General features: G+C 31.4%; 5 protein-coding genes across 6 annotated transcripts; 3 read left to right on the forward strand and 2 right to left on the reverse strand.

Annotated features, from left to right (window-relative positions):
- Positions 1-583: 583 nt before the first annotated feature.
- Positions 584-7,894, forward strand: LOC130826574 (uncharacterized). Its single transcript, XM_057692155.1, has 6 exons — positions 584-961; positions 1,064-1,592; positions 1,707-3,284; positions 6,646-6,745; positions 7,184-7,729; positions 7,813-7,894. Exons 1-6 carry the CDS (start codon positions 584-586, stop codon positions 7,892-7,894), a joined length of 3,213 nt encoding a protein of 1,070 aa, XP_057548138.1.
- A 474-nt stretch (positions 7,895-8,368) lies between these two features.
- Positions 8,369-15,090, forward strand: LOC130826774 (ubiquitin-activating enzyme E1 1-like). Its single transcript, XM_057692352.1, has 8 exons — positions 8,369-8,734; positions 8,818-8,866; positions 9,224-9,561; positions 10,906-11,123; positions 11,456-12,250; positions 12,355-13,223; positions 13,301-13,733; positions 14,245-15,090. Exons 3-8 carry the CDS (start codon positions 9,237-9,239, stop codon positions 14,839-14,841), a joined length of 3,237 nt encoding a protein of 1,078 aa, XP_057548335.1. The 5' UTR covers positions 8,369-8,734; positions 8,818-8,866; positions 9,224-9,236; the 3' UTR covers positions 14,842-15,090.
- A 5,063-nt stretch (positions 15,091-20,153) lies between these two features.
- On the reverse strand, positions 20,154-29,570 carry LOC130827241 (plant intracellular Ras-group-related LRR protein 8). 2 transcript variants are annotated; one of them, XM_057692906.1, is made up of 10 exons: positions 29,299-29,570; positions 29,129-29,211; positions 28,833-29,000; positions 27,868-27,978; positions 27,664-27,764; positions 22,566-22,703; positions 21,779-21,827; positions 21,366-21,431; positions 21,031-21,150; positions 20,154-20,941 (listed from the first exon to the last, which is right to left on the reverse strand). In XM_057692906.1, the coding sequence occupies exons 1-10, from the start codon at positions 29,462-29,464 to the stop codon at positions 20,831-20,833; spliced, it is 1,113 nt and encodes a 370-aa protein (XP_057548889.1). In that variant the 5' UTR covers positions 29,465-29,570; the 3' UTR covers positions 20,154-20,830. The 2 variants fall into 2 exon arrangements, with proteins under 2 accessions (XP_057548889.1, XP_057548888.1); XM_057692905.1 differs by having other exon boundaries at positions 20,179-20,941; positions 29,129-29,223; positions 29,299-29,569.
- A 15,825-nt stretch (positions 29,571-45,395) lies between these two features.
- Positions 45,396-46,729, forward strand: LOC130827552 (uncharacterized protein At5g39865). Its single transcript, XM_057693295.1, has one exon. The coding sequence runs from the start codon at positions 45,676-45,678 to the stop codon at positions 46,522-46,524; it is 849 nt and encodes a 282-aa protein (XP_057549278.1). The 5' UTR covers positions 45,396-45,675; the 3' UTR covers positions 46,525-46,729.
- Positions 46,730-60,200: 13,471 nt separating this feature from the next.
- Positions 60,201-60,797, reverse strand: LOC130826575 (uncharacterized). Its single transcript, XM_057692156.1, has one exon. It carries the CDS (start codon positions 60,795-60,797, stop codon positions 60,201-60,203), a length of 597 nt encoding a protein of 198 aa, XP_057548139.1.
- Positions 60,798-72,089: the final 11,292 nt, after the last annotated feature.

Raw genomic sequence — 72,089 nt, forward strand, 5'->3', positions numbered from 1 at the left:
TTTATTAATTAAGTAATTAGTTAATTAATATTAATAATAATAATAATAATAATAATAATAATTATTATTATTATTATTATTATTATTATTATTATTATTATTATTATTTTTATTATTATTATTATTATTATTATTATTATTAATTGGAAATAATAATTAATAACACCTAATATCATAACAATAACAATAACAATAATAATAATAATAATAATAATAATAATAATAATAATAATAATAATAATAATAATTATAATAATAATAATAATAATAATGATAATAATAATAATAGTAATATAATAATAATAATAATAATAATAATAATAATAATAATAATAATAATAATAATAATAATAATAATAATAATAATAATAATAATAATGATAATAATCATAACAATAATAATAATAATAATAATAATATAATTATAACATTAATAATAATAATAATAATAATAATAATAATAATAATAATAATAATAATAATGATTATAATAATAATAACAATATAATAATAATAATAATAATAATAATAATAATAATAATAATAATAATAATAATATGATGATGATGAACTGGATCGACTAATGTATGCTAGAGTCCTCGTGGAATTGGACATAAGAAAAGGCCTATTAGATGAGGTGTTCTTCACAAATGAATATGATGAACTGGTTAAACAAGCTGTACAATATGACTGGAAACCCCTGTGGTGCCACCAATGTCAACAACTTGGCCATCAATCTGGTGCTTACAAGCAAAAGAAAACCTTGAACCCAATTCATAAGAAACCACCAAGAAGAGATTGGGTAAAGAAAGGAAGTCAAAAAGATCACTCCAAAGCACAAAACAGTCACCATGACACTAGTGAAACCCATGAAACCATGGCAATACAACCTCTAGAAGGAAATATCCAAGCGGAGAATCTAGGCACCATGATCACTATAACCAAGGGTGAACCACATGAGGTTTCCAGCAGGGAAAGGTGGGTTTGAACGGCTAACAAATTGAATAGAGTGGTCAACTTTCACTGTCTAATCCTTACACAATGCTCGATGATGATGCTATAGGAAACGAATCCAATAGTAGAATTCATGACAAGATCCTTCCTATCAAAGCGCTGGGGGCTTACCCCATCCCGGATCATGAATAACATCCTCACTTGGAACGTTAGGGGGTTAAATAAAGCCAATAAGCAAGCTGAAGTGGCCCGTTTTATCGCTAACCACAACATAAGCCTATTTAGCCTCCTGGAGACGAAAGTAAAGCGGCAAGGAATCGGTGCCCTTTACCAAAGAATCTGTCCATCTTGGTGTATCACGCACAACCTAGCTCTTCACAAGGGAGGTAGGATTTCAGTAGCTTGGAGAGCCGAGGAAATGAATGTAGACATACGGTTTGTTAGCAGCCAAATCATCCACTTGAGTGTCAACCCTAATGGGGGTGATAGCTTTGATTGCTCCTTTGTTTATGGTGCAACTGACAAGAACGAGAAGGGTATCATGCTTACTGAGCTTGCGAACATAGGCACAACAGTGACAGGGCCTTGGTTAGTCATGGGAGATTTCAGCTGCATAGTCAATCTTAATGAGAGGACAGGTCAAAAACCACGTCTTCATGAAATAGAACCTCTTCAAAGATGCATGGCGAGTTGCGATATTCACGACATGAAAAGTACAGGGCGTTTTTTCACGTGGTCAAACAAGTAAAAAGGAGATGCCAGAGTTCTAAGAAAGATTGATGGAGTGTTGGGAAACCCAGCTTGGGAGTGCTCATTCCCCACAACAGAGGTATGCTTCCTTTCAGAGGGAGACTTCGACCACACACCAATACTAGTTCAATTCCTAGAACCCGCTAAACGTGCAAAACCTTTTAAATTCCTCAACCACTGGGGAAAACACAGTGAGTTCATGGAAGCCATCCGAGCAGCATGGCACACTAACTTGCTAGGGAGCTCAACCCAATTTGATCAAAAACTCAGATTGATTAAAGAGGCATGTAAAGCAACCTTTAAAAACACAGAAGTAAGGGACTTGGCCAAAGCTGAAGCTGATATGCAAAAAGTCCAAGAGGACCTCCACCTACACCCTGGGGGCAAACACCTCGCCGATGTCGAATGCTCGAAAATAGAGGCTTATAGGAGATTAAAGCGAGAATGGGAAGCAGGCCTCAGACAGAAAGCTAAATTGAAGTGGCTCACTTTGGGTGATGACAACACCAGATACTTCCACCATTCTCTTCAGCATCGCAGGAAGTGCAGTATAATAAATGTTCTTCACTTTCAAGATCGTACCACTAGCGATCCAAGGGAAATTCAGGCGGCCTTTCAGAAGTACTACCTAGATCTCCTTGGAGGTAAAATGGAGAGAGCGAAAATTAACATGAATGTGATACATAGTGGCCCTGTTCTTAACCAAGACCAACGGAATCTGCTCGATTTGAACTTTACCCCAAAAGAGATTAAAGATGCCATGTGGAGCATTCCTGAAGACAAAGCACCAAGTTTGGACGGTTTCAACAGTGGTTTTTACAAGGTTGCATGGGATATTGTTGGTACAGAATTTTTTTCCAATGGTACTCTCCTGAAATCATGGAATATAACAGCTATAACCCTCATTCCAAAGGTTTCCACCCCAAACACCCCAGGTGACTATCGTTCAATCTCTTATTGCAACGTTATCTATAAGTGTATCTCTAAGCTCATCTGCAGGAAACTCCGACATGTACTGGCCTCCATTGTAAGCCCCAAGCAAGGAGTATTTATTGAAGGGAAAAGCACTCTCCACAACATCCTCCTTTGTCAGGATATAGTCAAGCATTATGGTTGGAAGAACTGCTCCCCAAGCTGCCTCTTAAAGATCGACCTCAGGAAAGCCTACAATACACTAGATTGGGACTTTCTTCATGAAATGTTGACTGCACTCAATTTCCCGAGGAAGTTCACAGAGAGAGTCATGGCGTGTGTAACGTCTACTCAGTATTCCTTGGTTATCAATGGCAGCCCCCAACCTACATTCCAAGCAAAAAGAGGAGTTAGACAAGGAGACCCAGTATCCCCCTTACTTTTTGTAATTGGCATGGAATACCTATCGAGAACCCTCACTTTGGCCCGCAAAGAACCAGAGTTTAAATTTCACCCTAGATGCAGCAAAATCAAACTCAATCACTTAGCTTTTGCAGATGACCTTATGTTGTTCTGTAAGGGTGACCTCCAATCCATCAGCATCCTGATCAAGACAGTTGATTACTTCTCCTCTTGCTCCGGCCTCAAAGCAAACAACTCCAAATCAGGTATTTACCTTGCAGGTGTAACAGACTCAAAATTCTTAATTTTAATCTTCCGATTAATTATTCTGAATTTTCAAATCAAATCTCTAATCCTTTGATTATTCATTTCAAACTATCTTTAATTCCTAAATCTTTTCCGATTTTGTAATTTCTTTCAAATATTAAACTTTAAAATAGTATTTTGTTTAAAATCTTTTTATAAGCACTAAAATATTATTTTATTATTTTATAGTACGAAAAGTAAGTTTTTATTATTATATTCACGATTTTGTAAAACGTTACTTTTTAACTTTCTTCCTTAAATTAACATTACTACTTATTATTTAACCTTATAATTTTGATATAATTATTTTATACATAAAAATGAGTCGTATTTTTATTAATAACATTAAGTATAGTTTAAGCAAAATTTTAAATAAACTACATATTTTCATGATCAAATTTACCCATTATTTTAAAGTATATTCACTTGTACATATTAGAACAAAATTTTGATGAACCAAAATCCTTTCTATGGTAACCCATGATGTTCATCACTTAGACAAGCTCACCATTTCCTTACACAAGCTAACCTTCTTCTACACTCCAAACTCTTACACATTCACTTACACACTCCAACTCTTACACATTCACTTACATACTCTAAATCACTTACACAAGTTAACCTTCTTCTATACTCCTAACACTCTTTTTCATACAATCTAATGAACTACAAAGTTGCCCAAACCCATTATAAATACCCCTCCCCCCCTTAGCCATGAGATCACTTACACCACCATCATCAAATCTTTCTAACATTCTTTTTTATATTTTCACTTCATTAAAATCTTACTACATTAATACCTTTATTAATTGAAGAAATTAAAGAACATGGAGCTTAGAACACTCTTTACTTAGCTTAAATCATCATCATTATTTTGGGAGTTGGGATTAATTATCTTTGGAGTAATATTATCTATCTTGGAGGATCTTATTTCTTATTATTTTTCTAATTAGTACTTAGTACTAATCCTTGGTGTTAGTATGGTATAACTTCTTACCCTACTCTTTTTGTGGAATTTTACATTATATTTACTTTATAATATGCAAAGTATGAAATATGTTGATATATTTTAGTGGAGGTTAGTTTAATGAAATTATGATCAAGATTATATTAAGTATGTGTATGCTAAAAGTATATTTAGTATGTTAATCAAATAGTCTTTGAACAAGTTTAGGAAGTTGAGTGCAAAATTATATTCTAGTGATATTAAGCATGATTCATGTTATAAACTAGTGCTAGTATATTTATGAGTTATATGTTACATTAGAAATGTTATTATATTTAAGAATTTATTTTATGTTAAAATTTTGTATTAATATGTTTATGTTAGCCTTCAAACTAGTTTATAAGGTAGTAAGTTATTTTATGAACGTATTTTGCTAAGTATGATTATATTAAGAATATTGTTATTATACTTTATTATGAGATTTAAGTTTATCCTTAAAGTTATAGTAAATTTCTAAGTTATTGTGTAAAGTTTTTATTTTCTTATTTGTTTTTTTGTGGTTATGTTAATTATTTAAATCTTGAATTTACTATAATAAATTAAATGAAGTTGTTTTATTAGTGAAAAAAAGGCCCCGAAATACTCATAGGCCATTCGACCATTATCATATTAAAAAGAAAAAGAGTTTGATTTATTTTTTTATATTATTATAAGCTATTTTGTGATAATATTAAAATAAAATCTTAAAAGTTATTTTTGAGAAAGCTTTATAAGTTATTAAATATTGAAGTGATTTTCTTGAATATATGAGATTTCATAATTAAAAAAAATAATAATAACTTTTGTGACATTTAATTATTTAGTACAAAATAATATTTTATCTGCTAACTATTTGACCAAAATTTATATACAAAGATGTAAAAGTATTCTTAGTAAACTTGTTCTTAAACTATGTGTGAAATATTGATTTTTTTGTGAAATTATAAGTTTTATTTGTTTTATAACTAGAATGCTGATTTTCGCGAATCTAATAAGTTTACTTGTTTTTCCAAACTTGAAATAATTATTTTTTGATAAACTTGTTGAATTTTGAAAACTTATCCGAAGGTTGCAGTTTAACTTGAATTTTAATTAGAATGTTTGATTTTCTGAGGAGAATAAAGTTTTATTTATTTTAAAGTTGGAAATTTTGATTTTGGGAACTTATTTCAAGAGAAATAGATTTTAGTAGCTACTTGTAGAAAATACCAATTTGGAGACTATTAATAAAATATTAAGTTATTAGTGTGAATTTAGTGAACTATTAAAATAAAGTTATAAATAAAATTTAATGTGTAAATATTAAGTAATGAACATATAAAGACGTAAAGGTAAATTAAACGTTATGATTGAGAATTATATTAAATAAATGAAGTTACCACTTAGGTTGGTCAAATTCAAATTCAAAGTCAACTTGGAGTAATAAAAATGTGATATACTTGTGTGAAATGTATTGATTGAATGACCCTGATAGTAAGGTAATGTCGAACCATGGACCGGCATGTAAAATTCCTGCGTCCGTGTTGGCCGGCACGTAAAATGCGGTGTAAGACAGGGGGTTCGCTACCTATCCTGTAGAGCTCGAGCATAAATATTGTATTGGAGGGGTGACGACTCCCACCACAGTTAGGGTTTAGGACTACGGTTCTCACCTAACCAGACCCTTACATATATCAGGTGTCATATTGATGTGCTTGTTGATCACTGATAAACTTGATTAGTGTTGATGCTATGATGCATGGTACAATTATGAGTATTAACCAAATGAACTTACTCAAGTGTTAAGATTACCGAATTGTATAAGTGGCAGTAACGTACTTCTGTCAAGATCGAGAATGGTATCTTAATGACTTAAAAGTATGTAACAGAAAAAGAACATGGTAAAAATATACGGTGGTGTCAATTAAGTATAAGTTCGTACTTAAATTATTATTTTGTAAATGTAGCGTATAATTTCCGTATTTTGAGCTGGATAGGAAGTTATGCTCGGCGTTAAGCGCTGACCGATTCAATCGGCTGTCATCCGTATCATGGATGGCAGCATTTTGCAGGATTTAGTTCAGGTTCCGATCCAGGCCGCAGCAATTACTATTTATCGAGAACTTAGCTGCTTTTTGTATCTTTATTGATCACTTGATGATGATGTATTTTTTTTTCTTTTTGAGCAAACAATATTTCTTATCAGAGGTAATATTTTACTTTTGTTTTAAACAGTTTTAGTTTATGATTTAAAGTTTTTAACAATTCGGCATTTTGAGACTTCCGCAATATTTTTTTTGTATTAAACATTATTAAATGTTAATTATGTATCGAGATTGCCTCTCTTGTTACAGCAGGAGTCAACAACGAGTTCAGAGCTCAGGTTGAGCAAACCATAGACTACAATTTTGAGAGCCTTCCAGTTAAGTATCTTGGGATGCCTCTCACCTCAAAAAGGTACTCAGACATAGACTGTGAGTATTTGGTAGATAAGATGACAGCTCGGATTAGGGTCTGATATGCAAAAAAATTTTCCTACGCTGTTCACCTCCAGCTAGTGAACTCCGTCCTGATGAGTATACTTAATTACTGGTGTCAAGCTGTCATCCTTCCCAAAAAGGTCATCCGACGGGTGAATGCTATCTGCAAATCCTTCCTATGGTCTGGTTCCACAGAGTCCAAGAGCCCTGGAAATATTAGCTGGGAGAAAGCATGCAAGCGAAAGAAATAAGGGGGGCTTGGAATCCGAGATCTGGAGTCCTGGAATCTAGCTGCTGTGGGTAAAGTCGCTTGGTACATCAACACCCTCCATGAGTCCCTCTGGGTGAAATGGATCCACGGAGTATACACGAAAGGCGGCAACTGGATACTGTTCAATCCCCCTATCACGTCCAGTTGGGTCGTCAAGAAGCTATGTAAGGTCAAGGAGAAGCTTTCGAGATGGATGAACGAACCTACATACTTTATCACAAAAGTCTACAACGACATCAGGGGAGGAGGTAACAGAGTTGGGTGGAACCACTTTGTTTGGAATAGGTTAACCATACCCAGAAGCAGGTTCATAGCCTGGTTAGCTTTCAACAACCGAATGAAAACAAAACATCGCTTAAAGCTTGCTAGAGTTGTCGATACTGACACATGCTCGATCTGCGAATTGGAAAGTGAAATAGCGAACCATATCTTCTTCCAGTGCCGCTTTAGCCAGGAATGTGTAGCTTATCTAAAGGAGCGGTATGAGACCAACAACAAAATACAAAACTTGGAGGATACCCTCAAGAGAGACCATATGGGACGCCACAAAAGAAAACAGTTTGAGGCCATTCTCTGCAACCTTATCTATGCAATATGGAGCGTAAGAAATGAAGCCGTGTGGAGCCACAAAGTACCAATGGTGAAACTGGTGGTGGACGATATAATAGACACCTCGGAGACCAAATTCAAGTACCTAGCGTCCTTGAGATCTGATTCAGCGTGAAGCTCATCTTCAGCTTGTGTCTCCCTTTTGATGTTTTCATGTATTCTAGGATTCATCTTCAACTCTTAATTTTGGAGCTTACCTCCATGATAGCTGCTGATTTGGGCCTTGACCAATATATCTTAGGCTAAGGTGTATATAGGTTGAACTTTTTTTTTGACTCTTTGGTTTTGGTCTTGTCAAGGTGAACATGTCCTCCTGACATAGATAGCTTAGTTTATTGGTTTTGCCTTTATGTATAGCTTTTTGAGGCTTCCTGCTCACCTCCCTTGCACATGAAGAGTGACACTTTGAAACCCTTCCTAAAAGGTGGGCTCTGTGTTCATACTGATGCAAACATAGGGAGATAAGCTGAAAACGTAGGAGTCTTTGATCTTTTGTATCCCATTTTTTTAATTGGGTAATACAAAAAGCATTTCTTCAAATAATAATAATAATAATAACAACAACAACAACAATAATATAATTTATAATAATAATAATAATAATAATAATAAATCGTGATTTAATTTGATCTGGTCTGGTCTGATCTGATCTGATTTGAATTAATCTGATCTAAACTTTTTTAATCTGATCTGATCTGATCTGATCTGATCTAATTCCAATAAAAATAAGTAATAAGGTCAAAAAACAAGTAAACCATAAAAAATGCCGATAAAGGAATGAACGAGCAACAATATGAAATAGAAAACGACGCCGTTATAGTATATCGGCAACAAATTTAATTTTATCCCTCTGTAGTGTCGCACCTTCGTACATAACACGCTAACTTCATTTATTTTAATTTTTTTTTCTCCTTCAAGAAATTGAGATTGTAATAGACAGACAAAGAGAGCGAGAAAATAAAAATGGTACTTCTAGTCTTATTACATTAGTATTCCTTTGATGGACAACAACGATGGGGGTGCATTTGTCACTTCTCCCTAAACCCTAATTTCCTCATTCTCCTTAAATATCCACCCTTTCTTACGGTAATCTTTTCTTCTTTTCTTTCTCTTTCAAAAGAAATTCTAGATTCTTAACGCTTTCTCTCTCATCTTCTCTCTCTCTACAGTCTTCGGATTTCGATTGATTCTTCCTTCATCGGCATCCTCAGAGCTAAGGTATCTATCGATTTGTGATTATTCTTTACGTTTCGTTCGTTTGATGTTATGGAATAATTATGATTGTGTTGGATCTGTTAAGTTACTTGTTTGTATGATTTGGAATCAAATCGATAATTTTTATTGTTTAAATTTGTCAGAAATGAAGTTTTTTGGGTTGATGTCTGAGTTAGGGTTCTGATTGTCCTATCGATTGTTGTCGGGATTTGTTTAAGTGCAATTGATGATGATAATAATAATTATTATTTTAAGTTGTCATATCTGACATTTTTCTTGTTTATTGAATTAATTGTACTTACTAGTAGTTTTGATTATATTGACTATTCCGATGATGTGTGGTCGTCGATTTTTGACCAGTTGTTTGCACTATATGCTTCCAAGAAAGAGAGCTGGTGAAGGTGAGGTAGTTGACGGTACAACAACTTCTTGCGCTTTAAAAAAGTCTCGCATTGAAGGATCCACGTCGGCAGCGTCAAATTCTGTTGAGAATACGAAGAATAGTTTGAATTCTGTTGAGAACACCGTGGGTAATACTGAAGTTACAATCACCATGGCCATGGGCGATGGTAATCCGATGGATATTGATGAGGATTTGCATAGCAGGCAGTTGGCTGTGTATGGGCGTGAGACTATGAGACGCCTTTTTGGTTCTAATGTGCTCGTTTCAGGGATGCAAGGCCTCGGAGCTGAAATAGGTATGTTTCTTCATCAAATTGATGTATATTAGCTTGATCTTGTAGTCCTTTAGATTATGTTTGATTTTGGACTTTGGAGATGATACATGTTTATATAATCGTTGCACCTTGTATGCCATGATTATTTGTGAGTACAAATGTTTATATCTCAAATATTTAGATTGGGATACTTTTTGTCTTCCATTGCTGGCATTTTTTTTCGTGTTAGAAGGTGCTTCTTTTTCCAGGTTGCTAAGCGTTTTAGGCTCTTGAATGAGATGTTGAAAAAGGTCATTAGTTGTTGAATTACATTCTCATTAGTCTTAGCCTGTGTCTTCTTGATGGTCATATTATGTTTACGTTTTAATACACTATCCCTTTAGCATCAATAATTGATCAGCACTAGCAGTGTTGTTTAGTGCAGTATGATTGTTTATCTGTTCATATACAAGTATGTTAGATAATAGTACATAGGTTTTTGGGGTTTGTTTGGTCCTTTCAAACCATAGTGCATAAATGCGGTAACGATCACGGTTGTGGTAGCGGACACAAGCAAGGTGATGCGGTAGCTGTATTGCCAATCATTGGCATAAACTAAAGCATGACTTTTTTACACCTTTCCGGTGCGGACAATACGAGTTCGGTAAATTTGAAAACCTTTACGAATACGACCGATACGGTGCGACCTTATTTTTGCATTATGTTTTGAACTTCTTTTAACCTCTAATTATGCGGGAGTTTTTGTTTACAAATAGGCATGGTGTTTGGCGAGTGTCTTGTGATATACTTTGTCTGGAATGGATCTTGTTTGTGTTCGTTCTTTTCTTTTGGTTGGCTTTTGCTAAAGATAGTCGGTCACTATTGTTATAGGATTTTTGTTACAGTTCAAAATGCAATTATTAACTTGCACTACTATCACATTTGAACTGTGTACCTACGGGATTTTTAGACTTGCGTGTATCTTGTGTCTTCTTAGTAGAAAACAAGAAGGGATTTAGAGGATGGAGTTATAAGGAAGTTAAGGGGAAAGTTGTGTAATTAAATTCAGTTGGTCCAGAGGCCTGAGGAGGAGGCCACTTAGATAGAGGGGAGAGAGAGAGTGGGAGATAAAAATGATTATACATAGGGAAGGAGAGAGGGAGAGAAATTAGCTGATGTGTTGAGTGTTTTGTAGAGCTTTCAGCTTTTTGGGAGAGAGCCAGACATCTCAAAATCCCATTACATATCTTTTAATACTTTAGTTTATCTCCAATGTAATATTTAATACTCATTTTTCACTTAATCGTATGCTAGTTCTGTTAGTTCATTTGAAGGGAACATGTGATTATGACTATCTTGGTATGCTTTCTGTTTCATAAACTGCAGCAAAAAATCTTATCCTTGCTGGTGTCAAATCTGTCACCTTGCATGATGAGGAGAATGTGGAGTTATGGGATTTATCCAGCAATTTTGTTTTCTCCGAGGATGATGTCGGGAAAAATAGAGCACTTGCAAGTGTGCAAAAGTTGCAAGAACTGAACAATGCTGTGCTTGTCTCAACTCTGACAACTAAACTGAAGAAGGAACATCTTTCTGATTTTCAGGTATTACCTTACGTATGTTGTTTAGTTCTATGGTAAATTACTGTTGAGGATAATAGACCTTTCAAGGACAATGACTGAATGATACATAGAAGTGACTTGTGCAGCTAAAGACTTCACAAGATAGAGTGCTTTCTAGCAGCTTTAAATGACTGTCAATTTATCACATGGTAATTAGTATTTAGGCTCTAAACTGACAATGAACTTGTATGATGTTTTAATTGAGAAGGTTCTGCTTATGATTAACCCTTCTGGTTGGCCTCTGAATTATTGCTACTTGATGCTGCTGTTTTTGCAATTTTGTATTGAACATGATTTGTTTTCCTGTTCTTTAGGCTGTTGTATTTACTGATATCAACTTGGACAAAGCTCTTGAATTCAATGATTACTGCCACAGTCATCAACCACCTATTGCTTTTATCAAAGCTGAAGTTAGGGGGCTCTTTGGCAATGTATTTTGTGACTTTGGACCTGAGTTTACTGTTCTTGATGTTGATGGTGAAGAGCCACACACTGGTATCATTGCTTCAATCAGTAATGACAACCCCGCTCTTGTATCATGTGTGGATGATGAAAGGTTGGAGTTTCAGGATGGTGATCTTGTTGTGTTCTCCGAAGTTCATGGAATGCCGGAACTCAATGATGGCAAGCCAAGAAAGGTTATAAATGCAAGGCCATATTCGTTCTCTATTGAGGAGGACACCACAAACTATGGTATCTACCAAAAAGGAGGTATTGTGACACAAGTTAAGCAGCCAAAAGTTTTGCATTTCAAGCCTTTGAGAGAAGCACTTAACGATCCTGGGGATTTTCTTTTGAGCGACTTTTCAAAGTTTGAACGACCACCTTTACTGCATTTGGCTTTCCAGGCTTTAGACAAGCTTGTGTGTGAGTTAGGACGCTTTCCCAGTCCTGGTTCTGAAGAGGATGCACAGAAGTTGATATCTGTAGCTGGTAAAATGAATGAGGCCTTAGGTGATAGTAGGCTAGATGATGTCAACCCAAAGCTTTTGCGCCACTTTGCTTTTGGGGCTAAGGCTGTACTGAATCCAATGGCTGCCATGTTTGGTGGTATTGTTGGACAAGAAGTTGTGAAGGCTTGCTCTGGAAAGTTCCATCCTCTTTTTCAGGTTATGCTCAATTGCTGTTTTTCCGAAAATTTCTTTGCTATATCTTTTGTGATCTTGTTCGTTGTGGACTTATTATTCACCCTTATGTTCCTTTTTGTTTGTAGTTCTTCTACTTTGATTCAGTTGAGTCACTTCCCACTGAGCCACTGGAAGCTTCTGATCTTGTTCCAAGAAACAGTCGTTATGATGCTCAAATTTCGGTTTTTGGATGGAGATTCCAAAAGGAGTTAGAAGAAGCTAAAACATTTGTAGTTGGATCTGGTGCCCTTGGGTGTGAATTTTTGAAGAATTTGGCTTTGATGGGAGTTTCCTGCGGTAGCCAAGGAAAACTAACAGTAACAGATGATGATGTGATTGAAAAAAGCAATCTCAGCAGGCAGTTTTTATTCCGTGATTGGAATATTGGACAGGCCAAATCCACTGTTGCTGCTGCTGCCTCTACATCGATAAATCCACAGCTCCAAGTTGAAGCCTTGCAAAATCGTGTTGGTCCAGAAACTGAAAATGTGTTTGATGACAATTTTTGGGAGAATTTGACCGTAGTTATCAATGCTTTGGACAATGTGAATGCTAGGCTATATGTTGACCAAAGATGCTTGTATTTTCAGAAGCCACTTCTTGAATCTGGAACTTTAGGTGCTAAATGCAATACACAAATGGTTGTTCCTCACCTTACTGAAAATTATGGGGCCTCACGTGATCCACCTGAGAAGCAAGCTCCTATGTGCACTGTGCATTCTTTTCCACACAACATTGACCATTGTCTGACTTGGGCTCGCTCTGAATTTGAGGGTTTACTTGAGAAAACTCCAGCGGAAGTGAATGCTTATCTTTCGAACCCTGGTGAATATGCTTCGTCTATGAGGAACGCTGGTGATGCTCAGGCAAGGGATACTTTGGAGCGTGTTCTTGAATGCCTTGAAAGGGAAAGATGCAAGACATTTGAGGATTGTATCACTTGGGCTAGGCTAAAGTATGTATCACTAATTAATTGGAGCTTAATGTTATTTTTTCTTTTCCCTTAGCTACTAAGTCTTTTTTGGTTAACAGGTTCGAAGACTACTTTGCCAACCGTGTCAAACAGTTGACATTTACTTTCCCTGAAGATGCTCCAACCAGTACTGGAGCTCCATTCTGGTCAGCGCCAAAGAGATTTCCTCGTCCCTTGCAATTTTCGTCGTCTGATCCTTCTCATCTTCACTATATTATGGCTGCGTCAATATTACGAGCTGAAACATTTGGAATACCTATTCCTGATTGGGCTAAACAACCTAAGAAGCTGGCTGATGCTGTTGACAAGGTTATCGTTCCCGACTTTGAGCCAAAGAAGGATGCAAAGATTGTTACTGATGAGAAGGCCACTAGCCTTTCTTCTTCTTCTATAGATGATGCAGCAGTCATTGATGAACTTATTAGTAAGTTGGAGAATGCTCGGAAAGATTTGCAGCCTGGTTACAGGATGAAGCCAATCCAGTTTGAGAAGGTGTGTTTTCCTCTTTCTAATTATTAGCAAGTAGGAGTTCTTTTACATTTTAAAGGCTCAAAGCGTCAATCCTTAATGATCAACAAAATTAATTTTTTGCGTACTGTGTCTATAATCCTATACTAAGAGATTAAAATGTGAACAAAGTTGAAGGTGGGAACGTGTGTTTATAGGGAGCCTTCTTTGCATGTGGTGTGTTAATCTGTTCATTTTTCTCCTCTTTTTCCTGTCATTTTGGCCTGCATATGAATATTCAATTTTCCTTTAAGAGAGACTAGAGACTATAGTGCGTTACATTGGGTGGAAATTTTTGTAAAGGATATTAATTTTGTAGAAGGGAAAGTATATTTCATTTCTGCTCTCTGTCACTCCTTCTCTAGTCTCCATTTCCTTTTCCTTTCCTTTCTATCTAACTTTTTAATCATAACAAAGGAAAACAAAGTTCAATAGAATGTTCCAAATGTTTACCATTGAACTATAGCCAACCTTCCATTTTCTGGTATTATTGCAGGATGATGATACGAACTTCCATATGGACCTCATAGCTGCTCTAGCCAACATGAGGGCAAGGAACTACAGCATTCCTGAAGTTGATAAATTGAAGGCGAAGTTCATTGCTGGAAGGATCATTCCTGCTATTGCAACCTCAACTGCTATGGCAACTGGTCTTGTGTGTTTGGAGCTATACAAGGTTTTGGCTGGAGGGCATAAGGTAGAGGACTACCGCAATACATTTGCTAATTTGGCACTTCCTCTCTTCTCCATGGCGGAACCAGTACCCCCAAAGGTCTTCAAGCATCGGGATATGACCTGGACTGTTTGGGATCGGTGGGTGTTGAAGGGAAATCCAACGTTGAAGGAACTGATTCAATGGCTTAAAGAAAAGGGTCTCAACGCGTACAGCATTTCCTGTGGAAGTTGCTTGCTGTTCAATAGTATGTTCCCCCGTCACAAAGATAGGATGGATAAGAGGGTCGTGGATCTTGCAATGGAAGTGGCAAAGCTAGAAATTCCTCCATATCGCCGCCATTTGGATGTCGTGGTGGCATGTGAGGATGATGATGATAATGATATTGACATCCCCTTGGTGTCTGTATACTTTCGATGAGCAAAATGAGCTTTTGTTCTGATCCATCCCTTTGCCGCGGAAACTTTGATTGTGAGACAACAGTTTCATCTGTAGCATTTGGAAATCTATTTCATGCACAATGACCTGTTATATAGAGTCTAGACCCTAACTTTGAATCCAAAGAGTTTATGATCATCCTTTCGGTGTTTTGTAGTCGTTTCATCTTTTATGCAAACTCATTTTAAACTTATAAAGTCCAATGGACGAGATCAATATTTTTTTCTTCTATTGATTGGAATATGTTCGATGATGCGAGTTACCTTTTTTAGAATCATAGGAGTAATATCAAGTGCTGAGAACAAAAGGATAGTTGGAAATAATAATGATGAATGGTGGTCGTTTTATAGACAATAAAATGAAGGAAAAAATCATAATGGAGTAGTAGGACCTGTTTTTGACGTATATTGTTTCTTCATCCCACTTTTTTTTTTCACTTTATTTTAATATTTTAACTTACAACGTAACTTTAGGAGAAGAGAACTTGATCTTTTCATATGCGGTGAGAATTGAGAACTGAGTTATGATTTTTTTTAGGTTCACCACTAATTAGTATGGTTTATGATATTATCAATATTGAACAATTGGAGCTCGAATGAGAATCCGCTAATTCTCCCTAACATTGTTTATATTTGACATTATTGATTCGATTATAAATATATCCTAATTCTTGCTTAAAAGTAAAAGATTTATTTGGGAAATTTCATGCGGTTATTCCGAAATTTGCCCAATTTATCCTCTATGATCTTTTCACACTTAGGGTTCGCTTGGATTAAGTGTAAATATTTAAAGGGTAAATAAAAATCAAAGTAGGAAAACAAAGTTAATTAGATAGAAGATTAAAGGAATATGATTGTTAGAGAGGTGAAAGAATTAGTTAAAAACTAACGAAGAATGAGTAAAATAACAATTAATTTCCTCACATTGGGATATAAATTTACTCTAGGGGAGGGTGGCGGAATACTTTCCTTCAAATGAAAGAAATCATCCTTCTTTTTTATTCATCTTTTATTACTTCATTTGCACCTCTACTTACCTTTATTTTATTAGTTTGACTTTTTTTACCCTCTTAAATACTTACACTTAATCAAAGCGAGCATCAGTTTAGTAAATTGAAACATAAACCCTAACTTTTCCATCTTCCTCCAAATCACATTTTTTCCCCAAAATTAAAACCCTACTTTTTTCATTTCACCTTCTACTATCAAATTAGGATTCCATCTCAAACCATTGTACTTGAAACAATTTTTTTATTTTGAGTTTCTTCTTGTAAATTAAACAATAAGAGTTAATTGAAATTCTTGTAAATTAAAGTTACTCATTCTTTATTGACCTAGAGTAAACGACATGAAATTGGGGTTTAAAATGTCGCTTTTTTATCCACCACTAGTTGAAAACTTGATTTTGGGATCTTTTTGGAGATGAGTTTTATTGAATTGTATTTTGAATTTGTGGATTTAGGGGTTTTAGAGAAATTGGGGAAATTAGGGTGAAATAGGTGAAATATGATGTTTGGAGAGTTTTCGATTGCATCAGTTGACAACAAGCTTCATTCTTACTAAACTAACATTTTCAAACGTTTTTTTTGGTAAAAAGGTCACGGAGGATAAATTGGGTAAACCTCAGAGTTACCGCGTAGAATTTTAAAAAACTTTGATTACCACGTGGATAACCCAATACCTCATGGTTACCACGTGAAATTTTTCAGTTTATTTTGTAAAAGTTGCCATACTATACTTTTGATTTTGAATAAAAAAGTTGCCTTACATGTGTGATATACCAATTTCGCCCCTTTGAGATACACTTTGTAGTGACATGTTTTTTATACAGAGATACTAATTCTATCCCTTTTATTTTTCACCTTGTGCAAAATGGAAGAAATTTAGTGGAAAGTGAAATACAGCTGGAGAATAAGACAAAAAACAAGTGGAGGATAGAAATAAGAGGTCAAGATGAAAAGAGAGTATAAGTTTGTAGATAAGATTAAAAGAACAAGACTAGGGCCATTGACAAAAAAAAAAAAAAAGAAATGGTGCAAAATGAGTGTAACAAATTAAAATGAAAAGTTGTGTAAAATGAGAGGGATAAGGGGAGTATATAGGGAGTAGTAATCTTAAAAGGGTAGAGGGAGTAGATCTTACATTTTGAATTGACATGTCTTGAATATTATACTTCCTTGGTCTCCACGAATTTGCTTTTCTTTTTTATGATGTAAATAGTAATTGTAGATGGAGAATAACACAAAATATAACTGGAAGAGAAAAATAAATGGTAGAGATTTTACCCTTCCCTCTAATACCTTTCTTCCTCAAGTTCATACCAATGGGAGGATATCCCAAACTGCTCTACATAGGAAGATTTTAGCCTTAGGAGGGATTCTCAGCTTCCATAATGCATTGTAAATAAGGTTAAATCCCCTCGTGGTAGGAGCATATTCTTTAGATGAGTTAGCGATTTTGTATGCATCTAAACCCGGAAAATACCTTCATTGCTAGCTGACCAAACACGCTCATCCTTACATGGAAATAAGCTAATAGGAGTATTGAGGACTCATTCTCTATCCCTACGATAAAGCAACTCATTAAATGACGTCTTTACGCCAAATGCGTATTTGCATCAATAAGGACATCGACTTCACATCTTTTCAAAGCCCTCCAAGGAATTTATTGTCTCCAATACACCATCCTATACCTGCTTAAATGATATGTGTAGTGTAGCATTCAAGATACTTCTCTAAGCAAAGCTTGGTTCATAGCCATCTTTCGTGTTCCATATGGAAAGATACGGAATATATTTAGCTTTTAATGATTTGGCTAGGAGAGAGTGGAGAAAACAACGGAGTCTCCATAATTGTTTTAAGCTTTCCAAGGAGTCCTTCTCTGGAATAGAGAAGTGCCCCACCAGAAATTTTGGATAATTCTCTTAACTTCTTTACAAAATCCTAATAGAGTGAAATATATTTCATCATCAAGGGTCCTAAGACACTCAATTACTCTTAAATTGTCACATTAACTTACTCCCTTCAAAATTATCATCAAATCAATTAACATAGTTCATTCAATGTGGGCTACTAGTTTAAATGTTTTATTGATGTAAATAAAGTTTTCTTAAAGCTTTCAAGATAGAGATAGTGGTTTGTGGTTAAGAATAGAAGAAAGGGTTAGAGAAATTAGGATTAGAATTAGATAGAGATAGAACGATTAGAAACATACCTAATCTATTGTGTAATTAAGCTATTATAACATTTAACTTAATACACGTACAAAGATACAAGAGCAAAATCAAAGCACGATTTAACATTGAGACATAACTCAAAGTCGATTAAGCTTTTCAATGGCCATCGAAAAAAGCCAACTCATCGTGACATTTGTTGAAGAACTCTTATAACACTTAAAAATTGAGTTAGGGTATTAGATACTTGGAGATAAAGCTGACTCGACTTTAATTTATATTTAAAACCCAACTTAAAAACCAACTTTGATTGTATATTGGTCCGCAAATATATTCAATATTTTCTCAACGTATCAACATGTCCAAAAAAGAGTCAAAGTGGACTTATGAAACCGAAAACTTCAACAATATACATATTTAATTTGATATTTGTATTAACTAGTCAAGGACTTCAATGAATTTTTAATATCGATTATGCAATGAACAATCTTAACATCTTTGTTAATGTAAAATGTTGGTAATAAAATGATTTGAACTGTAAAATTTTATGAAATAACATTACCTATAGTAATAAACTTTTGATTATTTAACGTTTTTTTCAATACCATCTTATATCACCTCTTCAAATAATAATCCATTGGAATTAATTTTGTGAAGAAAATGAGATCATCATCATCATAATCATCATGCCAATGACTCCCGCTCAAAGACAGGGTTTAGGAGTGTGGGAAAAAAGGCAGACCAACACCCTCATCACGAAGAAGTCGCGATTGAAGAGAGCCTCTCAACTTGAGTATCGCATGTCATATGACGTCCATGCAAAGGAAAACAGACAACGCAAAAATATACGAACACAACACCATCTTAGAAAACAAAAACTAACCAAAGTATAAGTAGACAAAATGACTAAGACACACTAGGAAAAAAGGCCATAAGAAAACTACTGAGACTAACGTACATGTATCTGGTGTCTCCAACTACTCTTATCCCAAATCAAGTCCTCCGAGAGGTGAAACTCACCCAAGTCATTCCTAATTTGTTCCTCCTAAGTTTTCTTAGGTCTTCTTTGACCTCTTTTACCATCATTGTGATGTTGCCTTTCTTATCACTTGTGTATCGCTAGTTTCCTTTCCACATGACCAAACCACCTTAATCTACCTTCACACAACTTTGCAGAAATCGAAGCAACTCATAACCTCAATCTAATATCCTCCTAATCCTATCCATCTTGGTGTGTCCGCACATCTATCTCAGCATACGCATCTCTGCAACTTCCATCTTTCTGTCATCGGTTTTCTTAATGGGCTAACATTTTACGGCTACCCGGTAGAATTTATCTTTTAGTTTAGGCACTAACTTCTAACGCACAAAACATTAGTAGTTGCTCTCCATTTAAGCCAACAGGCCTATACTCAATGCATGACATCTTCATTGATCTCCTCATCACTTTGGATAATTGAGTCTAAATACTTGAACTTGGTCGAACCAACAACCTCATTTCTTCCCACAGTCATCCGTGTATCTCCAACTTGTTCCTCCCCTTTAAAATTGCATATGAAGTCCTCTGTTTTGGTGCGACTTATGCGCAACCCTTTTTCTTAAAAGGTTCACTCTTCTAATTTCGCATTGACTTCTCTGGATTTTGCTACGAGCACAATGTCGTCGGTAAATAACATGAACCAAGGTACAATATCCCTAATGTCCTTGGAAAGTTCATCAAGGATAGCTAGCAAATAAGAAAAGGCTTAGAATTGAACCTTGGTGCAGACCCACTTGAACATGAAAGAATTCTATTAGCCCTATCGGTGTCTAGATGCTAGTCATGACTCTCTCATACATGTTTGGATCCCCTTATTATACCTAAATATCTTCTTGCTTTAACGCTGTCCCATATAATGTCGTGCGAGACGCTATTATAAGCTTTTTCCAGATCGATGAACACCATATGTAGATCTCTCTTTCGGTCCCTGTATTTCTCAATCAACCTCACTCAAGGTATTGATTGCTTTAGTAGTAGATCTCCCTAGCATGAACCCGAATGGGTTCTTTCTAATTGTCGACTCCTATCTAATTTTACTCTTGGTTACTCTCTCTCACAGTTTCATCGTGTGACTGAGTAGTTTGATTCCTATATAATTTCCGCATGTTTGGATATTACCTTGGTTTTTAAATTTAGGATGAGTATGCTACCCCTCCATTCATTCAACATCTTAAATGTCTTAAGGATAAACATTAAAGAGGTTCCCTCATCTTCCGAACAACTTGTGAAGAAAATAAGATGATTGAAATAAAACAAACATAACCATTAAACTTGCTAAGATTCCCCTCACCATAATTACACTAAATTTCCATTTTATTCTCATCCTATCATTAAATACCAACTGTCAAATAGACTGTAAAGGCTAGATATACTCTTCCATTCCTTTAAGTTTGCCACATTGTGGTCAAAAAGCTTAAACTAGAAAACTACAATGTAGGCATGTAGTAAATTCTATATCCTTCCAAATGTGAGCGGATAGTGTAGAATTTACTATGGATAAATAGTTAATACCATACGGTTTGCATTTTGTAGGACAAAATGAGAGATAATTGACAAGTAATGCCATCAAAGGATGAAACAACAATAACAATGGGGAGTTTGAGTTAACATAATTCACCACTGTTAAAAGACTTCACTATTGAATAACAGATGTATTCACTAAAGAACACAATCCTGTATATGTCAATTCTTAGCTCAGAACCTAAGATCCTGAATACTAAAAAAAAAAATGCTCCCCCTTGGACATTTTCGATGTGGCAGTCAATTTTTATCGGCACCTTCATCAAACGCGGCTGAGCCACCAGCACGGAAATCCAGTTGCTTCTGATACTTCAAGCGTCTCCTTTCATCAAATTCTTCCCAACCCTCGACCTGGAAAAGAGATTCGATACGCTCAAATTCTTTCTAGTTTCTACACAAAGCACCAGGCACGAACTGAAGTAAACTGTAAAACACTATACCTCGCGAAGCATATCCATAGTTATTTCGGTTTCGTGGAGATCTAAAGTTGATAGTTTAACGCATTTTTTGAATAAAGTAGATGGCAGTGATTTAAGTCCATTGTTACTAAGATGCAAAGCCTGCATTGAAACGAAAGGATTAAGCTAAAAGAAACTGAGATCATTCAGATTGCTATTATTAAAAAGGAGTTCAATCACAATGTAACATAATCCGCTTTTTGAATTCGCAATTCGCTTAAATTTACCCAAGAATAGCCTATAGTCAACCATAATTCACTTTTTTCGATTCATGATTCGTGAGGAGATTGCCGAATCATGTGACACTGTTTAATTACCTTTAAATTTTGTAGATTGCCAAATGTCTCGGGTAACTCTACAAGAAGATTTGAGGATATATCAACCTGGATAATACGAAAGGAAACAGAAATTTAGAAGATTTAGTCAAAAACTAGAGCTCATAGCATTGGTAGGAGTTTCAAAAATAAATTCGATCAGAGATATACACCCGAGCGAAGAGCATAATACTATTGAATCACAACGGCTTCAAACAAAATTTCACCATTTTCTCCCTTTACATGTCCCCATAAATGAACATGCCTTCCCAAATATAAGAGGAAATGATGGGAAAATTATTCACTGATGTAGATTTCATGCACAAACATACGATGAGGGAAATAGTTTGAAGGTGTTTAGGGCCCTACTAAGCCCATAATTCTTCACTAAAAATTGAGAAGGCACGGAACTATACCTCAATTAAAGCACTGCAGTCACCTATACAAGAAGGCAAGGTGCTTATCCTGACAAATAAATAAAAAAGTCAATTTAATGACTTTATGAAGTTTTACCATTATATGATTCAAATTGATGCAGGATATTAGCTTTGCCAAACCCATGAACCTTAGTAGCTCTTAAATCTGATTATGACAAATAATTAGCCAAACCTAAATGATGCTCTTTCAATCCCAAAGAGATTACAACGTATGACACTACATACATAATAAGAAAATGTGGGGACAATAAAATTGTGTAAATAAGATTAAAAGTAAGAGAAAATGAGATGTTTGGATGAAAATTTTAAAAAGTGGTGGGACAAGTGTCACATGATTTGCCAATTTTCTCGTGAATTGCGAATCGGAAAAGTGAATTATGGTCTGTTTTAGGCTATTTTTTTGGTCAATTTGAGTGAATCACAATTTGAAAAGTGAATTAGCCAGCAATTATATAACATTGGGTGGGAACATTACCCAAAGTAAAAATGTGGCGAAGTTAAAGGAGCTGATTAAAATGGAAAGTGTTGCAATCTCTTAGGGACGGAGAGTAAACGCAAATAAATGAGCATATACAGTTCATTTTGGCATGAAGACGCAACAAAAACTAGATTCACAAACATGTTGGCATTTTCAGGATTCTCAAAGTAATATAATTACCATAACGGTAGAGTCTACACTCTTCATGTTGGGGTTCCAATAGAGGTCGTATCTGACATATAAGTAGAATACCATATATGTTGGATTCAGTGACTAGAGTCTACACACCTGTTGTTGTTCACTTTCAAAATCTGTAACTTAGTCAATTGACCAAATTCTATTGGAAGACTTTCCAATTTGTTGCCTGCAACAAGTAATTGTTCCAGGGAAGTGAGTGCACCCAGCGCAGCAGGTAAATTAGTCAAGCTGCATGATGTATACCATTTGAAATAGTTAAGGACTAAGTCTAAAGATTAAAAAAACAAAATGAGAAAAGAAGAATTACAACAACGATGCCAAAGGCTTAATTCCAACAATATGGGGTCGGCTATATGAACCAAAGTAAATCAACATAGGAAATCATGGTTAGCAACAATTTTACTTTATATGGTACTATATAATACTAATCTATAACTAAGAAAATAAGTTCCAATTATCATCTTATTCTCCTCATCTCTTTGATTCCTATCTATTGTCATATGCGCCTTTAAATCCTATCTTTTTTCAACGAAATCTATAAGGTTGAAAAAAATAGGCAAATTTTAAATGATTGATTTTTGTCCTTGGAAATTATTAGGGATAAGGCAAAATTTTTGGCCTTGTTATGGGCCAAGGCAATGGCCTCTTTCAACATTGTGTTTCAAACAAGCTATTTAGGAGAATGGAACATGCTAATATAGTTAGATATCTGAATTATCCAGGGATCTCTCATCCCTATAATGTGTTGCTAAAGTTTCTTTATTAATATTCCCTCAATCCTCTCATTTTTCACCTAGTGTGAAATGGGTGAAATTTAGTGGAAAGGTAAATTGGTTGCAGAATGAGACAAAAAACAAGTGGAGTTAGAAATAAGTAGTTAAGATGGAGAGAGAGTACAAGTCTATGGATAAGATTAAAAGAAGTTGTGGGACCATTTCCAAAAAAGGAAAGTGTGCAAAATTAGTGGGACAAATTAAAATGAAAAGTGGTATAAAATAAGAGGGACGAAGGGGGTAAAAATTTTACTTTATCAAAAAAAAAGATATGCCTATAAAAAGAAAAGAGAATCTCAAAATTCGAGAAGTATGCTACTTTTTGATGAAATCATAAGAGAGAGCAATAGGTCATGACTAGTAGGATTGATAGGTTTTTATGTGCTGAAAGATGGATTCAGGCATTTTTGGATCTATCATAGGCCTTGGGATCAGGGGTCATCTTCGATCATTATCCTTATTTTTAGAGTAAGAGAAGTGAGGTCCTACTCCATTACGTTCGAGAATATGTAGTTGGAGCATCATGAATTCCTATCACAAGTGCAGAAGTGGTGACAAAATTTGATGAGGAAGGTTGGGAGGGATTGAAGTTGTAATTTATAACGGTCTACATATAAGGGATTTTAAGCTTATTGAACCGCAAAGTCCCGTTATGTAACCTGTAATTTAATATCATGGATTAACGACCCTTATAAGATGTTATTTGAACATATTAGTCATTATTATCTTTTTTCAAAGTGTATTAGACTCTAAAAAGTCTATGATAAGCTTTAATTGAGATATGCTCTAGGATTGAATCCCTACGATAAAATATATTTGTAAATTTAAAATTCACATTGTGAAGGCAGCGAAACGATTCATAACACCGCGTGGTACCATGTTTGCAACATAGCGATCGTTACCGCAATCGACGATATCTACGATTTTTTTCTAGGGCAGAGAGAGAAGGCTGGAAGAATGAACAAGAGCATTTGAACTTACTAGAAAACAGAAGAAGGCAACATAAGATGAAGATGAAATGGATAAAGAAGGTTGTGAATGGAAGGAGGAGAAAATATTTTATTAGGGAACTGGTTAGTGATGATAATTGTATTTTGATAGTAGATGAGATTATAATGAAAGGGTTATCCCACTTTTATAAGACTTCATAACTAAAGAAGACAACATGATATACCTTTTGTGGAGGGAATAATGTAGGAGCCTATCAACTATGACATTGGAGCTTGAAAGGCCAATTGAAATGGAGGAAATTAGAAAGGCAATATGTGAAGCAGAGGGGTGCAACTCTCTAGGTCTCGACGGGTTAGGCAAAATATGATATCCTTTGGTTTTTCATGAGTTTCATGAGACATTGACAATTTGTAAATGCTTGAATTATAACTTCATTCTTCTAATCCCTAAAAAGCAAGGCATGTTGAAAGCTCGAGACTTCAAACCCATTAGTCTCACACTCTCACTACCAATGTTTATAGCATGCATAGCTGAAGCAAGTATTCTTGGTTCAGGTCCTAACACAATTTAAGTGCAAGGGCAGTTGGAAGTAAATCAATTGTGAAGCAGTATTTTGTACTGACCTCCTGTTGGGCAAATATTTGGGACTGTTGGTATAGGTGAGGAGTCAACTGGTGCAGCAAAGCAGGTGTGGTGAGTCAGTGTGCATTTGAGGTCTTGATTACGACTTCTACATCAGATCAGGTGCAAATCTGTTGGATCTCAGTTCAGATCCAGAGCAAGGTCAATGGACAGTCATATCTGCAGCTGCACATCTCCTGCCAGTTTGGTGTGTGCACGGTTTTGGTCAGCTATATCCGCTCAGGGGGTATATAATTTCAGTTGGAGTAGAACCAGTTGAAAGACAGTTAAAGGTGCATACCAAAAGCTGCATTTGTTGGCTGGATCAGTTCATGTTCAACTGGGTCAGGTTCACGCTTACTAGTTCAGTAGGATAGCAGAATCTGTTGAGGAACTGCTGGGTTATAGTCTACATAGGAGGATACGACAGGTTTGTCAATTATGCACCTGGATTCATGGGTTGCAAGGTCTGCTAGTTCATTGAAAAAGCAGGAACAGTTCAGACTTGTTAGGACAATCTGTGCAATAATTCATCAACACACAATAGAGCAGCAATCAGAGGAGGACAGACAATATTTGATGACAAACAATTTTGTATTGATTGCTCTATATTTTGTTTGATAGATTAATCCATAGGTTGTTGAAGTAATTAGCAGGTAGTTAGAGCCAAGTGGGTTTTTAATGTTAAGAATCATGTGCCTAGCATGTGCTCACTAAAAAATCATGTAATCCTAAGCTTTTCGTCACATAGGCTCATTCGTAAAGGGAGCTTTTGGATGATTAATAAAATACATTTTAAGAGATTAGAATATTAGAGAGAGGTGTTCTCTTTCAAGGGGTATTGCATGTTGCTTTTCCTAACCTGGATTCTTCCTTTGTGAGTGAAGCAAAGAGAGATCGAGCAAAATTCCACAAAAATCAACGTGAGTGAAGCTTTGATTGAGAGTTGGAGGACAAGGGCTTATTGGTGAGTGAAATCAAGTGATTTTTAATTCAATATTAGTTTCACCAGATCATATCCATCCATTTATGCAATATAAATTATAGGGTCCACTAAATTCTTCATTCAATCACATCGATTGGATTCTTGGATTTATGATCAAATCTTGAGTCCAAATTCAGTGCAAATTGGTATCAGAGCTATAAGTCCTTGTGGGGTGAAGATTTCAATTGGTTTTGATGAGAAGATATGCAAAAAATCAAAATATTGAAGTTGACTAAACATAGCAAATTTTGGGGTTGAAGATGACATCATTTTGGAGGTGTTCTTGCGGCTCATTTTCAAAACTTAGCACAGTATACTTCTTTGAGTTATGGAAGTTTTGGCATTGGAATCATTGGATATGGTGTTATGGTTACGGAGATATGCAATTTTCTTTTTAGACGGCCTAAAAACTGAGTAAATTTGGGGAGCTTGGTAAGTTGTCTTCAAAAACCTATCAAGATTTTCTTTTGCTTTCATCTTTTACCATAATAAGCATTCTTTAAACACAAACCATATCATTTGTTACCTTTTCATTATTTTTGTAGCTTTCTTGAAGCACCCATTGATTGCTTGTTTTGCAAAAATACAAGAGGATTTCTTTTTGTTTTTCTTCGGTATTTTCTTTCTTTTCACCTTCATTTGAAGGTTTTTTCATTGTTTCTTTTTTTATTTTTCCTATTTTGAGTCTAGTTTTACGTGGTGCTTGTTGGAAATATTTAGATTTGTGGAGATTAAGATGTGCATGTGTTTTTGACCAAGGCACAAATTATAATCAAACTACATGTTTGGGGAAAATTTTTGAACAGTGCCACATATTTAAATAATTTCAATTAAAAATATTTGTAGACATATTGGAGTTTGTTTTCACCAAGTTTCATCAAACTTCGAGGTGGTTTGATTTACATTTAATACGGTAACTCCTCAATTTGTGCACCTATATTTCAGAAATTTTGCACATATTTTCAAAACTCCTTTTGTTTTTCTTTCTTTCTTAATCCCATCCTTTTATATTGTTGCCATACTTCATTCTTGGGAATATTATTGAGTAGAGATGAAATCATCAAGAGCAAACATGAACATGCAAAAAAAAAATGATAAAGCTGAGAATGCATTGGAGAAGCTAACTTATGCAATGGATAAATCCACTCTAGAAGTTATGAAAATGAGGAAGCAAGACTTAAAAGGTTGCTGGATGTTTGCATACAACAATGTGATTGGGTTAAATACAAGCATGGTTCTGAACAATTGGACCATGTTTGGAGTCAAGAGAGAAAAGTGAGTAGACGGATGTTTCTTCTTCCATAAAAGAAAAAATTTCAACAAAGATCAGATCAATAACAACAATTTGAAATTTGAATTACATTCCTACACATCAATATAAGCTTAGATCCAATTCTTTTCTTTGGCTTCTTATTCCTATTGTCTAACAATCTTTATTCATATAACACCATATCCGGGAGATGTGACACACCCTTTAATACGACAACTTAGAAACCATTCATATTTAAAATTACACTGGTCTAGGGGTGAAGCGTAAAGTTAAAGAGAGAATGGAAAATCCTAAAAGCTTGTCTATACAATTGCTTACATTATCTTCATAGAGATTTTCTTATAAGAGAAATCTTTCTTATTGAGATTGAAGCTCTTACTTTGCCTAGAGTTTGCGCCAATGATATAGGACTATATGGGTAGGTGATTCAGTATAACATCAAAAGTTCTCAATTTTATTAGCTTAATAAGAGTACGTATGAAAAGTAATCAATAACTTTTACTCCTAACTACAGGTAAAAGATTTATAGAAAAAGAAAAACGACATCACAAAAAGGGAGGCCTCTCTTATTAAGACTAAAGCACTTACCAATTTTGACTCAAACAAAGGTATGTTAAGCCCTTCAACTCATTTAGCCCTTGCCAGCTTATTGAATCATCTGAAATGTCATTTGCATTCAAGATCAATTTCTACAAAACCAGAAATTTAAGCAATGTTACACATCCCACAAACTTCTTAAAGGATGAAAGCTTCACATCACTATAGAATTCCGAAAATCTAATAGTTCTTTACCTGAAGATTTTTCATGCAGCTAATTTTCACCGATATTTCACTTATAGAGTTTTTGCTGAGATCAAGCACTCTAGCAGAAGATCCACAATCCCATACTTCATCAGGTATAGCCTTCAGATTTCCATTTACAAAAAAATTAAACTTAATCGGACTCCTATTCAAACAAAGTTATTAAATCTCCAAGAAACCAAACAAAGAGATCGTACAATGTCAACATAAATATTGCATCAACGCCTCCAAACAGATTCCCTCCCTTGGCAGGGTAAGTGTGAATTAAGCATGAACAATACTCTAGACCCTTGGTATAGTAAAATGATATCCAAGCTACCCTTGGACTTCATTTCATACTCAAATGCCCTGATTAACAATTGACGCCATCTAAAAAGTGAGAAAACCACAAAGTTCCTGGGATAATCCATCTTTGGAAGGAAGTCAACATTCCTAAGTCAGCTACTCTTGTGAGAGATCGTCTCTCGGTGAGATAACCTCAAACGAGAAGCTCATACGCTAATAATTGTATTAGTTGGTCTATTCAACCCATGTATAAAGAATGTCTCACGGTCAGACTCTCTCACACAAGAATTTGTGCTCCTAAGGACTAAGGATACAATCAAACATAAAAATGTTATTTTACTTGAACTTGAAAACTTATACTTCTATAAGACATGGATACATGAAGAAACACTCTTCTAATTTACAAAAATCCCATCAATACCCAATACCCATGTACTCCAAAAGTGCCACATTGTGTCCACGATCCAACACGGGTACATAAGTAAAACATTAAGTTCAAGTTGAATGCCCTAAATATACAGTTGTAAACATTTTTACCAATAAGAACACATAACACATCAATTATCATCTTGAAAAACATGGGGCAAAATACAGACTATTTAAATTCTTATATCAAACCAAAACTCCATAAACATTACTTTAAATCAGGTAAATAATCCAACAAATTATACCTTTAATTGAGACTCAGACAAACCAATAACGCCAATGATCTTCCACCGTTCAATCCTCGTCTTATTCACTGCCACTGGAGCTCCAAATTTAACTTTATCTTTATTTATTTTCTCTACAATTTTTTGATAATTTGAAACTACTGGTGCATTCTTTATCTTTGGACCTTCCTTTAAAAACCAAAAATTTAAAAATATTATTAACTATATAACTTTAATCAAATTAAAAATATGTTCCCATCCCTTAACCTATTATGTACTAAAAAAAAAATTATATATATATATATATATATATGTACCCCTTGATGAAGACCTTGAGAAGCCATGAGCATGATTTTGGACCCATTTGTAATATTCGAAGCTTTCAATGTCTTCGAATCTTCTAAAACATTTCCTAAAATAATAATATTAATTGGTATTATTGAATGGATCAAAAAAATTGATGAATGAAAAAGAGAAAAGAAAAAACCTTTGTGAATGAGTTTTTGACCACGAGGAAGAACATTGGTGGAGGATTTGAGGAGGAGTTTAAGGTCAGCAATGGTGGAATTCAGATTCATAGAAAGGGGAATTGTTTGACCTCCGAATTTTATTTGCAATTTTACGAGTTCTTCTGAATTTACATGTTTTTCCATTTTCACTAGTTTTTTCTGGAGTGTTGCTGTTTCAGTTCAGTTATTGCCTCTCGGATAATTATTTGGAATTTGGAGTTCTCTTTTTTGTCTTTCACTTCTCCATTTCACAAACTTCAAATACTTTTTATAATCTCTTTTTTCTCTAATTTTTTTAATAAATCTCTAAATATTTTAAAAAAACACTTAAAATTATACAACAAATCTTAAATAGGACTGTTTTAAAATTAGGGCGTTCTTGATAACTCCCTTATCTATTTTATATGTGATCACTTTTAAAGTTTATGTGGCCTTTTTTTGTAAGGTCTATCTGATCACCTTGAAAAGCCTATGTGATCACTTTTAAAGCTTATATGATCATTTTATGTGATTACTTTTAAGGCTTATGCAATCACTTTTAAAGCTCATGGAGATTGTGTTTGATGGTGGCAAACTGGTGGTGGACTTGAAAATTAAAAATAATCGCATATGTCTTAAAAGTAATCACATAGGCCTTAAAAGTAATCACATAGATCTTGCAAGTGATCACATATACTTTAAAAGTATTCACTTATAATTGTCAAAGTGATCACACATGCTTTAAAAGTGATTACATAAGCCTTATAAGTGATCATATATGCTTTTAAAGTAACCCATAAGCTTTAAAAGTGATCATACAGTAAATTAAAAATGATCACATAGGTCTTAAAGTTGATCACATATGCTTTATAAATAATCACTTATAATAGTAAAAAGTGATCACATATGTTTTAAAAGTGATCACATAAGCCATAAAAGTGATCACATAAATGTTATCACGTAAGTCTTAAAACTAATCACATATTTGTATGAGTTGGTCCTAATTTTAGGATCGCCGCATACAAGATTGCCTCGAAATTATAAATATTTTTTTAACTGAGTTTGTTTTGGCAATTTACCAAATGAATAGACAAATGTCAAACAAAAAATGCATATTCTTAGATAAAACATGTCATGTCGAGACTCTCTAAAAAAACAGGATTTTAAATCATCATTATCTGCAAATAGGGCTTAGATATCAAATCATATCATTATATTTCAAATCTTCAAATAATCGATTATTTGCACATTTATAATAGTGATTAAAAATATTTTTCTATGAAGAAAATCATTTTGGCCTAATTAGAATAATAAACACGGTCTATCATCCAATTCAAACCTTTTCAACGGCCTAAGATATAGAGAAGGTTGACCTACTTTCGCATGAAAAGTCAAATTTTTTATGTTAAACTTATTTTTATTTGTTTATAAGTTGTGATTAAAAAATCCACAAAAGATACTTAGTAACATTTATTTTGCTAAAAGATTCACAATCTTATTTTAAGTACTCGGTTTAAATATATTTTAGAAAGGGGTTAAATAGAATTTATATGTATTTTTTTATTAGGATCCTAACAAACAGGATTATCAAGATCCTATGTTCTCCATAACATATTACAAATGTGTTTGAAAACCTAAATAGTTATAAGTAGACCAATAAAGTAGTTAGTATTGTTAGGTGCAAAAGTTAAAGGACTATTTCAACAACTTGTATGGACCAATAAAAAATATAATTATTTGACAAGGATGATAAATTATAAATACACTAGTACTAATAATAATAATAATAATAATATTATTATTATTATTATTATTGTATACAATGAGGTATCTCAAAATCTCAATACTAGTATTTTATATTTTATTTTTATTATGATACATATTCATAGCATAAATTTATTCTATATATTATAGTACAATAAAATGTTCATAGACCATTATGCGTTTATTTTTATTTGTTTTTTACAATCATATGAGATGCAATAAACACACACAATCATATGTGATCCAATTTAATTTTTTATAAATTAACAAACTAACACATTTGTACATTGTACGAGAACGTACACCAGTCCATAACCAAATCACATACGTCAACGGGTATAATTATATTTCATACTTTTATTACTATATTTATTATTATCAGCTTTTTTTTTTATTTTGATTCCTAATTTACTCTTTGCCATATTATTCATTTAATCTTGTCATCACAACAACAAACAGTCGAATACAACAAGTCAAAAACACATAGCAAAGTTTACTCGATGGGATGCAATTCATTATGTACATCAAGTTTTTGAAAGACATATTCTCTCCTTTTTTTTTTTTCAAATGTCTCATTTGCTTTTTGCACGTTTGTAATGCACTAATTCAATCTTTAATATCTCTAATTGTGCATAATTACAAATTATAAAAATAGATAATAAAATACCTTTCTCGATCCAAGAGACTCTTTGACCGCACTCTCCTTTATGGGTATGAGCTGATGTCTTTTTTCCCTTCTCAAACCCTGATCATAGTTTTCTATGAGTGGGATACACTGAGTATGATGATAATGATGATATTAAAATACCTTATGTTGAGATGAATCAAACAAGATCCCATTTGACTATGCTTTAATTTATAGATTAAGAATAAATCACAAATTAAGAGTGGTTGATGAATAGTACTCAAAAAGCAAATAGGACGTTTAAAAAGAAGCGGAGGTAGTATTAAATAAAGTCGATCTTATAACAATAATTATATATTAAAATTGATGATATTAGAGCTAGTGTGTCAAAACAGAATCATCATATTATAATGAGGAATTCCATGTGATAATCCTTAATTTTCGACTTTTCCACGTGGTAGACAAACCTTTTTTTGAATCCATGTGGTGACCTTTACCTTAAAATTTTTCCATGTGGTAGACAAAGAGACTTTTTTTAGTTAACTTAGCGTTATTTTTATCCAACATAATGACATTTTATCAAAAAAAAAAACATCGTGATCAATACTTAATTTCGAAATTCAATTGAAATCAATACTTAATTTAACCAGAAACTTAACAATTTGACTACCACATGAAAAATTTGAAAGTTTAAGAAACCACGCGAATTTAAAAAATATTTGTGAAAAAGCCAAAAACTCAGAGTCACCACGTGAAATTTCTCTATTATAAATATCTATAAATTAATGAAATGGAAGGGGACCAAAACCTAAGGAGTTTTAGTGAAGAGGAAGACAAAACCTAAATAATGGTATTCACTAAAGGTGTGCCTTCGAAACATCGTATTGATTTTGGTTCAAGTGTATTGAATCTGTTACAAGTCGGGTAAATATGAGATCGTCATGTATGCTTTGAACACCTCTAGTATTCATTATAATAACAATGATGAAAATTTGATCATGAAATTTTTTTCAAGTTTGTATTACCGCCAAATATTACATCTCTAAGTGGTATTACATTGGAATAAGTTTGTGAAGAAAACGACCTGATTGAAGGTGAACAAACAATTTGTCAAAAGATTATCTAACCAAAATTATTCTAGCGGACCGTTAGGTTGTCAATATTAAATGATAAGAACGGTAATGAAAATTTAGTCAATTTTAATTTATTAGGAAAAATCTCTTGATATGTTTGATAGTCATGCTTGTTTTGCATCAATCATCCTATTTTTTTACAAAATTCATTTCAACGCATTATCATTTGAAGATGTTGCATTAGATGGTAACGAAAATTATAAAACAAACAAAACTTTTTATGACCAGAGTTTTATTACTACAAAAATGACATAATATGTTACATGAAAATTTACATCAATAATCAATCCTACTACCACAATTCAGCATTTACAACGAAACATCATACAACTTATTAAAGAGTTGCTAAACTTCAAATGGCACTCTTTTCATAAGATTGTCCAAATGTCCAACTATTAGTAACTATTATTATAGGTAGAATCTTAAATGTTGTAGTAAAAAAAATATTTTGCATACCCAAAATAATTAATTATTTGATAATTATAGCATCAAATATTCTTATTTAGTTAATTTTTCAATATTATGTGATACTTTTGCACTTTATCTTTGCATTTTTCAGTAAGATTTTATTGTATAATACTACAAATTAAAATGTTATTTACATACCCAAATATGAATAGTATTCCATATACATTTTCTACAGCAAGAATAAGTAATTATTCGAAAATAATAGCTTTAACTTTTTTTATTTAATTAAGTTTTCAATATTGTGTGATACTATTGCACTGATAGTTGGCGTTTTCAACAAGATTTCATTTTATAACTCTACAAATTTAAAAGGTTATTTACATCTTCAAATATAAATAGTATTTTCTACACCTATTCTGCACAAAATGGTTATTTACATACCCAATAATTAATTGTAGGGATATTCTACATGGTAGGCACAAACATTTGCAAAAGGCCAGTAATAGCAAATCTTTAAAAAAATTCCACAAAATTGCATTGTACTTTTGAAATTCAAGCTGCTGTAACATTAATACCCATAAGCATTTGATTTTACGTTAAGTTTAAAATTTTCTTTTTACCCTTGCCTTCTTCTTGTTCATTTTTTTTTAGATTTGTTATTATAACCTTTTGCAAAATTTCATGCCACCGTGTAAAATATCCTTTAACAATAAAAGTTTTGTATCTAAAAAAGAAAAAAAAATGATGATTTTACAGAACAATTACCTCACAATCACAACATATCAATCTAATTATGTTCTTTTTTATAATTCTTACTATAAGAATTAAACTTTTTTCTCTAATTAATGTGGTCATATACAATAAAATTTTTAAACTATCATTTATTAAAACCTATCATGGTTATTAACTTTATAAATGAAATTACATAAGATAGAGGTAATTAGAAGGTCTTACGCACTTGTGGAATTTTAGAGATCTAACCCATGAAAAGGTTGTTGATTTTTAATTATTTGTTTCAGTAAAATATTTATCAACAAAAATAATTTTAAACTAATATGAATTTTAACTTAAACATATCCGATGTTTATTTTTTTTTAAATATTTTTATTAAGTTATATCTCTAAAGTTAAATCAATATTCATATTCAATGGTCTATTACCAAATTGTTAGTATTTAATATTTATATAATTTATTATATTTTAATGAAAAATTTTAAACTTGATAATAATGATATAGTTATATTTTTATTTAAAAATTAAATTTTAATATTAATAAATCTGCGAATTTCATAGATTTCTATACTAATAACGTAATAACTTTTTTTCTTTAATATCCAGAAGTAAATTGACCATAATATCACTATTCCTTGATGCTTAGTCCTTAGGTAGAAGGAAGGCTCATGACTTACAACTTACAAGTCATAATAAATGGAGGGACCAAAAGAAGCAATACATGTGAAAAAGGTGGATATGAAAATACTAAATATTAGACATGTAAAATGTTAATCTGATAAAAATTAATCCAAAATTCAATTAAAAATTAGTGGGTCATTACCCAAAAAATTATCTGTAATCTGAAAATAACTCGAAAATACCAAAAAAAAACTAGGTAAGACCCAATCAAAACCCAAACCCGACAGTTTGACCAAATTTTTAGTTCAATGTGATCATTTTTAGCCGAAACTCACTATATTTTGTAGTCAATTTTTATATTTTGAGTCAATGTTTCTTGTTGTAGCATTCAAATAGGTATATCGGTCCTAGTCTAAAAGAAAATAAATATTTTCTTTGAAAATAAAAAATTATTATATACATATATACATAATGTATCTCATACTCGATATATCTTTCCCAAGTCATTTTAGATTGCGTTTCGTGTTCCGTTTTCATTTCCATTTTCATACTGAATATTATTCCAAATAACAATGATCCGATCTGAAATAATCCGACCTAAAAATAAACACCAAAACTAAGCCGAGACTGTCTCAAATTGAGACCAAGAGTGGGCCGGCCCAACTCGCGCGTATGACAACATCACACGTTTTTCCTTGTTTTTTTCCATTTTTTGGGAATTTATCAAATTTGACCTTAAAGGTTTTAATTTTGACCTTCAAAGTATCAATTTCAACGTAAAGTAATACTTAAACATATTAATTAAAGTAAAAAAATTTCAATTTGAACCTTTAAGTGATCGATTTTGACGTCAAACTGATCAATTTCTACCTAAATATGGTTCTATTTCACAATTTTAGAACGAAGTTATATAAAATGGTGTTATTCTATCTTTCTATAGATGAATTTCAAACAACAAATGAATGGTTAATAAAACTATCAATAATAGAGTTAAAACTACTAACATATTAAATTTGAACTAAATGCTATACAATATACCTATACAATTTGAATACTTATTTTTAAAACGACAATTGAAGATTAGAAGTTCAAAATTGAATTAGATTATAAAACATCATTGTCAAATTATATGTCATAATTTAACTATTAACATATTCAATTTGAACTAAAACCTATACAGTATCTTTATAGACTTTGAAATACTTATTTTGAAAACGATAATTGAAGCTTATATGTTCAAAATTGAGTTAGATCATAAAACATCAATTGTCAATTTATGTGTCATAATTTAACTATTAACATATTCAATTTGAACTATTTATAAATATACATAAATGTGTTGAGGAAAGAGTAATATCATTATTATTGATTGATAATTAAAGAGTATAAGTACTCTTATGTTCCATTAGAATCATCATGTTGCATTGAATAAAAGTACTTGTATTGTACAATGTATTAACACTATTATTGATAGTGTTATTGAACGTTTATTTGTTGTTTAAAATTCATCCATAGAATGATAAAATAATATCATTTTATTAACTTCGTTATCAAATTGTGAAACATAACCATATTTAGGTAGAAATTGATCAGTTTAACGTCAAAATTGAAATTTTTTATGTTATTTGATCTGTTTAAAGTTTACTTTAAGTTGAATTTGATACTCTTTAAAGTCAAAATTGATACCTTTAAGATTAAAATTGAAAAATGTCCAGAAAATAAAAAAATAAGAAAAAACATATAAGATTAATATACGCGTAAATTGGACCGATCCATTTTTTATCTCAATTTAAGACGATCTCGGCCAAGATCAGCTGAAACATAAAACAATCTAAAGTGACTCAATCCGCTAATTTTTTTTACCCACTTATATATCTCTTATCTCCTGCTAACTCCGATATGATAATATCCACTTTTCCAGAACCACCCACACCAAAGCCCACATTGCCCAACTTTCCCACCCTTTTTTTTCGAGATTCAAAGTTGTATCCCATGTGACATGCCCCTTTTTCCATGTCTCCTTTGCTATGCTTATTGTTCTTCCGCTCCATTATACTTGCTATATTTAATGTATTATTTTATTTATTTATATGTTGAATTATACACATCTAAAAATTATGTTTAAAATATACGATTAAACGATTTAAACAAGATTCCACTGGACTATATTTTTACTTTTACATTAGCCGCAATATATAAAATAAACTTGAACAATTAATAGTACCCATAATTAAAATGTAGCAAGTATTTTAAAACGGAGGAATTGCGTTTTAACCTCAATAGCTAATCACAACTCAAAAGTATTTTTTATTTACACTTTTATCTTTTACTCTCGCCCTATTATCAAATACTAGAAGAAAAATGATACAAAAAAGTTTCAAGAATATTAAAGTTGTAATATTGAATTTATGTAGCAAAATAAATTAATATGAAAAAAAAATTGCAAATAAAATTTTTACTCTATTCGATTATTTTAGTGTTGATCTATAACTAAAAATCAATCTTAATAATCATCTAAATATATCCACCTTGTGTCAATTGATTCAATTCAATTCATATCCTGTTGCAAATGTTTTTGTAAATCTCAAATTGTCATTTTTCAAACTTGTTATTTGGATCATTTGTGGTATATTTCTTTCTTTTAATCGAAACTTTTATTGTGATTTATTTTATTATTTTGATTTAATAGGTTAGTAAAATTGGGTAAGTCATGATTTTTCAGATAATGCTCTTATAAAACATTAATACCAAATTAAGATTTACAATGCTGATATGTGAGATTATGACGATTTTGATAATTTCCAAGAACTAGGAGACCTTTCTCTAGTTGGTACTAATTTTTGCAATAATTACAATGGAGAAAATAAAATCAGGTTATAAAATAAAAGATCAATGAATAAATGATTGCATGGTAACTTTTATTTAGAACGATCAAACCAACAAAAATATAAGTTCAGTTTGAAATCAGTAAAATGACAACAATAAGCTTTTAATCAAAATAATTCCTTAAATTACTGAGCATAACCAAGAAATGAGCAGACGAGTTAAAATCAACCCAAATTCTTTTCATCACTTAACTTTATTCAAAAAATAACCAAACATAAAATTTAATTATAGTACAAAAATGATCAAATACATGTAAAACAAAAAAATGCTTGACTTCGATGACCACCTCTAAATACTTCTCGTGAAGCCTCTAATCATCGAAAAAAATCCTTCTCATAAAACCTCTAATTTCTAAACATTAGAAAATTCCTTTTACTTTGCAACATTTGTTTTTTAGGTATTGACCCCACCAATTTCTTAATTCATATCCACTTATTTTCTGTCATTTTCTCTAATATTTAATCATATCTATACAATTTATTATACACGTCATTTTCTTATTTATTATGAAATTGTGTGTGGCGGGTTTTATAGCGTGGACAAAGGAGTAATACATAGCAAAGAAGAATGATGAACAAATTTGTTCTAACACATAATATAGAGATAGCGTTGGATCTAACGCATACTATTTGCTCCTCTTATAAGTAAGAGTTTTGGTAAATCACGTTTATTGGGATTGTGGTAAATCATCATTTCTATATGGACAATTTTTAATGTTTTATTTTACCTTTTACTTGTTTTATTTATTTAATTACATCTTTTATATTTTTGTGGTGATTTATATAAATCATTGTAATTAATTAAGATTTTTTTTTAACATATATATGTTATAGTATATAACATATTCTTGAATCTTAATAATTAGTTTAAGTTTTTGGTTGAGTTGGTTCCTTGATCAACCATAATATACTTTATTACTAAAATTTTTTGGGTCTCATAGCATGCATAGTTGATATCGATAATGGCATCTCAAAATTGAACAAATCATAAACAATAACAGCATCGATCAGTGATCATATAATGATAGATGTCGCATGACAAATTGAGCATCATGCACAGAAAAATGTATCCCGAATTAAACTGAATGCAATGTGAGAGAAATACCAATGCAATCAGCATAACAATAACACAAGTGTTCTAAACGATCCCCGATCTTGAAATAATCAAATCGATTTAATCCGACATAAAAATGAAATTCAACATGAGTATACAAGATCTAATTTTAAAACTGACCTAAAATGTCTAATTTGAAATCAACTCAATAACCCAAATAAATACATCTAATTATTATCAACTAAGAATTACATAAATAAATACGTTGTACATACTTTTTTATTCCGTTGATTTTACTGTATTGGATATAGAAATGAAAATGTTTTGTATATTATCTAGCAAAATTATGTGATCGATTTAGTTAGTACCACAAAATCTTTCTACAGCTACCAAAAAAATTGTAACAAAAATTATTATTTCAAGCAAAAATTTGAGAACATGTTTAATAATTAGTGAGCACTTGAGATGGAGCAAACATGATGATGTCAAAGTGTACACACGATTTGTTGGACCTACTATAAATCTAGACTTAGTGGCTTGGATCATATTTTATAATAAATTCTTTTGAAATAATATTCTTTCTTATCTTATTGTAACCAACTCATAGTTAATGATTTATTAACGAATTTAATAAAATTTTGGGAATTGTAAGCATATATATATATATATATATATATATATATATATATATATATATATATATATATATATATATATATATATATATGCTAATACCATAACAAAATTAGATATAATAAAATTTGAGTAGTCATTTTTTGAATTATCGATAAAAGTCTTGTACGAATTTAGTCAACACTTAAACATTGTGTACCTTTCTACTTCCTGCATTTCAAATTAGTTGTAATATTAATAAAATTGACACTATTTATTCATCATTTTTAATTTGTGATTAATTTTTAATCTATAGGTTAAAATATAGTCAAGTGAGATTTTGTTTGATTCGTTTCATTGCAAAGATTATCAATATTAAATTTTTTATAATTTTTTTACTATTTATAATTAAAGATATTAAGGATTGAATTAGTCTAGCATTAGACTACGTGAAAAAGCAAATGTTGCAAATAAATTGAAAAGGAGGAAGTATTTAAAAAGTCAAATCAAGTGATTTAAATGGAAATTAAATAAAAGAAGGATAATAATATTTACAGCCTTTAGGGCTGTAAGTTTGTAACAAGTTCTCTTTATCATCAATAATCTTAACATTTCAAGATATCTAATCTAGAAATTGAAAATAAATTAATACTCCATCCATTTTTTTTATTCTTCCCGTTTACTTTTTGCACATTTTTCAAATCAAATTTTAAACCTTAATATCTCTAAATACATATAATAAAAATTGTAAAAAATACATAATAAAAGGTATACATTAAGACGATTCTAACGAGATCTCACATAGATATATTTTATCTTTTAAATATATGTCAAATACATCAATCTAATTTATCTCTTCTTAAGGTAGAATATTCCAAATAAAAAGAAAGAATATTATATAATTATTTCTACTTCTAAAGAAAGAATAAATGCTAAACTAATTTAGTATAATTAAATGCTTATATTTTCAAAGAAAAATAATATTAAATTGCATAAATAAAATACAAGATTTTTTCTTATATACAGTCCTTAGAACTCTATATATCTTTTTTATAAATAAAAAAATTCAAATAAAACTTATTTATTACTCTCTCTGTTTTTATTTGTTCTTCTTATTTACTTTTTGCGCAGATCCCAATGTAAATGTAAAAGTCAAATAATTTTAATTGTGAGTTTTTAAAATTCTAAAAAGTTGATATTTAAAAAATACATATTGAGACGAATCTATCAAAATTCCACATTAATATATTTATTTCATATAGATCGATGAGAAATTACAATTGAAATTTGACATTAAAATTTATAAATTTTATTTGACAAAAACATATAAAAACTGTAATTTTGTACAAAGTTCTATTTAATTAAAAGACATCGCAAAGTACGGTCCCAACTCACACGGGTGAAAACACATTAGAGATGTTGACTTAGTCAAATGTCCTTTTAGCCAATGTTTTCATTCATTTGGTAGGATCCGTGATTTATATATTAAAGTTAAATAATTAATCAACTAATAAGTGGGTAATAATAGATGATTGATGATATATAGAACCTACAAGAACAATTATTAGCATCTAATTAAATTTTCTTATACCAAATGACAACTTCTCCCTTCCAAACATATAACCTCTTTCATTTCCATCAATCTTATCATGTGGACATTCCACTAAAGGGGCCTCATTAATCCCATCCTCTTCCTTTATAGACTATAATAATAATAATAATAATAATAATAATAATAAATGACATACTAGTATTTATTTATAATAATACAAGTCTTTTTGTAATTTTAACCATAGGAAAATTGATGTTAAAAAAGCAACTAATACAAATACAATTGTCCATTCAAGTATACTTCACATGTACTAACAAGTTCTCTTCATACAATGATTAAAAAAAATATACACCTCGCCAAGGGGTGAAGCAAGGACGATTCTGCACTGCAGTTTAGTCAATAAAATTGATTTACATTACTTAAATTCAAAATAAAATCAAATAGCACGTGTTAATATATACTAGATGAGTTAGTTATTGCATTGCCTTCTATATAAATGACCAGGATTTAAATCTTAACAAACGCATATTACTTAGTTTTTTAATTTATTATTTTTCATCATTATCCTTTATACTTTCTCCGTTCCATAATACCCGCTATATTTTCTATTTTTGGCAATTTCATATTACTTGCTACATTTCCGTTTTTAGTAATAAAACAATCATTTAAAGTTCTACCTACCCCTATTTTTATCCTACTCTATACTCTATACTCTATAATAAAATATTATACTATACTCTATAAAGTAACATAACAACCTATTTTTCCTTTTTCTTTTTTAATTAACAATAATAAAATACTATACTCTATAAAAAGTAAACAATCAGCTACAGTGTAGGTCAATCACTTTTCTTAATACCCGTGCCCATACAAATATAGCGACTAAAACGGAACGGTAGAAATAGGATATAGTGAAAAGTGAAAACAAACCACACCAAAAGGAGTAGTTCAATTATAAAGATTAACTCCCACAATGTAGTTAACTAATCATACCAATGAACTAAACAAACATGTATTGATAAACCTTCACAATGTTTGTTTTTCACTAGGTACACTACAATAAGAAAATTCTAATCAGAGAATAGAGATAGCTAATTAAAATTTCTTGGAACGATTATTATATAATGAGAAAATTGCATAAATAGGGGTTTCTTGCAGCCCAAATAAACACAATCATATAAATGTTTGTATATGGTTTGGAGTGAAGGGAGATCCTAATTCTTCTATTTTCCCTTGTGGTAACAATTTCATACATATCTATGCAGTATTTTATGAGATTATTTAATAAAATTTCTAAACTAGGTAAACTAAATATTTATATAATATACAAAGAATACATAACATGGCATGAATATTATTATATTTATTACGAGAAGGTCATATTAAATAACAGTTATATGTGAAGTTAACAAATCACTTTTATGTGGTAGGATTTGATTGGATGAAAATTTTGTGATTTTAATTTATCTTTTTTGGTTTTGTTTATTTTATTGTTATTCTTTTTGTCTTTTTATTGTGATTTACAAATCACGGTTATTAATTTGAAATTTTTATATTTATTACACCCCACAGTCAAAGTGGGAGTTAAAAAAAGTTGAGACTGGATCTAAAGTCTTGAAATGAGATAAAAGGAAGGTCTTCAGCAATGTTGTTTATGATATTTTATAGGCCTTAAGCAAATTGAAAGAAATGATCCCTTTCTATCAAAGTTGTTAAAATTGGGATTCTAATTAAAATCGTTTAGAGAGGTAGAATCGAATCGTAGGATCGTAAGATTCTACAATAAACCTAAATGTACTATTTAGTCATGATGATTTATCTCAAAAGTTTAAGTTTATGAATTAAAGTTTTATTCAATTTATTTTTAAGAATGAAATGAAAAAACAATTAATAATTATTTTGATTGTTCATATCGATGAAGAAATTTATTTTTTAAAAATTAGGATTTTGGATCGTTGAATCGGATCGCTAAATCGTAGAATCGTGTTATGATTCTACCTCTGTGAATTTTATTGTAATTAGAATTGTAAGATTCTATCACTTACGAATCTACCTACGATTCTAATCGCTTGCTCGTTTTAGATCGTAAAATCGTAGAATCGTAGATCAAAATCGTGATTTTAATAACGATGATCAATTTCGATTTTTGATGGATATTTGGCAAAGTAAAGTTGTGATTTACAAGCAGTGTTTTACGTCTAACATGACAACATTGTTGAAATGAGGTATTAGGCCCCTTTAACTCTAGACCGTAGGCAAATGTCTACCTTGTCTATGATCAGAAACGAACTTGCCCTTTAGTGAAAATATTGGCAATCTAATATCTGAAAGGAACATGAAGAACCTGAACTTGACACATACTACTTATTGATGGACAAAATGAATATATATTTCTGTGTTTGATTCTATGACTTGGGACTAGATTGCCAGATAAATAAATAGCTTTGATTTTAGGAAAAATTATCCTGTATAACCCCACATATTGTCCATCTTCTATAAATAATCTCAACTATTGATTAATTATAAATAATCCAACCTATGTATATTTTTTGCTGACATCAGCCCTTTTTACATTTTAACAAGTTACTGTAGGTACCTACTAGCCGTTACTCTCACTTTTTCTTCCTGCTATGCTTCTTCATTGGATGTAGCAAGAGGTGCTGTCAGCAAAAAATATACTCCCTCCGTTCCTTAAAGAAGTTCCCACTTTCCATTTTGGGGTGTTTCATTTGTTGTTCCCTATGAATCTTTCCATTTATATTACAAATTTTGGACAGAAATAACCTACTCATCCTTATTTTAATATTTAAATAATTCTTATGGTTTCCATATATCTTCCACTAACTTGATTTTAACATTTTTATATTCTTTATGGTCCCCACATGTTTCCCACTAATTTTTTTTTAAAAAAAATTTATAAGTTTTAGTCCCTATATTTTTTCCCCTAATTTTCTTATAATATTTTTTTAATATTTATGTACCCACTTTTCCTCCATCAAATTTATTATTCAACAAAATAATATCTCCAATACCTAAAATATTCTATTTTTCTTAATTCCCATGAACATTCTTTATGAAAACTTCATTAAGGAACATAGAGAGTACAAAGGTTAGATTATTTAAAAACAATCAATAGTTAGGATTATTCTAAGCAGATGAACAATAAGTGGGATTATTGATGAATATTTTCCTTTATTTTATTACAATAAACGAAAGTAGCAATCTGAATCAGACAACGAGTTTAAGAAGAAGATTGTGGAGCCTTTATGTTTTGGGCTATTGAGTTGCAGTTCGGCCAACCTTGTTGTATACGCAATCTGTTCGCTAGTTAACAAGGTATATGAACATTAGGGGGAAGTAGGGATGGTCATGGGGCAGGTCTGGAGCGGGTCTGGCCAGACCTGGACCCGGACCCTTTTATTTTTTGTGGATTCAGACCCGGATCCGGACCCTAAGGGTCCAAAATTTTCAGACCCAGACCCAGACCCAGATCCTACGGATCTAACGGGTCTAGGGTCCTTAACGAGTCTTATACAAAGCCTCTTTGATTTGTCAAAATTGAACCTTTTGCGAGTCTTTTTGTATTTTTGTAAGCAATTTATTATCGTATTACAAACACTTGTTCGAGTCCATAAAATTCAAATACAAAATAATTACTAAAATGTAAAAAAACTTGTCTAAATACATAATTAAAAATCAAATATAAAAGACTAAATGAGATACATAGTTTATATTAGAGGAGAAAGAAAAAGTTAAGAGTTACTGGACACTAATATTGCGGTAGTGCCTTACTAGTTACTGGATTGAGATTAATGAGAAGGCAAATTAGGCAATTAATATTCAAGGCATTATATATTAATAATAAAAACATTAATATTAGAATTTAGAAATCAGAAATTCATAATATAAAATTTAAAAGTTTAGGGTCCGGGTCTTCACCTTAGGACCCGGACCCGGACCCGGACTCGTCAAATATTTTTTGGATCCAGATCCGACCCGAATTCGATGGGTCTCAAAAATTAAGACCCAGACCCTTAAAAAAGGGGCGGGTCCAGAACGTGTCCAACAGGGTCCTGGACCCATGACCATCCCTATAGGTGGAAGTGGTTGAGATGTTAATGTTAATATATATTGGGTACTCTACAAAGATGAGTAAAAGTAAATCGAGGTGATTTTGGCATGTACAAAGAAAGCCCACAAATGCTATTGTGAGATGGGTGGAAAACATCACTTTTGAGGGAAACACTTGAGAAATGTGGGTGGAGAAAATTAGCGATATGAGCAAATTGCACTTCTCTGAGGACTTCACTGGAGGTAAGACTAGTTAAAGATGTAAAATTCGTGTCCTGGAACCGGTAATTTCCCTTACCATGATTATTATCGATACCTAGTTGATTGTTTTATACTTCTTTAGTTTGGTTTTTTCTTGTTCACCTTTCTTATCTTGTTTTGCCTCGCACTTATCTTGTTTATGGTGTGTTTGGTTTTTATGTTTTCTTTTGTAGATTTTCTCAAGCCAATAGTTTTTCTAACCGCAATGTATTCATCGCTTGTGATTAGGGTATGATCTACTATTTTCTATCTCTCCCTATACTTTAATTATAGGTTTCATAATGTAGAGGGTATGTTGATGATAATATACAAAATTTAGCTTAGGAAGAATAATCATGTCAATTAATTTATAAAAGATACAATAATCTCTTATAAATCCCCCAAAAAAGAAGAAAATAATAATTTATTAAATACATATCATTCCTCATCTATAATTCCCATTTATTTAACCATTTCCTATTTCTTTCATTTATCACATTCCACCCTTTGATCTCCAAATTCATCTACCCAAAAACTGAAACCAAATACAAAAATCCCCCTCACATCCAACCAACTTAACCACCTTCAAACCCAATTATCCTTCCCCACAAATTCCCCTTTTCATTTCTCATTAGATGCGCTGATTTACCCTGCATTTCCCGGCGCATTTTCAGGCGTCAATGTGGCGGCCGTGGGGTAAATCATTATCGCCGAAAATTTCCGACGCATCTTCTTCTTCTTCTCGGCGCAAAGATCAACCCGCCATTTTCCGATGTTCATCTTTCAAAGACATTGAAAATCTATGCAACAACCAAGACACCACCTATTTTGACCTCAATTCTCCTTCTTCCCCGTCAAATACTACCCTTAAACGTCAACCTTCTGTTCCTATAAACTCTCGCCGCTCCGTATTCCACCGGGTCCGAACCGTAAACTCCCTCCTGCGTCAATGGCCAACCAGATCCGACCCACCCAAACTCGACCAAATCCCCGACGAAATAACAACCCCAAAAACACCGAAACCTCAAGAAGCCCGAATTGTGGTTTACTACACAAGTCTCCGCGTAGTCCGACCCACATTCGAAGCGTGTCGGGCAGTAATGGCAATACTCCAAGGGTTCCAAGTTGTAATAGATGAAAGAGATTTAATGATGGATTTAGGGTTCATGTCGGAGCTCCGAGAACTCCTCGGGTTAAAACTAAGCGAACAGCTAACATTGCCTAGGGTTTTCATCGGTGGAAGATATGTTGGTGGGTCGGAGGAGATAATAAGACTCCATGAAAATGGAGAATTGAAGAAACTTATTTCTGGGTTACCTCCAAAGAAGCCGGGCACGTGCGACACGTGTGGTGGGTATAGATTTATCCTCTGTGCCGATTGTAGCGGTAGCCATAAAATATACTCGGAAAAAATAGGGTTTCGATCTTGTTCTACGTGTAATGAGAATGGTTTGGTTAGATGTCCTCATTGTTCTGCGTTGTCTCCTACTCTGTGCCGACCGATTTTAGCTCCCATTAATGGCGGCTGATTTAAACCAGCTTTATTTTCTTTTGTTTTTTAGATTTAGATTTAGTATGTTTTAGGCCCATGAAGATGACCCAAAATTAGGTGGGAGTTCTTTTTATTAATTTTTAATATTTGACATTTTTGGTTTGGATTGGGTTGTTTTTTGTTGTGTAATGTAAGGATGAATATGATGACATAAATGGATAATGAGGTAATTAGAAGAGCAAGTAAAGTTCACTTTTTTTTTTTTTTTTAATTAATTAATTTTGTATTAATATTAATATATGTCACAAATTATTATACGAGACTGTATTTACTTTAAACCCCTTTATATATGGGTCAGTAGCCTACCAAATATAATTACTAAGAATATAATTTTGTATTTTGAAACAATTTCTCTTGGGAGTAGACGTTACATACTTTGATAGCTAGGAACATCAGTTTTGTATGCAGCCTGGATGCACACAAGTAGAAATACTTCAATATTCATGTTAATAATTTATGAATTTATGCGTTCACTACTCTAAAATGCTTAATATTCCAGTTTTTAGCTTTGCAACCTTAGATTGAGTATACCTTAAAATGATTGATTCATGTGGTTAGGCTTTGTATTAATGGATCAAGGGTGTTGGTCGGGATGCAAACGGGGCACGGCGGGTATTAGAATTACCATCCCCATCCCCGCGGCGGGTATAATTTTTTTCCCCGTCCCCGTCCCGATGGGTTTGTATCTAAAACCATCCCCGCCCCACCACCCATCTGGGTATCCATTCCCATGTAATACCCATTTTTCCCGCCCCACCACCCGTCAAATCTCCGCTTAATACCCATTTGTGCCACATATTTATATTCAATCATTTTATAAAACTAATAACATTATTACATAAATATCAATAACTAGTTAAAATACCAATCGACTCATCATTAACAATTTTGAACTCTTTTAACCATTTTTATGAAGACAAATGCTAGTTCGGATGAAGAAGATATCCCATGTACAAAACGGGAAAGAAAACGGAAACTAGCAAAAAACTTAAAAATATTTTTAGGCGGGTATCTTGAGACGGGGCGAGGCGGGTATCACCTAAAACCCATCCCCATCCCCATCCCCATCCCCATCCCCGCGGTGGGTATGAATTTTATACCTGTACCAGCCCCATGACCCATCAAACCGGGACCCATCCCCTCCCCGATGAGGCGGGTCTCCTATTAGACCCCCCGCTTGCATCCCTAGTGTTGGTATATGGGAATGAGATTTTGGAATAAGAATGGAGATTAAGATTGAGATTTGATTTTTGGGAATTTATATAATATATTTTCTATTTTTTGTTTTGTTATATTAATGAAAATAAGTTGAGAATTGTAGATATATATTGAACACAAAATATAAATTTATAATTTTACCTCCATTTAAAGAGAAAAGCTTATAGAATTTTCATAAATAGGGTATAAAAAGTCTTTTCCAACTAAAACTGAATTTGTATGTTGTAATAATACTTGCCCTATAGGCCCTAAGTATTAAAACGTTGGGAATTCATAACAATTAATACCATTCTCAATCCCCATTCATGGAATTGTATGAAATTGAGAATTAAATTCTCATTGTCACCCCTAATTCCACTTACCAAACAAATTATAATGCTTTGTTTGGTGAGTGATATTAAATAGTGGTAATGAAAAAGATTTATAGTGTAAAATTTCATCAAAAGTTTTATATCATTCCCATGGTAATAAAACTTTGATCACAAAAAAATTTGTTGGTTTACAAATTTCCATTACCACCCAATACCATATCTCCTAATGATAATGCATTGGAATGAATTTTATGAAGAAAATGAGATGATTGAAGTTGGACAAGCATGATCATCAAGATAGCCAAAAGATTTTTCAACTAAAATTATACTAGTTTTTCATTCTCATTACCATCGTTTATTTGACTTATTGGACCTATTGAAAGTACCAATGATTTTTTTTGGATTTTTAAGTTAGCTAATAAGTCAATTATTTAGTAAATATTTAATAAAATTAAATATTAATTATTATTATTTATCCTTATTTATTAAGGAAAAAATAGACTTGCATGTCAAAAGCCAATATTTTTTTTTTGTTTAAAAGTCATTTAAGTTTATATGGTTGGGGCCAAAAAGCCCTTTGCCAAAACTCTCAAAAGACTTTTTTTTAAAATTATTGTTGATGATCAAAATAATAATTTATGAAATGAAAGGAAGCATCTTTGGAAGGTTCAATTCTAGTAGGTGTTGTTTAAGTCCTTGAAAAAAACAAAGCTAGGAGTTGTTCCTTTCAAACCACGACTTAGTTTGAATACGAATCATGTTGTGTGTTTTGTACTACTACTACTACTACATCCATAACAGTCATGTTTTGTTTTAATTTGACCTTAAAAGTTCTAAATCAATTACATTGTTTGGGCATACTTGTGGACTTGTGGTATTCTTCCAACCATTTGACAAAAATGTTACTCTTACTATCCTTTTGAATTCACAAATTCTTGTCCAAGAAGGTTTATGTTACCTTAACTAGAATTTTTAATTCAAAAATTCTTGTCTGAAAAGGTCTATTCGTGAGATATTTTTCATATATGGGCTAAAGAGTTTAATTAATAAAATTATCAACATATAAACTCCTTATTTTAAGATCATTTAAGAGACGATCTCTTATAAAAATAACATTTTTAATTTTGTTATACTTATCTCAAAAAAGCTCTCATATTGATTTTGAGCTTAGTGTAAAACAAAGGGACGCAAAATGTATAATTTTAGTTGATACTTCTTCGCCTTGGGGATGTTTTTGAGTCTAGCAAAGCAACTTGGACAGTTTATTGTTAACCTTCTTGTGCTCGAGAATTGTTATCTAGCAAAGAATTCATCCGGTTGTTGGTTTTTATTTTTTGGAAAATTTTTAAAAATTTCACCTTTATGTGATCCACTTTTAAAAAAATTTCATCTTTATTTATTTTTTTTTTTTGGGAAAAATCTTACCTTTCCTTCGATTTTCTTTTAAAGGACTAGTCGATTTTGTCAACCTGGAGACGTAACCAATTTTTCCCAAAAAAATATCGCGTGTTTTATTATAATTGTTCTTTTTCATAAAACATAAAAAAAAAATCTAAAAGCCAAACACTTCCACCCCTCTCCTCCCCATAACCCCATAGCCTTCCCTCCACCACCGTCACCACTCCTAAAACCACCAACCATCATCTCACAACCCACCCCTTCCCTTGCAACTAGCAAGACTTCAACTTTATCTCTATAGCAAAAGCGGCAATCTCGATACGCAATTAACATTAATGATAATATTTACAATAATAATGCGGAAGTCTCAAAATGCCGATTTGCTAAAACTTTTTAAAAAAAACTAAAAACTGTTTATGGCGAAAGATAAAAATTACATCAAGGTTGAAAAAAAATGAAATACATATAATTTGTTCCAAAAATACATTAAAATTAAAAATTAAATACATCAAAGTCATCAAACATCAAGTGGATACAAAGAATGCAATTGAATCCTCAATAGCATAAAAATAAATTGTGGTTATGGCCTAGATCAGAAGTTAAAACTGAATCCTGCAAAACGCTACCATCCATGATATGAATGACAGCCAATTGAATCTGTCAGCGCTTAACGCCGAGCATAACTTCATATCCAGCTCAAAATATGAAAATTATATGCTACATTTACAAAATAATAATTTAAGTACAAACTTATAATTAATTGATACTACTGTATACTTTTATTATATTCTTTTACTGTTTCATACTTATAAGTCATTAAGATACCATTCTCAAACTTGGCAGAAATACAGTACTGCTACATATACAATGCGGTAATCTTAATACTTAAGTAAGTTAATTTGGTTAATACCCATAACCGTACCATGCATCATAGCATCAACACTAATTAGTTTTATAACTGATCAACAAGCACAACAATATGACACCTGATATATGTAAGGATCTGGTTAGGAGAGGATCCTAGTCCTAAAACCTAATTGTGGTGAGAGTCGTCAACGCCGGGATTTTACATGCAGTCCATGGTTCTACATTACCTTACTATCAGGGTCATTCAATCAATATTCATTCACACAAGTACATCACATTTTTATTACTATAGTTTGACTTTGACTTTGACTTTGACTTTGATCAACTTAGGTGATAAATTCTTAATCATAACATAAAATTAACCTTTATGTCTTTATACATTCATTATTAAATTTTTACACATTAAGTTTTATTTATAACTTTATTTTTAATAGTTCACTAAATTCATACTGCAGAAATTAGAGATTTGTCTCAGGCAGTGGTGGATGCTCAACTCCATTTTTTTACAATGTTTGGTGGTAGTAACTCTCTTCAACTCATCCATGATCTTGATATTCTATTAATAGCTTCAAATTAATATTTTCCACAAGTAGCTACTAAAATCTATTTCTCTTTAAATAAATTTCCAAAATTAACATTTTCATCTTTAAAACAAATAAAACTTTATTCTCTTCACAAAATCAAATATTCTGATTAAAATTCAAGTTAAACTGCATCCTTTGGATATAAGTTTTCAAAATTCAACAAATTTACCAAAAATAATTATTTCAAGTTTGGAAAAACAAGTAAACTCATTAGATTCTCATTAGAGCTGTTCAAAACAAACCCGACCCAAAAATCCGACCCGGAACCGAAAATTATCCGACCCGAAAAAATGTAAGTTTTTTAGGTTTACCGAACTGCAATTACCCGAACCGATACTTCACTCGAACCGTTTAATAACCGAAAATGGCAAAATCGAACTCGAACTGCAACCGAATTTTATAACCGACATATAAACCTTAACCGATGTTACCCGAACTGAACAGTGATCGACCCGAGTCAAATCCGACCCGAATTATGCACGTAACCCAATGCAACCTGACTAAACCGATTAAGATCGAAATGTTTTTAACCCGAACTGATACAAACCCAAACCGATTGTTAATCGAACTGTTTTTTACCCGAACTGATACCAACCCGAACCGATTGTTAATCGAACTGTTACAAATCCGAATCAATTTTTCACCTAATTTTAGCAAATTAGGTCCAATTTCAGTTTTCTAATTATGATTTTTTGAATATTTGAAACTAATTTCTGATATTGAAAGATTGTAAACAAGATTATATATAAATATTTTAGCAAATCAATTATAAACCAATAAGATTTTACCAATTCTTCAAGCTTTAAGCCCCAAAAATTTACATTCATCACTTATACATCCACCAAATATAAATTTACAAATATTAAGTTTTTAACCCCAAAAATTTACATCCATCACTTATACATCCACCAAATTAACATATACAAATATCAAGTTTTTTACCCCAAAAATTTACATCCATCACTTATAAATCCACCTAATGTAAACATACAAATATCAAGTTTTTAACCCCAAAAATTAACATTAAATCAGCAACTATATATAGTTACATATCCACCATAAAATCTCTCACGTACTGCTGCTTTGCTTGTGGTACCGTATTTCAATCTTGAACAAAAACAAACAAAAAAAGTATTAAAAGAAAGTAATTCATTCTTATAAGAAAGATACAAAAAAGAAACACCTAAAATTTTGCTACCAGAATATGTATCACATGTCGGGTGAGATCATTGTAATGCCTCTCAAGGTCAACAAACACCGCGTGTTCAGCAAGCTACCAACATGAATCATAGCTAAGGAAACATTTCTAATTGCCTAATCTCAAGTAAACAAGGCTATTAGAAAGGTAGCATGCAGAGTCCAAATTCAGCATTTGCGTGTGTTATCATATGCTGCAGTTGCTTGTGGATTCATCTAGGAATGTATTTACTGCATACATCTAATTCATACTCTTATTTACTGCTCTATCAATAACAGAATAAGGTTGCTCCAACTACACTTCAAATACAAACTTCTAATCCTACACTAAAATTAGACTATTTCAACCCAAACTTACAATTTCATGTAATCTATGATACACACTGATGATAAAATTGAAGTTATGAACAATGAGAACCATGAATATCAGCCTTTTTCTATACATCCACCTACAATTTCAACTCAAACAAGAAAACAGATGCAAAAGTACAGCGACATTTGGAGATTTACAGTACTGATGATAAAATCTATGATAAACTAGCACTCTAGCAAGAACTCAAAAGACACTGATGTGGTAAGAGCAAATAAACAATAGCTAGCTCAAAACGTGGAAACCTAGATACTTACTCGGAACAATTTGATCACTAGAAAATGATCATCATCTTTTTTTCTCAAGATTGCTTCAAGGACACAAATTGCTTTAACTCGAACCTGGCAAAAATAGTCACAAATTGAAGAATAAGGTCTACACAAAAGACAGCCAAAAGTATTTCGCTCAAAGAACAATTACAACTTATTAGCATACTCAAGCAGTCCTTTATCAAGTAGAGAAGAAACTGACCATTGCAAGAACTAAACAATAGCATAAATAAGGCTGTATACATTAATATCCCAACTCTCTACCTCCCCCCACGTTTTAGAACTCAAACGCAAATCAAAGTTAGATCAAAAGGAAGAAACTGACCCCAATGAATATAACTTTCAAAGACAATAGCATCAGCCCTTACCTTCCTTCACCAAATTTAATCAAGTTCACAGCCTCCTCATCAAATTACTCAAAGCAATTTACTCAAAGCAAAACTCAATCAGTGTGTGCGGCTATGACGGTGAAGGTGAAGAAACTAGGGTTTCTTCGACTGCCTTAAGATTGTTGGGTATTTGGGCCGTGAGAGTGTGAAGTGTAAACTGCCGGAGATGAACGTGTTCTACCGGCCGGATTGGAGGAGAACAGATGGGATTGAAAGAGGGCCGCCGATTTCAGTGAGAGGATGAAGAAGAGAGAGTTGGGTTAGGGTTTATTAGAGCGGGATTTGGGAAGTGAAGTATCCTGTTTCGTGCTGTATCAGGATTCAGGATGAGGAAAAGAACCAAATCCCTTTTTTATCACATGACGGCGACGTGGCACATTCATGACCGCTGATATGATATTATCATTTCAAATCCAATGGCTAAAACACCTTATCCGTGTGCTATCTTAATAACCAATAACATTTTATGCAAGTACAACTCATAGATTGCTAAGATGGTAAGATCTCACACGTCTGTATACAAAGATCAACGACTTAGAATAAGTAATGTATCAATTGAGTAATATATTCATCAAATTGGACAATTAGTTATCTAAAGTAATTTATTTGAGTAATATAAATATTTTATATCAAATATTAAATATTTTTATCATTGAATTTGGTCAAATTGCATAATTTAGGCTATTTAATTCAAAGTAACAAAAAAGGTGGAGTACTAGTTTCATTTACTATAAATTACTTTAGAGTATTCAAGATCAGTAATAACTAATAGTAATAAGTAATAACATTGAGTTAACAGTCAAATGTCAATGATAGTCTATAACTATAACTCTATAAGATAGTTTGTATTAGTTTTATTCACTCCAATAGGTCTAGTTCCGAACATTATTAAGCTTTAAATTAAATACGATCAATTATTAGTGTAATAGATTTATTATTTTAAAGTATTCATGGTCACTAATAAGTATAAATACATGATATCATATAAAATGGTTATGATTACTTGATTAATCTAATTCACTTTATTATATATAATAAGTTTCAATTATCAAACTTAGAAATACAATCGATTATTAGTGTAATAGAGTAATGTATATTCTAATAGCTTATACTCCCTCTAATTAAAAAACAAATGTCTCATTTGGAATTTGCATAAATTCTCCCTCTAGTAATATATTCTAAATTTCTAATAGGTTAATTACAAGCCTAAAAAGAAATCGAGATAATTACTCTGAATTGGAGAGACTATTAGTTTAGACTTTAGAGTACTCAATAAGACAATAACGCTAATAAGTCTAAGTACGTAACTAATAGCCTACGAGATAGTTTAGATTATTCTTATTCATTCAAACAAATTGAGTTTTGATTATCGAGTTTTAATATTCAATCAATTATCAAAAGTAGCAACATGATGCATTATTAAATAAAAGTCTCATATATATATATATATATATATATATATATATATATATATATATATATATATATATATATATATATATATATATATATATATATATATATATATATATATATATATATATATATATATATATATATATATATATATATATATATATAAACTAATTGAAATAAATTGATCTGCCATAAAATGAGCATACATCAATTAAAAACCCGACTATTAACTTATTTCGATATTGACCCGATCGATAGTTGTCCGTAACCGATAACTACTCGAAAAATAAAGCTCGAACCCGATCTGTACCCGAAAAAACCGAACCAATTAGTAATCGATGACAACCCGAGACCGATTGACCCTCGACACGAACTTCAACCGACACCGAACTGATGCTAACCCTATAGCTTGAATAACCGATCTCCAACCGAACCGTGACTAACCGACTCGACCCGAGTGTGACCCGTTGTAACACACAGTCGAAAAATAACCGATCCGAAATACAACCGAACCGAATGACACCCATCTGAAACCGACCCGATCACCCGAATGAACACCTCTAATTCTCATAAATCAACATTTTAGTTATAAAACAAATAAAACTTATAATTTCACAAAAGTCAATATTTGACACATAGTTTAAGAGGCAAGTTTACAAAAATACTTTTACATCTTTTTATGTAAATTTTGGTTAGATAGTTAGCAAATAAAATATTTTGTACTAAATAGTAATTAAATGTCAAAAAAATTTACTTATTATTATGAAATCTCATATATTCAAGAAAATCACTTTAATATTTAATAACTTATAAAAATTTCTCAAAAATAACTTTTTAGATTGTATTTTATTATTATCACAAAAATAGCTTGTAATAACTAAAAAAAGTAAATCAAACTCTTTTTCTTTTTAATATGATAATGGTCGAATGACCTATGAGTATTTTGGGGCTTTTCTCACTAAAAAAAACAACTTCATTTAATTTATTATAGTAAATCCTAGATTTAAATAATTAACATAACCACTAAAAAAATAGAAACTTTACACAATAACTTTAGAAATTTATTATAAATTTAAGGATAAACTTTAATATCAAAAAATAAAGTATAATAACAACATTCTTAGTATAACCATACTTGATAACTTACTACCTTATAAACTAGTTTGAAGGCTAACATAAACATAAAAATAAAAATTCTTAAATATAATAACATTCTAATGTAACACATAACTCATAAACATACTAGCACTAGTTTATAACATAAATCATACTAAATATCACTAGAATATAATTTTGTTCACCCAACTTCATAAACTTGTTCAAAGATTACTAAATTAACATGCTAAAAATACTTTTAGCATAAACACACTTAATATAATCTTAATTATATTTTCATCAAACCAACCTTTTACTTAAACGTACTCAACATATTTCATACTTTGCATATTATAAAGTAAATGTAAAGTAAAATTCCACATAAAAAGTAGGGTAAGAAGTTATACCATATTAACACCAAGGATTAGTACTAAGTCCTAATTAGGAAAATAAGATCCTCCAAGTAGTGCTCTAAAAAAATACTCCAAGCTCCAAATGCTAGTACTTCCAAGCTTTTAAAATAAATACCCAACTCCAAAAATAATGATCTTCTAAGTACCCAAAGTAATCACCCAAAAGTTCTCCAAAACAATGATAATTTAAGCTAAATAAAAAGTGTTCTAAGCTCCATCTTCTTGAATTTCTTCAACTAATAGTAAAGGTATTAAGGTAGTAAGATTTTAATGAAGTGAAAACACAGAAAGAATGTTAGAAAGATTTGATGATGATGGTGGTATAAGTGGTTTCATGGCTAAGGGGTATTTATAATGGGTTTTGGGCAACTTTTAGTTCATAAGTTGTATAAAAAAGAGTGTTATGAGTATGAAAGAAGTTTAATTTGTGTAAGTGATTTGTAGTATGTAAGTGAATGTGCAGGGGTTGGAGTGTGGAAGTAAACTTGTAAGAATTGGAGTGTGAAAGTGGGTGTATAAGAGATTGAAATGTAAAAGAAGGTTAGCTTGTGAAAGTAATGAACATCATAGGTTAAATCGAAAGAATTTTGGTTCATTAAATTTTTGTTCTAGTATGTACAAGTGAATATACTTTAAAATAATGGGTAAGTTTGATCATGAAAATATGATAGTTTACTTAGAAAATTTTGCTTAAAACTATACTTCAATTTAATAGTTAAAATATGACTCATTTTCAGGTATGAAATAATTAAATCAAAATAATATGGTTAAAATAATAAGTAGTAATGTTAGTTTAAAGAAGGAAAGCTTAAAACGTAACGTTTTATAAAATCGTAAATATGATAATAAAATTTTACTTTTCGTACTATAAAATAATAAAATAATATTTTAGTGCTTAAAAAAAATTTTAAACAAAATGATATTTTAAAGTTTAATATTTGAAAGAATTAACAAAATTGAAAAAAGGCTTAGGAATTAAAGATGGTTTGAAATAGATAACCAAAGAGTTAGGAATTTGAATTGAAAATTCAAAATAATTAATCGGAAAATTAAGATTAAGAATTTTGAGTATGTTACAATCTCCCTCCCTAAGAAATTGAACTGATTGAAGCTATTAAGTTACCGAATATATTGAAGCCATTAGATTGTAGAGCGAAAATGTTGGCTTCAAGTTCATGAAGAGAGAGATAGCTTCCATGGAAGTAAAGACGAGGAAAGAGAAAGTTAGGTAAAATAATGATGAGTTCTTCCGTTATTAGAAAGTTTAGTGGTGAGGGAACCCATTTGAGTTCGTTTGACATAGGTGTGTTAGGAAGGGGGTTGTTAGTGATGGAGAAGAGAATAGGAGGCAATGGTTGGTGGTGGTAGGTAGAGTTGTGCAATGGGCCGGAGAATTTATTGGGGTTCGGATTTGTCTCTTAAATATGTAGGTTTTAAACGGGCCGAATTTTAAAGTGTCAGATATAAAATAATCCTTTTATTTTCCTAGATGAAAAAAATTAAAAATGGGTTTTATACAGGTCTTAAACAAACATTTAATATCAGGAAAAATTACCTAGAATAATCCAATTTTTCGTGATTAATTCCAATAATAGGGGTATTTTCCTTGAGTAAATTTGAGTAACTTAATAACCTGCTATAGTAGGTAATTTACCAAAAATAAACTGGAAATTAATGTAAAATTCGAGAAAAATTTTAAAAATTTTCATAAAAAATTTTGAATAATTAAAAAAAAATCAAATTTTGTAATATTTTTTTCGACATTCTGTTTTCTTTTTAAAAAAAAAAACTTATTATAGTAAGCTATCCGGTTACCAAGTTTACTCAAGGCAAATACCTCCTAAAGTAGGATTATTCTTGGTTAATCAATAGGTGAAATTATTGTTGGAAAAATGGAAAATCATGAAAAGGTGGATTATTCTAGGTAATTTTTTCTTCTTATTATTAATTTTTGATTGAATCATAATACATTATTACTCCCTCCGTTCTTTAAAGTATGCCCACCTTACTATAACGGATAGTTTCAAAAGTTTGTCCACTTTAGAATATTTTCCATTTTTGGAAATCTTTTTTTCCTAATATACCCTCATAACCCCTCCCATTTTTACCATTATACCGGTATATTCACTCTCTCACTCCCTTGTTTCTCCCTGATCTCTCTTTTCCTCACTCTCTGTCTTCAAACTCGCCATTTTCATGGCTTCTTTGAACCATTGCCCCTTGTTAATCCCTTAAATTTAGTTCATTTTTATTGAACTAAAATAAAGATCAGCTCTTTCTCTACATTTTGAGGTAAGTTTCAAAAATTTTGGCCTTAATCTTCGAACTCAACCCCCTGTTCTCCAACTGCCATTAACGTTTCTTCAAAGCTTTGTTTTAATTTGATCTTTCTTCCTTGTTTTTTCGGGTTTAAATTAAAAAAAAAAAAAACTAACCTAGATCGTATTTTGATTTTTGAGTATGGAAAACAAGAGAACAACTAGTTCCTCAACAATTCCTAGTTATCTTTATGATGGCCTTTGTGATTATGGGGATTTATGTTCGTGTTCCTTGCATGGTCGGCCACACTCATACTCAAATGAGATTTTAACGTGGTCTGAGAAAGAACTTGAGGCCTATTAAAAGTCCATTGAAGATGACGCATGTTCACAGTATCGCGAGACTATTTCTTCTCCTCTTTCTTATTCATACCTTAATGGAAAAGATCCCCCTTTGAATATTGTTAATTTTGTGTATGATTCTCTTACTAAAATGACTCCTTCAAGTCCTTCTGTTGAAGAAGACCCAAATTTGGTGGTTCTTGATACTTCTGAAGAAGTATTTGTTGCTAGGGCAAAAAAACCCCCTCTAAAACGTTGTTGATGATTGTAAGGCATTTATGTTTACGTTTTTTAATTTCATAGCTGAGAACAATAGGAAATTTGGGCTTTAGGATGTCATTTGATCTTTGGGTGAATTCTGGATATTGTTTGCTGTTGGACGAATTTGAGTTTTTCTGATTTTTGGCTTGTTCTTATTTGATGTTCATAGCTGTTTCTATTTTTTGTTTGATGATGTTAAGCACTGAGTTATGGACGTTGGTTCTGTTTTCTGTTTGGTGTTAAACATTCTGATTTTTTGATGATTTGTTTCTGTTTGCTCTTCATCTTTGTCTAAATTTTGTGTTTGTTGTTGATCATGCTGTATGTTTATTTTGATGTTGAAGCCGCAATGATGATTTGTTTTCATGAGTTCCTATAAATTTCATAATCTGAAAAAATGACTTTAAATTCCTAGTTGAGTAACTTTTGTTAAACGTCTAAAGTCACTGTGTTATATGCATGTTCGGTGGCATTCATTCATTTTTTATGATTGTTTATAGTTTGAGAAGTTTAACAACCTCTATGATGAAACAGGGGGCTTTTTTGTTATTGATAACACTTATAAAATGAAGCCATTAACAAACATGTACATTAACCATTGATTTCAGATTTGTTTTACAAAATGTTGCTCCTAAGATTGTTAAAGAAACATTTTTAATGATGATTTTTCATAACATAAACTGAGGGGCTTTGTTTAAGAATTTTCATCCTTGTGTCTCCTCGATTGCTTGATCATAGGGTTCTTTCATTGCATTGGATGATTGTGTCATTTCTTCATTCTCAGCTACTATTTGTGATGCTTGCTGATTTTTGTTTTGATTCACAAACGCAACAGCTTCCCTAACTAGTTATGTCGGAATTCAAACTTGAATTCTGAGTCTCCCATTATCTTCTTCAACTTTTTTACCAAAATGAGGTTGGACGTAGTCATTACATCACTTAACTTTCAATATCTCATTTAAGTGGTGCTGCAATGAAATCCAAACATTTGTTAATGTCGTTGGATGAAGTTCTGCATATGCATCTTCAACTTCACTAATCAACTCTGTCGTATTCTTCGGCATTTTCTTATACATCAATGATTGAATGCTTCTAAAGAGTCCTAAGTCCAAGATGTTACAATCTGGACTATTAGGGGGTTGTTGTGTAAGAATGAAGATTAACCCACCTCGCTTGTTGTGTTGTTGCTATATTGGATCATCATTTATAATGTGCACTCTTGCATTGTCTTGTTGAATGAAAATGACTGAAGGTCCTTTATTTGGCTACTTTCTTAGTATTGTCGGAATGAGATTTTGGATGAGCATGTTTCTATAAACTTCTTGATTGACAAATTTTGTTGGTTTAACTTCAGTTGACCCCCTTGGCCTATTCTTCGAGTCCCTCACGGCTGCAACCCTGTTAATAAAGGGAAAATTTTTTATCTTCCCATCAAATGTGCATTGACCATATCGACTCCATCTTGGCTTAGCAACCGCCATTAGGAACATGGCCTTCAGTATGAACTTAGATGACTTTGCTGCCCTATACGGGATCTTCTGTTTGTGTGCAAGGTAAACTCTTTGAGTTTTTTTGGTTAGATAAAACCATCTCTTATCGATGTGTATGAAATCACACATTCCCTTGTATATTTGATGTCTTTGAATGTTATATTCTTGGATGAGACTCAAAATCCACTCCATCCTTCTCACTTTATTAGCATTGGTTAAAGCCGGGTGAAGAGGATTTGAATGTGCCTTAATTTCACCTCTTTTGATTAACCTCCAAACAGTCGATGGTGCCAAGTTTAAACAACTTGCAACATCTCTTATACATGTACGTTCCCCTATCGGTCTGGACTCTAGAACGTTTGGAGGCACCATAACTCTCTTCCTTCCACAATTTTTGTGTTTTAAATCATGATGTATGGTTGTTTGCTTCTTTTGATTGTATTGTCCTTTTCCATAAATTTCTCATGGTTCTATGATGATAAACATATTTTTCAGCAATTCTTTGAAATGTTCAATAAGGTAATGACTCGGTTGTTCGCATTGAGAGCATCTCTTGAAATATTAAATGCCTCATCTCACTGCTGAGCCTTGGCTTATGATGATTGTCTTGTCGCTCTCCTTGCTGCTCAACCATTTCTGCCGGTTCTTGCTTTGATTCCGAGCTTGATTGAGGATCATATTGACTTGATCTAAAATACCATGCCCCCTCAATTTCTTCCTCACTTCCTGAAGCCATGAATAAGGTTGTGATGCAGAGTGCATTGGATTTTTTTGTAGGTGATTGGTTACTGTTTTCAGCACAACACCTGCTATACTTGGGGTTTATAGACTAATTCGGTTAACTGTTGAATTTTTTTTTGGTGTTTTGGGATTTAAGCACAACAGCTTACTATCAATGGTGTTTTTGGTTCACAAATGGAAAATGATGATTCTGATTATACTTGATTCAACAACTTATATATACTCTCAAAACATAATTTGGAAGGTTTTTTTGATGATTATACTTGTAATCTTTGATTAGATAGATTTAATGTATTCATGTACTTAAAAATTGTCCAATGCAATTATTTGTTCCTAGATTAGTTAGTTGAATTTCATTTTGGTTTTTGCCATGTTTCCTCCTTTTTTTAGAAAACCCACCAAAACTTTCCTAATTTGCAAAATTTAGTAGGTTTGTTACTCCAAGTGTATTTGTAGGGTTTTCTCTAATCAATTAAATGCAATCATTTTTTTTTCCTTTAAATTTTATTTTATTTTAATTTTCTCTCTCATACTTCCAATACAATTATTACGTTACACCACTATCTAATTAAAATAATACCCACTACAATAAAAGATTCTATTTTTCTTAATAAGTATGAAAAATCCAAAGTGAAAGAACTTAAAAGAACGGAGGAAGTACTATATACTTAAACTAGTCAATAGTTTAATAATAATTGACCAAATTGGGCTGTGGAGTATTGTGCTAATGATTTACTCTTTTAACTATAAGTTCTAATTTATGGCATGTGCAATAAGATAACGAATGCTATAAATCCATTTATTGGCTTTGTAAATTGGATTTAATTTTGTTGCTTATGAGCCAATCATGCAAATTATTTAATCTAGTTAGGTGTTGTGTTAGGAATGAATCAGCAAGCATTATCTTAGAACTTGTCAATTGGTCTCAAATATCCTAGCATACTTATGCCATTTGCAATCTGTTTGGTAACTGGTAATAAATGTTGGAAATAGTAATGAAAAATTAGTGTAATTTTGATAAGAATGTGTCTTAACAAGTTTAATGGTTAGTCTTATTCTCCTTCAACACTCTTATTTTCTTCACAAAATTAATTACAATGCATTGCCATTTGAATATGTCATATTAGCTGGTAATGAAAAATTTTAAACAAAAAACTTTTTATGATCAAACTTTCTTTATCATTGGAATGACACTACACTACACTACATTACAAATCATTTTCATTCCAACCATTTAGTATAGATTACCAAACGAGCAGTAAGTGGTTTGTGCTTGAATTTTACACATCCAAACATCTACTTCTCTATGCTCAATTTTACATTATTTTTATATTGATTATTAGATTTTAATGAAATTTTTTAAACTTGATTATGATATAATAAACTTGTGTCATTCTTTATAAATTAATTAAAAAAAAAAATATTTTAATACTAGCTAATAGCTATGTGCATTGTACAAATTTCTATACTAGTACAATATAATAATTTTATTGGAAAATTTCAAATATTAGTTGTATAGAGTTTTATCAAATGAAATAGTTTTATAGGTTAAAATGTAATATATTGTGTGACATTTACAATTATTACTTCAAATTTGTTTATCGATTTATATATTTGTTTCCTTTTATTTTATGCAACAAGAACTAATGTCACAAATTTTTTTTATTCATATAACATGATTTTACAATAATGGAGTAATTATGCATTGTAATTTAAACAATCTAAATCATCTTTATTACGATAAACATACAATTAGATCTACCAGATCATTTCAAACAAAATAAAACTATGCTTTGGATAATAAAAATATGGGTAGATAATTTTTCAGAATTTCCTGTTGGAATTAAAATAAACAAAAGACAACCTATTAATTTTTGAAGGAATTGTTACCACGAACTTTGGATAATTGGTATTTTAACTATGAACATTTGACATTAAGTTGACTGAACAAAACTTTTTCTATAAGGGTTTGAAGTTTTAATTCTGAACATTTGGTAACATAATTATATGTAATTGGTATTATAACTATTCATGTTTGCTTGTATGATCATAGATAGTCATATGTATAAAAAATGTGTTAAGACCCCAACTTGAACATATAACCCCAACTAAACTATATTATAACCCCAACTAATCAATGTTATAACCCTTACTAAATTGTGTTATAACCCCACCTAAATAATTTTATAACCCCAATTAAACTATGTTATAACCCCAACGAAAAAATGTTATACTCCCAACTACATTATGTTATAGCTCCAACTAAAATATGATATAACCCACACTAAAAAATCGTATACTCCCAATTACATCAACTTATGTCAAATGTTCATAGTTATAATACCAATTATATTTGGTTATATTCCCAAATATATGAATTTATAACCGCAAATGCTTTCATTACCTTCTCCCAAATAGTAGACATTGTTGTCTTCTTCAACACCATTATTTTCACCATTGATGAAGCCTAGTTTTAAAAAAAAAGGTTGTACATTTTTAATTACGATCATTTTTCAACAAATAAAATCTTAAGTTTTCATACCTTTCAAAACAATTGAATTCCCACATTAAATATTCCATTGTAATATGATTTGAGAAGAAACTCAAAGTGGTATACTTGAAGATGAAGATGAAGAGGAAGAAAATCAATGTCAGGAAAGAAAGAGAGAGAAATTGAAAAAATCATAAATGAAAGTTGTACAATTATTGAGAGAAAGAAGTTTTAAAAATGGAAGAAAGAGAGAGTAATTAATTGTATTTGATTATTTTTTTAAAATTTTAAAAATAGGTTTGCCCAAAATGGGATGTCTTTATAAGAGACGGTCTTTAGTAAGAATTGGTGTTAATTTAATTATTTATACAATCCAATCGTTGTATTAATATTATTTTATATCGATTGTGTACATGTTATCAAAAATATTTAGTTTTGATAATGATAAACTGACTTTTCTCGAGCCGAGAGACTCTTTGACTGCACTCTCCTCTATTGTATGAGCTGTCATCTTTCTTCCCTCCCCAGACCCTTACCATAGTTTTCTATGAGTAGGATACACTGGTTAAGATGATGATGATGATAATGATGAATAATGAATTGATGATATATAGTTGCAACATTCTTTAAATGTTTTTATAACAACTCCTTATATTATACGAGTTTACATACTAGTTATTTAAATTACTTACAATATAATAATTTTCTAGTTTGCCTTTACTTTTTTTACTCCATATATCACTTTTTTTTCAATTTACACTCATGTGAGTTGTGAAATTAAAATAGACCATTTCTCATCAAAATTCATATTTTTAATCAAGTACGAAATCCTTATGTTGCAAGCATTTCAGTGCAATGTTGTTTAATTGACAATTTCAAATTTGGAATAATTTCTTTTTTTTTTTAAAAAAAAGAAGTAATTTATATTGCCACAAACTTTAAGATATTTAACAAAAAATCATTGCCGATTATACATTTATGCATATACAAATTGATTGATAACAATGTATTATATTCAATTTTAAATACTTAAACCAACTATTTATATAGGAGTATATCAAATGCATGCGTTAAATTATTAGTCTTATTTTATTTAATCTATATGAACATAGAAAATACACGTAGATTTTTAAGAGTCGGAAGATTGAAGTCAAATCAAAGGACCCCATAAAACCATATTTACCACTGGTTAAAATTTTGGTTTTCACTTATCAAGGTTAAAATCCTACTTGAAATCCATCAAACAAGAATAATTGTTAGAATCAAATCACATTATTGTAGGATCCTACTATTCATTTGAAATGTGTGAAATTGGATTTTTTAACTGTTATTTTTAAAGGAAATAAAATTCATATCAATAAAAAACTTTAAATTTTTTGAAAACGATGCTAATCTCAAACTCTAATATCACCAAGATTGAGTGTATGAAGTCTAGTGATTAACAAATTACACTTTCAATGAAATCAATGTTTGTAGGAGATAATAATGCAATAAAAATGACACAAAGATTTAACGAGGTTCATCCAATTAAGGCTACGTCCTCCGGTGTGTAGTATCTCACTTATATTATCAAAAAGGAGTTCAAAGAATTCTCAAATTGAGAATTACAATAGAAAAGAGATATAGGCTAAGTGTTTAGACTTGGGGTATTTTTGTGGATGTGTTCCAATGGCATATGAGGCCTCTATTTATAGCGGTTTATACATTAATGAGTATTACATAATTAAGGCTAAGGATTAATGCACAATAAACAACTTCAAGGAACATCAAGAGTCAAAAACCAAATCCAATGCTCGATGAAAGCAATGCTTCATTACTTGGATGTCTCGTACAAGAATCTTCATCATTTAGTCTTCTCATTAACTATCATTCATCATGCCTTAATTACCATCATAATATGCATGTTTAAGTGCCTCTATTAACACACCATTTACTCCATGCATTGATCACCAACTTAAACACCATCATTAACACATAAATTAATCCGCCAACTCAACTACACATTAAGTGACTAACTTAAACACCCAAAAGATTCCACTTCTATGCACTCATACTAATGCATAGTCTTGAATGGTGCACTCAAGTCATCAATAAATCTAACAATCTCCACCTTGACTTGAGTTCACCCAAGTCAAAGACATTCTCAAATTCACTCCATCATAATATAAAAACTTACACAACATCATACTCAAAATAAAACAAAAACAACACATGTGCACAAACAAGGCACATGCACTAAAATGCCCTCAAAGGGCTCACAAAAGAGTATGAAATTTAATTTCCAATCAAGTCCATACATTCCATTGACTCATTGGGGCATGTTAGAATTATTCTCGATGTTTCATTACTCAAAGAAGTATCATCATCTTCTTCATTATCATGCTTGGTTGAAGTAGTGGACACATAAGCCGAACTAATTAAGGTTGAACCCACAAGCTTATACGAGCCATCATCAATGGATCCTTTCAAGAACAAATTAGGACCCTTGCCAACCTTCAAAACTCCAACTTCACCAATGCATCTAAATCCTTCTTTATCCCAAATACTAAGGGAAATTAAAAGTCTATTCATACCCGGAACATGAAGGACTCCGGTCAATGTTCTCACAACACCATCAAACATGATAAATTTAACATCTCCAACACCAACTATCGGACAACTAGCCTCATTGCCCATCGTGACTTATTTTCCATCAACCCTTTGATAAGTTGAGAAGAAACTAGAGTTAAAAGTCATGTGTCTTGAACATCCCGAATCCAAAATCCAAGAATCACCACCTTTGTACTCACTAGTAACAACAAGAGCACAAACATCATAATCCTCATTTTCAACATAGCTAGCTTCGGCGGAACTAGCTTTTGTGGAATTGCTTTCATCGGATTGTTTGGCTTTTAATTTCCAACAATCTTTCTTGAGGTGGCCTTTCTTTTTACAAAAGTTGCAAGTCATGCCCCTTTTGTTCCCACTTGTCTCCGTAACAAATAAAGCATCATTGGATTCTTTCTCCATTTGAGCAAATTGAGAATCAATAAGGTCCTTTTGAGTCAAGGCCTTTCTAACATCCTTGCTACTCAATGTGTCTCTTCCATATAACAAAGTTTCCCTAAAATGCTTGTATGAAGGCAATAGTGAAACTAACAATAGAATAGCCAATACTCATCATCCACTTTTACATCAATATTTTGCAAATCTATAATTATTGAGTAAAATTCATCAAGATGCAGTTTCATGGGCTTCCCTTCTTGCAATCTGAAATCATACAAACGACTCTTTAACAAAAGTCGATTGGTAACACTCTTTTCCGTACAGAGTGATTCCAACTTTTTCCAAATGCCTTTTTAAGTTTCCTCTTTTACAACTTCTCTCAAAAATTCATTAGAGAGACAAAGTTGTATGGTGGAAAGAGCCTTCGCATCCATTTCTTCCCATTTTGCCTTACTTGTGCCTTCGGATTTCTTCTCCTCGCCATCTAGTACTTTAAGCACTCTATACTGTATCAAAATTGCTTTCGTTTTGACTTACCATAAGCCAAAATTAACGCTCCTATCAAACTTCTCAATATCGAGTTTCATTGAAGCCATGTTGCACCAATATGACCTTTAAATCACGATAATAACGACTTGGCTCTGATACTACTTGAAAAAGATGCTATCTTAGAGTTCAAACAACGTGTTTCAAACTCTAATATCACCAAGATCGAGTGTATGAAGTCTTGTGATGAACAAATTACACTTTCAATGAAATTAATGTTTTATAGGAGATAATAATGCAATAAAAATGATACAAAGATTTAACAAGGTTCACCCAATTAAGGCTACATCCTCCGATGTGTAGCATCTTACTTATATTATCACAAAGGACAAAGAACTCTCAAATTGAGAATTACAATAGAGAAGAGAAATAGGCTAAGTGTTTAGGCTTGGGGATTTTTGTGGATGTGTTACAATAGCATATGAGACCTCTATTTATAAAGGTTTATACATTAATGAGTATTACATAATTAAGGCTAAGGATTATTGCACAATAAACAACTTCTAGGAACATCAAGATTCTAAAACCAAATCCAATGCTCGATGAAGGCAATGCTTCATTACTTGGATGCCTTGTACAAGAATCTTCATCATTTATTCTTCTCATTAACTATCATTCATCATGCCTTAATTACCATTATAATATGCATGTTTATGTGCCTCTATGAACACATCATTTACTCCATGCATTGATCACCAACTTAAACACCATCATTAACACACAAACTAATCCGCCAACTTAACTACACATTAAGTGACTAACTTAAACACCCAAAAGATTGCACTTCTATGCACTCAAACTAATGCATGGTCTTGAATGGTGCACTCAAGTCACCAATAACTCTAACATGTTTAGTTATAATAATAGAATAATTCAAATGTATATGTGTATATGAATAAATTAGTGAAATAGGGTGAATAAAATTGTAACAGGATTTAAATTTTTGCTAAATAGGATTATTGGATCGTAGACGATGGTGAATCTAGTGAGGTTAAATAATTAAATTATAAGAAATATACAAATATCACAAAACTTTCAGAGTTCTGAGTTTTAAGTGTGTTCTGATTGTTATATACTCTAACATTATGTTTTTATCATACCCTTAAAATTCAGTTCAATTAAAACTCTAAGATCCTACCAACATCATACATATTCCATATAAGTCGTAGATCACAATCAGAATTTTAACAATAAAAATCAAAACAATACACCATTTTTATTTTATTTTTTTTTTCTCTCAAATTGTGTTTCGAGAGTAATGCTCTTGTGAAATCGTTATAGAAGTACATGTCTAAAACTATATAAATTGATGTAAAAGTAAAAACAAGCATTATTAATCTAAAAGTAAAAATAAAATTTCTAGAGATGGTGGGCATTAATTTTCCTAGTTGGTAAACAAGGATAGTTACAAACACAAGTGTAGCCAGCTTCTCCGGTGCTCCCAGGTGATTTTTCTTGGCATTGACCATGCCCATTGTAGTTAACAAAACACAATTGTTGACAAGTTGCAAGTACACATGTATCCGATAATGTCTTTCGGCATATCTTTGTTTGTGCTGTGGTTATCGTCACTACTGCTGCAAAAAAAGTGGGAAAAACAATCTAGTAAAGTCTTCACCGTTTCATTATACTTATTATATTATACTTTTTAACATAATTTAATGCGTGATTTTGATCATTTATATCTAAAATTTTCCTTTAACTAAAAAATTATAAAGAATCAATATTATGAAAATATGCTATTGGAAGATTCGAACAAGATCTCACTTGACTATATATAGTTCTTCTTACATATTAATTAGCAGCAATATATAAAACCAGCTTGAAAGATGAGTAGTACCACTAAATCTAAAATAATGAGTATTTTAAAATGGAAGAAGTATGAACCATAAAGAATAAAGATATCATATTTTTGGTTTACTTATAAAGGCTTTATTATGGTACACTCTTAATAGCAAACTCATAGTTCTTGAAATCAAGATGGTCTGGTTGACTTTTGTGCCCTCAAGTGAAAGATAAAAATACGACTATTTAACTACTTTATAAAAATCAATATTATTAACGCATTATTTAGAAAATAATATAATTATGTTTAATTTTTATTCAAGTTAATATCAATTTTGTACATAAAGATATAATTTTTAAACCCTAAAAAATTTAGAGCTTTGAACGATAGCTCGTTACGCATGCTAATCAACTTTCATGTATTTTTTTAAATTGGAGTATAAAGATTCACAAAGACATTTGAAATCATGTAAAAAAACAATATATAATAATATTTAAATATAGGACAAACCTGAGAAAATGAGAGCAAACATGAAGACAATGGTGAAAGAGAATTTAGGCATATTATATATGGTTGGTAAATGGTATGTAAGGAAATTAGTTAGTAGAAGATAACTAAGGTTAAGTGAAAATAGTTTTGATTGATGGATATGTTGAAAGTGAAGTTAGAAATATTTATAGGTTGATTATCTATCATTACTATCATAATTATTATTATTATTATGATACTTTCCATAATAAATGGCAATAATTGTTGATTTGTTGATTTGATTCATAATAACTTAAAAGGTAAAGTATCTTCTCATAGTTATTATTATGATTTCATACATTGTACTTAATATTTTCAATGATTTTTAATTTAAATGTTACTACTTTAAATTTCTAATGTTATATATAGTAAATTTAGTGACGATTAATAGACCTTTCAGCAGCATAAAAAGATCATATGAAAGTTTTTTGCAACATAAGATCTAGTGACATATTCTATAAATGTAACTATAGACTACAGTAATAATTACATATGTCACTAAAGTTCAAATAAAGTGTCATTAAATCACATTATAGTGGATTTTAAAATAAAAACCAATAATTATTACATTAAAAATATAAATTGGTATATTTTATATTGGGAAAAGTTAATTTTTTATGGTGACATAAGCATATACTCGATTAACTTCTCATACAAATGCACTAATATTGTTGATTCATCATTGTTATTCCCATTTTATGAATAGATTAAATTAATTTAATTATAATATAAATATTTGCGGAAGCCTGTAGATTATCATTTAATAATGATCTGAACATATTTATGACGGAGAATGTTTTGTTCAATTTTAATAGAAATGAATATATTATTTGTTGAATATTTATTTGTTTTGCACTAAAGAATTTTTGTTCGAGAAAACAAAATAATGTGGTCAATTCTAATATGTGTCATTGAGAATAATGCATATAATATATGTCTTTATTGGAAATATGTATTATTTCCAGTCAATATTTAGCTTTATGTGATTGTATGTTATTTAACATCTTTTAACATATCATTAATGCCTAATGTAGCCTTCTTATGCTTTTGTAGGGATAGTTTTTGATGTGCTCGGTGTCATATGTAAATGAAATTAAATGTTTTTAATTATTGTAACCAGTTAGAAATTCATATTATGTACGAATTTGTGTGTACAAAATTATATAAAAATATAATTTCAAAGAATAATACAAGTATATATATTGTGATTTAGTTTATCGAATATATGACTTTTTAAAGCAAAAATTAAATACTAATTTTTTTAAAAATTATTTATCGAATACATCATTTTTTTTCCCTCAATGAAATGTATCAAATTTTAGGTTAGGTATATAGAATTGCTATACTAAATTATAGGAGCACAAATACTTTACCAAATTTAGCTTCAAATTTATTCAGGAAAATAAATTGCCACATGATCAAATATAGTCCTATCAAATTGATACATTTGGCAAAATTCTAAGAAGTTGTCATGTATTATTTTCTAATTCTTTTAGTATAAAACACGTGTAATGCGCGAAATCGTTACTATAAAAATTATCGTAACTAAAGATATACATTTAATTTCCATAATTTTTAATATATTTAATGCATGGAGTTGTATCAATATATTTCTATTGATATTAAATAATTAATAAATACGATAAACAAATTTTAAAAGCCAATGTTAAGGTTTTTAATTTATTGACTATAATAAACATAGTTGCAAAAAAAAAAAATATCATCCAACTAAATTAGGAAATTTTTTTCCAACTAAAGATACTATTAATTAGGCTAATTTAGACATATTCTTTGCAAAAGTTTTGAAATATGTTCACATGATAGCAGTAATAGCATCATTCTAATTAAATTTATTTAATTTAGAAAATCCTTTAAACACGAATTATTTTATTTATCAAATCAAAAATTATGTTTTGATATTTATTACATGAATAAAATTGACTCTAATAAAAGATTCTCAATGATATTAATTGTTGTAAATTGACTCTAATAAAGATTCTCAATGATATTGTTGTAATATTTTTAAATAAACTACTCCCTCCATTCTCTTATGTTCTTTCTATTTGGAATATAGCATCTTAAGGAGAGAAAAATTTATTTAATGTTTTTGACACATATTTAGAAGATAAAATATACCCATGTGAGATCTTGTTAGATTCGACATTATATATATATTTTTATTATGCATTTTTTTAGAATTTTTTATGATATGTATTTAGAAATATTAAGATTTAAAATTTGCATAGAAAACTGTGCAAAAAGTAAATAGGAAAAACAAAAAGAAATGAAGGAAGTACCATTTTAGATGTAAATTATATAAGAATCAATATCAAAAATTAATATTCAATAATTTTGATCCATTTGGCAAATAGCTATGACACTGTCATTTGTCATTTTACAACAAAGTTATTAAATTGTATGATTGACTACAATAAACACAATTTGCAAAAAATATTTTCTAAATAATTTAGGAAATTTTTTTCCATCTAAAGATACTATTAATTAGGAATATTATTTGCTAAAAAATTTGAAATAAATGCACGTATTAGTATTGATAGCATCATTCTAAATAAATTTATTTAATTTA

Source organism: Amaranthus tricolor, chromosome 11, assembly GCF_026212465.1.
Source record: "Amaranthus tricolor cultivar Red isolate AtriRed21 chromosome 11, ASM2621246v1, whole genome shotgun sequence".
In the NCBI taxonomy this organism is placed as follows: Eukaryota; Viridiplantae; Streptophyta; class Magnoliopsida; order Caryophyllales; family Amaranthaceae; genus Amaranthus; species Amaranthus tricolor.

Bases quoted from the DNA above. Each gene is read 5' to 3' on its own strand.
- LOC130826774 (XM_057692352.1), top strand. From the start codon at position 9,237: ATGCTTCCAAGAAAGAGAGCTGGTGAAGGTGAGGTAGTTGACGGTACA. The intron at 9,562-10,905 runs GTATGTTTCTTC...CATAAACTGCAG, and splicing joins AGGCCTCGGAGCTGAAATAG to CAAAAAATCTTATCCTTGCT. The intron at 13,224-13,300 runs GTATGTATCACT...TTTGGTTAACAG, and splicing joins ATCACTTGGGCTAGGCTAAA to GTTCGAAGACTACTTTGCCA.
- LOC130827241 (XM_057692905.1), bottom strand. From the start codon at position 29,464: ATGGAAAAACATGTAAATTCAGAAGAACTCGTAAAATTGCAAATAAAA. The intron at 27,765-27,867 runs GTAAAGAACTAT...CTGGTTTTGTAG, and splicing joins GCTGCATGAAAAATCTTCAG to AAATTGATCTTGAATGCAAA. The intron at 21,432-21,778 runs GTATAGTTCCGT...CGTATTATCCAG, and splicing joins ACTGCAGTGCTTTAATTGAG to GTTGATATATCCTCAAATCT.
- LOC130826574 (XM_057692155.1), top strand. From the start codon at position 584: ATGTATGCTAGAGTCCTCGTGGAATTGGACATAAGAAAAGGCCTATTA. The intron at 3,285-6,645 runs GTATTTACCTTG...TTGTTACAGCAG, and splicing joins AGCAAACAACTCCAAATCAG to GAGTCAACAACGAGTTCAGA. The intron at 7,730-7,812 runs GTACCTAGCGTC...CATGTATTCTAG, and splicing joins ACCTCGGAGACCAAATTCAA to GATTCATCTTCAACTCTTAA.
- LOC130826575 (XM_057692156.1), bottom strand. From the start codon at position 60,797: ATGGTGCCTCCAAACGTTCTAGAGTCCAGACCGATAGGGGAACGTACA.
- LOC130827552 (XM_057693295.1), top strand. From the start codon at position 45,676: ATGTGGCGGCCGTGGGGTAAATCATTATCGCCGAAAATTTCCGACGCA.